A 70,920-nucleotide genomic window follows, 5' to 3' on the forward strand; every position below is an offset into this window, starting at 1 on the left:
CAAGTATTCAGAATACCTTACTCAGATTGAGTGACGTAACGGAATATGTTACAAATAACATTTTTGGGCATGTATTCTGTATTCTGTAACGGAATACGTTTTGAAAGTATCCTTCCCAACACAGCATTTGAAAGTTTTTCATTTAAATTAAAGAGGGCCAATAGTATCATCATGCAATGCCAGATGTGCCTGTCAAAGGTGACCGAACTGGCAGCATTCAATAACTCCACATCTAATCTGCGGAAGCATGTTTTGGTTAGTATTTGTGCATTGGTACTTCAAACGAAGTTTTCATGACTAATAGCAAATTGCCAATTAGCAAAACAACATGTTTTGTGGCATTGCTAATTTTTCTATAGCACTAGCAACCCGTAGGACAACGTATGTAGTAGGGCTGCACGATATGAGGAAAATATCTAATTTTGACTGATATTGCGATTGCCATATGATTCACGATATTGAAGGGAATGATCATGTTTGTATCATTATCATGCTGTCAGGAAACAAAACAAAACGTCTCGCACCGTGCTACTAACAAGCTTATGTTAGCTAGTCGGATAGAATGGGCAAGTGTCTGAAGGTCTGGCCACAGATGCGGACCAGTTGGCAATTGAAACAAAGGGCAATGGGGCTGAGGTTAGCACAACAAGCGGATCAGTGTGCGAATCAGTCTAGCGCTAATGAAACAGCGGAGCTGGAAGACCCGTCTGCAGGTTCCTGATTAGCTAGTAACGGAGAGAGGGTTGTGTATTGACAATGACGGTGTCGGTGGTGCTCCACCTTATGTAGGGTATGTTTGAAACTCAGCCAACATGCTAACGCACATTTGACGGCATCACCTGTCGACCTGGTCGAGAAAAAAAACACACTGGAGCCCAACTCTTTATCCCCCCTGCTTTCCAGCAAACTTTAGACGCAAAATCAGAACGGGATGAAACAATCACTGAAGCAATTGGCATTTACATTGGCATATTATATTACATTATATATTATCTTATCTAGCCAAGGTGGAACTAATTGTGACACCTCATAATGCACACGTTTTATTTTTTATCATCCTATATTTTGTGTTTTTAAGTTTCATAGCATAAGAGCGGTTCATGCAACAAATTATTTTTCACTTTCGGTAACATTGCGAGATAGGGCATAGTGGAGGTCTGCGCTCTCCGAATGCCCTTCTAGTTTATAATGTACTTATTTAGGATGACGTCAAAAATCACTACATATCTAATATAATAACTAGACTTGCAAGCAAGTTTACTAGGGTCCAGGTGCCTACGCAACTCAGATCCGATTTTGAGATCTAGAGGGATCGATATCAGTTAAACATTGTTGGCCAAACTGGCAGCCATAAAAAAGAATTCAAGGACCTGAAGGAAAATCCTGTATATAGACAGCAGCCAAAGAAATTAAAGTCATATTTAGTATAAGATTTCTGGTAAAAAAAAAAAACTTTGAATTTGTAATAAAAGCAGATATTGAAAGTTGTCATGGTGTGTCAAAACAAAAAATGTAAATACTGTATTTATTTTTTTAGTGTTTGTTATCAGCAAGGCCATCCCTCTTTGTAGCACAGAGAATTACAGTGTCATGTCTACAATGGAGCCTCCCTCTGTGTTTTCCATCCCAGAATGGAGGTGCTCTGCAAAGCGTGTGTGTGGTGTGTGTGTGTGTGTGTGTGTGTGTGTGTGTGTGTGTGTGTGTGTGTGTGTGTGTGTGTGTGTGTGTGTGTGTGTGTGTGTGTGTGTGCTATCTACCTGCCTCCACCACTGAACCCATTGCAATGGGAGGGAGGAATTCGTGATCTCCCATCAAGGGCTCAGGAGAGCGCAGCCACACAAGATTGATGACACCCTCCGGAAGAAACAAAAGATCTGCCGCCTGCGAGAACTGGCTTATGAGACCTGATAGACTCGTCTCTTAATAAACATCACTGATATGTCAGCCCCGGCATGTTTCACCCAGAGCTGCATCGTGGAGGGTGCAGCGAGCAACTACACCCGTACTGTCACTGCACTCTCACAGTAAAATGCCATAGTGGTTACATCCAGACCAGACAGGGAAAAATACTGAACATTAATACTGGGTAAAGATTTTTCCTAGGAATTTCATGGGGATTCTGTCATGACCTGCTTAATCATGACACAATATATATATTTGTTTGCCTCTGTGTCTCTGCAGGGTAAACTATTATAAATAAGTAGTATAATATATAATAAAATTAGTAGTATAAGGTAGTATAAAATACCCTGAAATGTGTAAGTAGCCCATTACATGTATGCACACCAATTCTCAATATCTTCAGGGTCAGGGTAGATGGGCTGCATTTTGGCAGGAAAACAATATACATGTCACAGCATATTTGCTGGTTAAATTGCCTATATTTCCCTATATTACATAAATTAGTTTATATTTTTCCAATAACACATTGTAACTAAATGACACATAATCAATACTCAGTAATCAATAATCTCTGAATTATAATGTTTGCTTTTTAATACATAAAGCCTGAACAATCCCTGCAGCTATTGTTTATAAACCCTAAATGAATGGAGTATTGACAGTGGACATCATTTCCACAGGGAAGAGGAGACTGAATGACATCTATACATACATGAGCAGCTTTCCTCTCTGAACTCTGCCACATTTATACACTCCGCTGTTTACAATATTCTGTATTTTCACCATAAAAAATGTTGTATCTGTCACAATTCTATCTCCCAGACCTTCCCTCAGTGCTGTATAATGCCTTGTTAAATTCAGCCGTGTGTGAAATGGCGTTTTAAAATAAATGAAACCGAGCAGGAAAGTGAGGAGAGGGGGAATATTGCGATGTCAAGCTGACAGACAGGCAGTGAAAATGTAACAAGAGCTATCATCTTAAAGAAAACCGGATTAAATAAGAACCTAGGACCGCCGGTGCATCTCCAGCCCTGATATTGACATGTCACCAGCTAGGGCCATTTTTCATTGTCTCATCAAGACAAAGCATTATGGGAGATCAATCTCTCTCCTTGCATGAGATAGGCACATCCAGTGTAAAGTGCTGGGTGTTGGTTTTATTATTTGTGGTAATCCACTGAATGTTTTGGACACTGTAGCGAGAGCATCACTGTCACACTCTGGCATGCCAAGTGGAGGAGGCTTAATTTTAACCTGGAAGGATGTATAGCATCTGCTGTCACCACGCAGCCCAGAGGCCCAGTGTGATCTTAATCAATAAAACACTGCTGGAATCACTTTGCGTTTTTTTTTGTCATCATGCCAGACCCTTATTTCTAAAGAATTTTAGAGCTGATGCATATCCATCTTCACTTTTAACCACAAACTATGCACAATAATTGTAGTCCCTGTGTTGCACTATAACACAAACCCTGCATTACTCTTTGGCATTGAGATTAGATTGGAAATTGTGGCCATCAGTAATGATGACATGAAATTATACATCATGCCTTTAACCTCAGCAGCTTGTATATCTTTAGGGGTCATTAATTTTAAAGTCAACCATTAACCTGTGGTGTAATGTGGAATGAGAGAGGTAAGGCAGTTCTCTATAAAAACAAACACCCATGCAGACCAGGAGACAGAGACGCTCTGCATACTACACAGCAGTGGTGGAATATGTGTTCAGATCTGTGTGAGATACAAGTGAAAGTCCTTTAATCCAAGTACTTATCCAAGTATTATGCAGAAATTATTATTAAATCATTACTAGTGCCTTAAAGTATAAGGAGCATTTAAATGAAGCTGGTCTGAATGGTTTAAACTACTGTATGTACTGCTGGTTAGTTTAATCCCTAACAACTGGTGATAGATTTTGTATAAAATAAATGAAATCGAATCGAATGAACTGCACTGCACAGTACATATTTGAAGTACTTGTACTTTGCTTAAGTATTTCCAATTTCCTATGCTTTATACTTCTACTCCACTTACAGTAGATGTATTACCTTTTACTCCACTACATTTATTTGACAGCTTTATTAACTACTTTCTTTACATATAACAATAAGCATATGATGAGTTTACAAAATGTGATGCACTGTTATAGATTCAACTGTACACCAGTTGAGATAAAAATACTCAAATAAAGTACAAGTATCTCATAGTAGTTAGGTGCAATATTGAGTAAATGTACTTAGTTGTTTACCATCACTGACACTTAGAGGGACAAAGTAGCCCTTCATCCACTTCTTGTCTTATATCTGTAAAAGAAATAAGAAAATAAGATGTCTTAATGGTTAAATGGAGCGTGATTCTTTTCACTATGTGAGATTTACAATTGTTTGTTTTGTTTTGTTTGACAAGCATAAAAACCAACCAGCTGTGCTGTGACTATACAGCCTGATTTCTTATTATCTGAAATAACAATTAAATAATTTTGCATTATAAGCCACATGCAATCAAGTGATTAATTACAATTCTTAAGTACCTTTTGCAAACACAATAATAATTGTAAAGGCTCTCTCCTCCACCTGAGCACAACTCGACTCAAACAAAAACAAACCGGCCAAGCTCGTCTCCCCCCAGTGAGTTCAGACCTCGTAGGTTTACCTCTATAGACCCACTGGGAGTTAGGTATGAAGCTCTGGCTTCGCCTGTTGATTGCACTTTGACCGATCATTTCCTTTAAGTGCTCCAGAATGTCACATACAAAAAGCATTCTTCATTCAGTGCCGAGAATGTGCCCACTGTGATCAAAGAGACATGAGTGCATTTGACATTCTCCCACAGAAACATAAGTCCTGAGTGTTTAGACTCCACTGTCTACTGTCTACCATATTTGGCTGCATGAGAGCAAAACACACAAGGTTTCTCAAAACAGATTTTGTTTTTTGTGAAGAGAATATTTCCTTTTCCAAAATTATAAAAACAAGAATATAGTGTGAATGTTTAAAGGCTTTCTTATAGATATTTCACATTTTACATAATGGTGAAACACAACAACTAACACTACCATCAGCAGAGATTTAGCTCCATGTGCTTCAGTCAACAGCCAAAAGAGAACTTGATGTGTCCTTTCTGAGGAGAAAATCCGACTGAGAGCTGTGTTCATGAGGATTAAGATGTTTGACGACCAGGTCCCCCTGACCGAGGCGGTTTCTGACCACAAATAAACATCAGCCTCTGCAGGTCTCTGTGCTCTGGCCTCTGCACGGTCAGCAACAGGAGCGCATCAATCACAGCTGGAGTGGGGGCTCCCCAAGGCGGGTGCACTGAAAAAAGCCTCGGCCAGCTGCCGCCCGAACCCTTCACTCACACACGCACATGAGCGCATACACACACACGTGTGCGCACACACACACACACACACACACACACACTCACACACACACACACACACACACACACACACACACACATACATAGAGGCTCCCTCCACAACTTAACTCTGATAGACACCCCGTGGCCAGGCTGAGACATAGATGCTTCAGAGGCTGAACAAAGAAGAAGGAAAAATAAAATACACACTTACAGTAAAAATGTGAATTTGATGACAGATGTTAAAAGATTTCCTCATTTCATTAATTATTTTATGTTGTCCAATTATTATTTTTAATGCTATTCATTTCTGTATAAAGCAATTTGTTTTTTTTAAAAATATCACCTTAATAAAAATAAAATAGATTACAGGAAGTGGTGAAAGAAGTACACAGATGTTTTACATAAGTAAATATCACAATTTAGAAATACAGCACAAGGAAAATTCCAGTGTTTACGGTAAAATTGTACTTACTGTAAATAAAAGAAGTATTATCAGAAAATATACTCAAGGTAAGTACATGTATTCTCTTCATGCAGAATGGTCACTTTTATTATGATGATGATGATGATTATCATCATTATTTTTGTTGTTATTATTATTTATTATTAATATTATTATTATCCATGCATGAACATGTAAGTAACATTTTTATTTTGTAGCTGGCCAAGCTGGAGCTAATTCTAACTAATTAATGTAGCGCTACAAATTTCCCCCCCAAAAAATACATCATGTTTTACAGATGATGATATATTTTGCATGAAAATTTTAATCCTTAAAATAACTGTGGCACCTGAATAAATGTTGTGGGATAAAAACTGCAATATTTTCCTCTGAAATGTAGTAAAGTAGCCCAGAATTGTCTAGACTTGAAGGCAGTTACAGTATATCAAAACAAAAGTTAAAACCATAACAATAATAAATATGTGTAAAATACTGATTCACATACATTTAGGAAAACGTTTTTTTCTATGTAACCAGCCTGTATCATCTCTGTCACAGCTAGTGTTTTGTTAGTCTGTTTTTGGTAACAATTCAGAATAATTGCATGACACGTTCACTTCACCGATGAAGGTGAAAATACATTATGCAGTGATAATAATCCAGTGCAGCTCATGTGGTAGTCTCACTCTTATTTGCCTCAGGAAGCGCTATGAAATTATTCAGCTTGTAGTTACAGTGTGTGTGAGTGGTGTGTGTGTGTGTGTGTGTGTGTGTGTGTGTGTGTGTGTGTGTGTGTGTGTGTGTGTGTGTGTGTGTGTTGAACACATTTTTTAAACAACGCACATCTTCACATTGGGGATTTGAGACTAAATGTAATAATGCTGGTTTGTCTGCAACATCAATTAGTTCATCTGGTATTAAAGTGTGTGTTGCTGTTTGTTTACTTTGTGCATTTCACAAAGAATATCTGATTGCTTAAAAGCACTCTTTCCTCTGCAGCAGCAGTTGTACATGTACATATAGAAGTGGATTCTCAACATTAAGGGACATTTTTTGCATTCTGTACATCATTTTTACATGTTAAATCAAGAGCAGTGATTCTTGTTGATCTGTCAACTTACCACATCATAGTTTATCCTTTTCTTTTGCTAGAGTAGAGTTAAATTGATATCATGCAACATATAATTTCGTTCTGGTTTGGTCTGTTTTGGTTTGTAGTAACAAATCTTCTCCTTCATTCCTTGATTCCCCTCCCTCCCTGGATAATATTGCCCCCTGCTGGAAAACAACTAATGTTGCCATCAATTGTGAAAATTGTCCATCACCATTTTCCAGAGTCAAGATGATGTCTTCAAAGTGCTGGTTTTGTCCAAAACCCTCAATTTCTTATTATATAAACTACAGTGTTAGCCATAAATCTTCAGAGAAGACAGCTCTTTGACATTTAAGCTTAAAAGAAGAATTAATTTTCTGTCGATCAACTAATCGTCTGATCATTTCAGCTAAATAGAAATAGAAAATAATGTTATCATAAAGCACATTATTGTTTATTAACTGACTGGTTTGGTTGAAGATTAAATTGCGGATACACAAAGAAAAAATGGAGCCAGCTTCTGATCAAACAATTTTAAAAACTATTTTTCTCTGGCAGCCTTGTAATGAATTATTTCATGACAGCAGTGTTACAGTTGACATTTACCTACTCACTCCGAAAGGATGTCTTTAACAATCCTGTTTTCTCAAAATGGCTGTTTGTCATGACACACCAGTGGTTGAAGAAGATAATTTTCAAAGTATAAATCCCATGCTGTAAAAAATAAAACTTTATTACAAGTAAAAATCCTTCATTCATAACGTAGTATTATATAGCAAAATGTACCATAAGTATCAAAAGTAAAATGCAGATGTATGTACAGTAATGTATTTCTTCTGGTCAGTGACCTATAGGGAGTGTTTACATGTTCAATTATAATCACATGATGAGTATTTTACAGGCTGATTACAGTATTTTAGGAGTATATTTATACTTGGATTATTACAGTCTATGATTATTATTGCAGATGCATTGTTGGTTAAGTTGACATGAGCTAGTTTTAACTGGTTCTGGTTTTTATGAATTTATAGTGTCTTGTAAGCTCATGCGGACTAGGGATAATTGCTTGAATGACAAAATAATAAACATTTTATTCATTTATTCTTGACAGTAACCAGTAACTATAGCTGTTAAATGAATGTAATTGATTATATAGTACAATATTGTTGTCTGAAATGTAAAGTGTGTGGAGTAGAGATATAAAGTAGCACACTTACTTGAGTAAAAGTAAAAGAGTGAGACCGTATTTGATGCACATATTTCCAGCAAATATCTTTAGTAGTTGGTTGGTCTAAAGACAATGAGGAAGTCACATTTTTTAGGAATTTTAGTCTCGCTTTGCCAGACCTTCCTCCACAGCGCTGCGTAGAAGGATCGTCCACACAGCATTCCAGGATGGAAGCAAAACATGCCCTGGTTTATTTGCATGTCTTTAACCAATCACAGTTGTCTCGGGCAACGCTAAGCGCCGGACAGAGCCACGGTGCCGTTGCAAAATAGCATCGAGAAGGAACTTGTTTGGTGGAACATATGTATGTTCAAAAGTTGTTTTAGTCATGCACAGAAAACTCAGATTGGACAGATAGTCTAGCTAGCTGTCTGGATTTACCCTGCAGAGATCTGAAGAGCAGTTAACCATAGTCCTCATAAATTAAATTAAAATTACAACACAAAGAAAGCGGAAGGTAGTGGACATCCGGCCAAAAAAAGTGACATCCGGCGGAATTTCCGACGGCACTCTGCAAATCCCAGAAGTGGAACATTGCAGATATAGACTACACTGTGATCTAACTATTCTTTTTGCACAAGACTAAGTATGGAAGAGAGCATTGTTGAAAAAGTCCAGACCATCCTGGGTAAATAAGGAAATGGCTTGCAAGGCACCATTAAACATTCATATATATTTTTTTTTTTTTATCTCAACACAACTTTGCCTGGTACACTAAGTATGTTGTAGTAAATGTGCTGAGAAAAAAAAAGTAATGGTGCCAGCAAATTAATGTCTTCAGTGTGCATAAACAGCAACGCTTTATCATCAAAGTGCTGAATATTCATTTCCCAGGACGCAGCGTGAGCAAATTAAAACAGCTGACCTCATCTGTTGGATTGATTGATATCCGTCAAAAGTGTAAAAGCAGCCAAACGGTGCAAAGATTCACCTGACAATGTGTTAAAGCTCCACTCCAACCTCAACACAACCCAAGTACACATGCAATGTTTCAATGTTTAACTTTTTAATATATTTTGTTATAATGTTATTTCAACATAAATGTCAGCTTTAGTTTGAAAAAGGCAAGTTTTCTGTAATAAAACTCTATAATGAACAAAGGCTGAGAATCCTGACCTAGATGTGTGTTAGTGCATGATTTGTGTTATAATTGAAAGCTGGTTAGGGATGCATTAATTAGTCAAGGTTCTTTCCTCCTCTGCCATTTGCAGCCATTATGAACATTGCCTACACAAAGCTCTCCATGTAATTGATATTGTGAACAAAGATCATAAAATCTACCTAAATCAAATAAAAAATAGTTAATTGGTCGACTTATTACATTCCAGAGTCCATTATGAAGAATTATATTGCATTCCTTTTCTCTGGGAGGTAATTGAATTTCTAATAGAACATTTAGTTTTTGAAATGACCTTTTTCAATTAAAGGTCTTTAATTGAAACTATATATTTTTCAATCACTGGATGTCATTTAATTAAACTATATGAGATATATATAGGACACTCTGATTCCCAAATTGTATTCATTTTTGGAATATTTGTGCCTCTGGCAAACTGACATCTGACAAAATAATTTTTAACAGATTTGCCATTAAATTATTAATTGTAGTAAAATAGGGATGTTACAGTACATTTCAAGTTACACTATAACATATTCATACACTAAAACTATTGTAGGTTTATCATAAATTTAGACTTCATCAAAAGATTAAAGATGGAAAGAATCAAAGTTTTGCTTGGAGATATGAAGATGGGAAACCCCATCCCATATGAATCTGTAACTAACAGAAGGACGAAGAAGACTGGAAGCAATAATAATAATAATAATAATAATAATAATAATAATAATAATAAGTCTTCTTTTATTATTATTATTATTATTATTATTATTATTATTATTATTGGTATTATAATGATAACAGTGTAAACCATAAAAAATCAAATAATGAGACTGCCAATACATTTGAAAGTAGAGCAAACGTAAAACACTGAGGAACGAAACAGGTTGAAAACAGCTCAAATATTCATATTATGCTCACTAGGAAAGGCTTTCCAATGAATGTGAGTTTTAAAAAGTGATTTAAAAGATGCTGCAGTAGGATACGTTTGTAATAAGTGAGTAATAAGTAACTAGAAAATTTTGAAAACAAGAAATTTTGACAGTGTGCCTACTACTTGGTGCACATCCGAATAACACTGGCTAACAGTAAATCTGCTGTTTGACATGTCCTGAAAAGAGAGGACAACACGGCCTACAGTAAAGAGCTCCATGATAGGAGGTGTGTGTGTGTGTGTGTGTGTGTGTCAGAACTTGTTGCTATGGTGATTTCCGCAGTGAGGGAGTAGAGGAGGGAGTGGGAAACAGTATCTTCCATTGGTCAAACATGTCCATTTAATGATATTTATACCTCTTAAGTTTGTTCTATAATTCAAAAACGGTGGGTCCAAACGGCAAAAATATTATCATCACAAGAAAGATAAAGGTTTGGCGAACACATTGAGGTGGTTTTTATGTTTGTGGTGTCAAATATATGCGACACAGACCAGGGGCCTGTTTCACAAAACCAAGATAAGGGATTAAACCGGGATTTCCCTGTTATCCTGGAAGAATTTAGCCTTGACTCGGCTAAATTCACGAAAGCGGAGGCACATAAATCACCATAGAGATTTATTCTGTGCAGCTAGCCTGCTCCCGACCAGGCTAACAGCCAGGATTTATTTAATCCTGGAGCCTTTTCTGATCACCCAGCAGTGGTTTTACCCTATTGTTATCAGCCTGGATTAAAATACAACAGGTGCATATTGCTGTTCATTTAAGTACTGTTATTATTTAAAGTTGTGACCATTATTTTCTTTTATAATTATTCATGTGACAGTCATTGTTACTGTTATATTTCTGTATGAAGACTGCTGTTCATATTGTTGTTAGAAGTTTGATGAATATATTATGGCAGTTGTTGAGATAATTAGAAAAGGCTGATAACATTTCAAATGTGTTTTAAATTAAGTCTGTTACTAAGGGCAATACATACAATGCTGTACATTTCTATGACCAATGCCACCTTGAATTATTTTAGTTGATTCATTTTTTTTAAATTCTTTAACAATAAAGGATCATGTTTGTTCCGCTTCCATGTGCATTGTATTTGGCATTCTTAGCACACAATTTGTGTTGTCCAGTAAACTGGGACTATAATTTGGGAGGATTGTACAATTTAAAGAACATATCCTAATTGTACAATCCTCCCAAATTATAGTCTTAGTTCACTGGACCAGTAACTATCTAGTGATGTAGGCTACTGTATATTCATGCAACAACAGGGAGAGGACACCTCAATGGTTTTTGACCTTATATTTTGCTGGGGGGGAATAACTGATGAATATACTCTGTTCCATTCATGTTTACAGTGTGCATGGAATTTATCACTTAATTATCTTCATAGTTTCTAGATTTTAGAGTCAAATTTCTTCAGTGTCTTTATTTTCTATGTCCATATATACAAGGGAGCAAGGCATATAATATGTAGAGAAGGAAACTCGTCCTCTATAAAAAAAATCTTTTAAAAAACGCGTGGCAGCGGACAGACTGAATCATAGTCTAAAAATATACATTCATGAACTACTGCTCTTAACTGAAACCATTCAATGAGTCGCTGTGCTTGTACACTTTGCATTTAAAGTGAGAAGTGGAAGTTAATATGACTTAGGAAATTTATATTTTAGCCCATGAGAGAGAGGGAGGAACAGAGTGAAAGAGATATTTACCCATCATATTCTAGCGTTGTAGAAAATTGATCTTCATGGTAAATTTCCTGAGTAACCTTATCTTCTGCTTACTTTTAACGTCATCATACTTCCACAAGAAGCTGCTGCTCACTCTGTATAAAGTATGTAAGTATTATTTTACTATTTATTTAAATTTATTTTATCGTTATTAATACGTACTGTGTGTATATGTTTATACTTATATTGTTTATATCTTTTTATCCTTCTTATATTATATATATATATATATATATGTATGTGTGACATGCTCCAACAACACCATGACAAATTCCTCGTATGTGCAACGTACTTTCTGATTCTGATTCTGATGTCAATGCGTCTTCTCCATTTTGGCATCAGTAAATCTGTGACCGACCTTGCGATCTTTTGAGGAAAGCAGAGGACGCGCATCTATCTGAATTACTTCAGCCTGGCTCGACCTAGTCGCTCCTCCTCAGCCTGGCTTGGCCTTCGTGAAACGCACCAAGCCAGGATGCACAGCTTAGACTAGGTCAAGCCTCGCTTTATCGGTTCTCATGGATTTATATATTCTGCTTTTGTGAAACAGGCCCCAGAGGGCTATTTCACAAAACCAAGATAAGGGATTAAGCCGGAATTTCCCAGTTATCCTGGGAAATCAATTTAGCCTTGACTCGGTTTCACAAAAGCAGAGGCACCTAAGTTACCATGGAGATTTATTCTGTAGAGCTAGCCTGGTCCCAATCAGGCTAACAGCCAGGATTTATTAATCCTGCTGCCTTTTCTGTTAACTTCACTCAGTGGTTTTACCTTATTGTTATCAGCCTGCATTAAAATACAACAGGTACATATTGCTGTTCATTTAAGTACTGTTATTATTTTATAACTTTTATTAAGTTGTGACCATTATTTTTTATAATTATTCATGTGACATTGTTACTGTTATATTGCTGAATGAAGACTGCTGTTCATATTGTTGTTAGAAGTTTGATGAACATATTATGGCAGTTGTTGAGATAATTAGAAAAGGCTGATACAGTTGCCAAATGTGTTTTAAATGAAGTCAGTTACTAAGGGCAATATATAAAGTGCTGTACATGCGTTTCTATAATGGCCCAATGCACCTTACATTATTTTAGTTGATTAATTTCTTTTGTATTCTTCAACGACTATAATTTGGGAGGATTGTACAATTTTAAGAACATATCCTAATTGTACAATCCTCCCAAATTATAGTCTTAGTTCACTGGACCAGTAACTATATAGTGTAGACTACTCATGTAACTCTCATGTATTCATGTAACAACAGGGAGAGGACACCTCAATAGTTTTTGATCTTATATTTTGCTGGGGGGGGGGAAATAACTGATGAATATACTCTGTTACATTCATGTTTATAGTGTGCATTATATTTATCACTTAATTAGCTTTATAGTTTCTAGATTTTAGAGTCCAATTTGTTCAGTGTCTTTCTTTTCTATGTCCATATATACGAGGGAGCAAAGCATATAATATGTAAAGAAGGAAACTCGTCATACATTTACGAACTACTGCTCTTAACTGAAACCATTCAATGAGTCTTGTACAGTTGTACACTTTGCATTGAAAGCGAGCAGTGGAAGTTAATATGACTTAGGTCATTTATATTTTAGCCCATGAGAGAGAGGGAGAAACAGTGAAAGAGATCATATTCTAGCGTTGTAGAAAATTGATCTTCATGGTAAATTTCATGAGTAATATTATCTTCTGCTCACTTTTAAGGCAAAGAGTACAACGGCTAATTTGTGCAAATGATTGGTGGCCTAACTCCTTGAATGGTATGATTATGACGGTTTCAATTCAGAGCAGTGGTCAGTCAGTAAATGTATATTTTTAGGCTGCTTATGCATTCAGTCGGTCTGCGATCGTCTGCCACGCTTTCTCGTGCCATGTTTCTTTTTTTTTTTTTTTTACAAATAATGTGTTTCACGTAATCATAATTCCACAAGAAACTGCTACTCACTCTGTATAAAGTATGAACAATGCGTATTCTCCATTTTAGCATCAGTAAATCTGTGATCGAACTCGCGGTTTGTTAAGGAAAGCCATGAACGCGCATCTATCCAAATGACTTCATCCTGGCTTGACCTAGTTGCTCCTCCTCAGCCTGGCTTGGCCTTCGTGAAACGCACCTAGCCAGGCTGCACAGATTAGACTAGGTCAAGTCTCGCGTTATCGGTTATCCTGGATTTATAAATTTGGCTTTTGTGAAACAGCCCCCAGGTAACAAACAGGGAACCGTCTGTGTTTTCATTGTTTCTATCAGCAATTGGTATGAACAGAGCCAAATGTTTACAACATTTCCTACATGTTGACCAACCATGATGTATGAAGAGTGAAAACTGTAGGGGCGAGAGCAATTTGTTTGGAAAAAATTTCAGAGAATCTGTAGCTCCATTTTTTTTCGTTGTTTCTATCGGCAGTTGGTATAAACAGAGCCAAAAGTTTAAGTGGTGGATTCCATAGTTACATGTCTGTGACCGGCACAACATTTCCTACATTTTGACCAACCATGATTTATGAAGAGTGAAAACTGAGTTGCTAGACTGACCCTGGCTGCAAATTACATTTGCTGCCGCTAGGGTGCGTCTAGATTTCTAGGCTACTCCGCTGTGACTCTCTGTTTACATATTTTGTGTAACGTTAGCTTTGGTATGGCGACCTGGCTAAAATATGTGCGGAGGGCATGTTGTAACGCTTATCCAGTGGATTTATCAAAGCCGTCAGCCCAGGCTTGGTCACAGTACTGAGGTGCATCCTTTCTTTCGCGATAAACTTACTGCTTGAGTAATTTCCACGTTCTGTTACTGAAGTATGTTCATATGGAGTTACGCAGTCAGTGATCACTGTCGGGTGGTATTTCGCTTACTTGACAGTTGACACCCTGGTGTTAGGCTTTTTAGCCATGCAACTATCGTACATGGCTTTGTGGTGTTTTTTTAAGTGGTGCCCCGTGAGGTAGCAACATTAGCAAGGCACGTTTTGCACAATACGTGACGGTTTGTAGAAACTTCCTCTGCAGACTGTTTTACTCTTGCGTGTCACGTGACCAGGGTGTAATTAGAAAATCTAATTTTAACATATTGCAATTTAATTGCAAATGCAATTAATCATTCAGCCCTACATGGAACTTTCACCCAGAAGACCGCTGTTCATGTCAATTTTGACTTATTTTAACTTACACACGTCACGTACAAAACCTAGGCTTATTTTAACCCAAACCATGATCTTTTACAAGTAGTTTTTGTTTAAATTCACAATGTTAATTACATGTTTAAAACTGCGATTGTTTCACAATGTGCACCTGTCGCTGGTACAAGGTTGCCTTGAAACAAACGTAATCTGGGTGAAAATATGTTTCCCTCTAAACCTAATTGAGAATCCAATTTAATTCTATGGGAACGTCATTTTTTAGGAGACAGGGTTGCCACAGGTGAGGGGGGCAGGTGTAAAAAAGCAGATCATCATTGGCTTTGATTAGTGCGGTTTCAGGGCTATGAAATGAACAAAAATCACTTTTCACAAATACTTGTTCAAAATAGGATTAATTGAATATTAATTGTTTATTTTTTTAAATCTCTTATTTGTATAAATACCTAATACTTCATCAACAACATAGTATTTGGTTTCAATATCAAACAATGAGCAGCGATATTTCCAGATTATTAAATTTGTGTGGTCTCCCCTATATTTAAGGATGAAATGTGATTTTAAGAGAGAAAAACAACAAGGTGCATTTCAGGTGGTTACCCTGAAATGTTTTTGTTTTTCTCACACTATTTGGCATTGCATTGTAAAGCTGTTGTTTTGCGCCCCCCTTCCCTCCTCCCTTTATTCCCAACCCCCTCAAAATCACCTTTTCGTTTTAAATCAACATCTGGAGGAGGAAGAAGTCCCCGAAAGTGCTTTTGTTCTCTGCGTCAGAACAGATTTCAGACGGGCTGAGGCACGACTTTGGGCAGCTGCAATGATTCGTCCTAAATAGGGTGCATTCTAGAAGCATTGAGCAACTAAGGAGGACTTTTACAGCCTCTGTCTCCATTTACAGAATTAGGATTTCTACATCAAAATCTTATTTCAAGCATTTGGTATAGAAAGCGTCTTTGTCATCTCATTAAAACATTTTCATTCACACTCCCCTGACAAATACAGTAGCATAAAAAACTAAAAAGAGAAGATTTGACAGCATAGAATTATTAATGATATCAACATAGGTCTTGTAATCCAGTGGCATATTCAGACTCTCAATAAAAAAAGAACCAACAGTAGGGCCCACATTGGATTATGTCAACTTGAGGCCTAAACTCAACTGTAAGCAGTGCAAATCTGTGACAGTATCTGACCAAAGAGACAAATAACTAGGAAAAAAAAGAAAAATTAGGGTTGCATAGCCGAGCGCCGATTGTTTGTTTCCAGTGTGTATCACCCCTCAGAACATAGGATGCCTTCACATGCAATGTGACAAGACTTCCTCTATTCTTAACTTCTGGCTCTGTGGCTGCTGGGGTGGAGGAGAGCAGGGATAAGGCTCCTGGCAGTGGCCTGACGGAGGAACGTCTGACACAGCCTCAGCCTCTCCGCTCCATGACTGTGTGCCTGCAAGACAGCACACAGCCATCTGCTGGATCACCCCACCATCACCACCACAACCCAGACCCTCCACCCACCACCCCATCCGGATGCTGCTATAACCACTGACAACGCAACAAGCTAATTAGAAGAGTTACTGTGCTAATTATACATGCACAGAAGTGTTGATGGAGATTTCTATTTGGGGCTCGGCTCTGCTACAATTTCCCTTTGATTAAAGGCAAATGTAGCATGTAAAACTGTGTGATTGTCTTTTACACCCCTGCGTGATGCTGATTCACAATGACACCCGACAGACAGCTGGAATGGCTGAGGGCCACCTGACTTCTGAGGGCTGTAAGAAAGAGACGTGCTCCAAGCCCCTGCAACTAAAGTGGGAAATGAGTTGTGTGGTGCGCTGAGGGGATGTTAGACTGGAGATAACACCCACAATCCATAACATTTTGGTCTACTTTCTCTGTCAATTAAGAGACAAGCAACAACATGAGTACAAAGGCAACAACACGCCTACAGTATGGAACCCCCGCCCAACACAACCAGTAGTTTTCTTTGATATCAAAGTCAGGTTTACTGCAAAGCTTTTCAAAAGTTGCATTAGGCCCCAAAGGAGGAATAAAAAAAGAAGGTATCAAGATGTATTCTCCAGAAACTAAAATGGCAGTTTTTTTGAGAAACCTTCCTATGAATCTTGCACTATTATGTACTTAAAATACTTCAGATGAACACAAAAATGTGTTTTATATTGCTAAACTCTGTGAACTGAAATTTCTCAAAATAGCTTGCAAAAGCGATAAACGCTACATATGCTCTACCTGCAAACTCGTATGAAAACTGTACATTTTGTGCCCTAAGTTGAACAAGTTGTAAACACATTCAAATGTTATCATATGACATTGCGAACTTGCTTATTAGCAAACATTTGCCTATTTACGATAGACTACGATAGAAAATAATGGACGAAGCTTCCGGGGCAGAAAAGTGAAGCCAATGCGGAAGTGCCTTGAACCAGCATTCTATCTGAATTCCAGCAGGGGTCAACTCCCCTGGTTGCAAAACGATCTTCATTTCTATAGAGGTCTATGGGAAACTGACCCTACTTCTCACTTGATTTATAACTTCAATAAACATTCTCACAAGTCTTGACGATAAAGCAGGGGATGTTTTAGGGCAGGGGTGTCAAACTTAATTTCACTAAGGGCCACATTGGAAGATGAGAATCACATCCAAGTCCCAGATATGTATAGTTTATTGACATGCTTTTATTAATCGAAAAAGTAAAATATCTTTAACTGTATTATTGCATGCCTCATATAGCATTCTCACCTACAGTTTGGTCCACATAAAGCCCTGAAAAAAGTTCTTAAGAACATTAGAAAAACAATGATTACATTTTAGGCTACCACACAGCTGACTCACAACAACCACAGCTGACTCACAGCCTGAAATTCGTTGGTTGTGTGGGAATGTGGGAACAGTTTCCTGTCTTTTTGGTTTGGCGCAAAACTAGGTGGACCAAAATTGATTGTGAACCTAAATTAATATGAAAAATTTGCAACCTGGGTCCAATCAGGACAGAGGCTAAGCATTGATAACCATGGCACTGTGTACATTAAAATAGACGTAAACTTATTTTTGGTGATGGTCGACTTAAAATGACTTGTTCAGCGTGTTGTGCCTTACATGCAGATAAATGGCGGCAGTACCCAGAGGTGTGCGTGTACCCACCAGTAAAACTCTGCCAGATTGATGACTCGCTTCAGAACGGTTGAAAATCAGCAACTTTCCCTTTTTTTAACATTTAGCCTAGCGCAGAGCCATTGCAACCATTAACAACACTGGCATAGCCGCGTCATCCTCCCCAGCTCCACTCTTTCGACCAAAAATCATCATGTCCGGTTTAAAAAAAAACAAGATGGCAACAGCCAAACTGCCAAACTTGAGGCTTTAAAACGGTAGTTCCACAAACGTCCACTATTTTAACAGTCTATGCTAGTTACACATCCAGCAGACACAGAGCAACACAAGCATTCATTTGGAATCATGTTTCTGTACACCTGATGAATTTACTCTGAGCTCTGTTTTGGGCTCCACCAAGTCCTGAGAAAAATATCTGTCTCTTTAACTTCTCAGGTTTACAAGAATGATATAAAATGGCTTTGAGATTATTTGTGAACATAATTTCAAACTCTTAATGGCCTTATTTGAGCCTATAAAGTTGTAAAGATTAATGGTTTAGAACAAAGGAAGAAAGCTAAAAATGTCTTGCTGAGAGATAGATTAGAAGATCGAAAGATCAATACCACTCTCATATCTGTTATACAGTGCATACGGAAAGTATTCACAGCACTTCACTTTTTCCACATTTTATGTTACAGCCTTATTCCAAAATGGATTAAATTTATTTTTTCCTCAAAATTCTACACATAATACCCCATAATGACAACTTAAAAAAGTTTGTTTGAGATTTTTGCAAATTTATTAAAAATAAAAAACGAAGAAATCCCTTGTACATAAGTATTCACAGCCTTTGCGATCAAGCTCAAAATTGAGCTCAGGTGCATTCTGTTTCCACTGATCATCCTTGAGATGTTTCTACAGCTTAATTGGAGTCCACTTGTGGTAAATTCAGTTGATTGGACATGATTTGGAAAGGCACACACCTGTCTATATAAGGTCCCACAGTTAACAGTGCATGTCAGACCACAAAACAAGCATGAAGTCGAAGGAATTGTCTGTAGACCTCTGAGACAGGATTGTCTCGAGGCACAGATCTGGGAGAGGGTACAGAAAAATGTCTGCTGCTTTAAAGGTCCCAATGAACACAGTGGCCTCCATCATCCGTAAATGGAAGAAGTTTGGAACCACCAGGACTCTTCCTAGAGCTGGCCATCCCTCTAAATTGAGTGATCGGGGGAGAAGGGCTTTAGTTAGGGAGGTGACCAATAACCCGATGGTCACTCTGACAGAGCTCTAGGGTTCCTCTGTGGAGAGAGGAGAACCTTCCACCAGGACGACCATCGCTGCAGCACTCCACCAATCAGGCCTGTATGGTAGAGTGGCCAGACGGAAACCACTCCTTAGTAAAAGGCAGATGGCAGCCCGCCTGGAGTTTGCCAAAAGGCACCTGAGACTCTCAGACCATGAGAAACAAAATTCTCTGGTCTGATGAGACAAAGATCGAACTCTTTGGCGTGAATGCCAAGCGTTATGTTTGGAGGACACCAGGCACCGAGAGGTTCTGTAAAGAGGAATGGGCAAAACTGGCCAAAGATAGGTGTGCCAAGCTTGTGGCTTCATATTCCGAAAGACTTGAGGGTGTAATTGCTGCCAAAGGTGCCACAACAAAGTATTGAGCAAAGGCTGTGAATACTTAGGTACATATTATATTTTCGTTCTTTATTTCTAATAAATTTGCAAACATCACTTCTGAGACTTTTTTATGCGAGAAATTAACTGTGTAGAGTTTGAATATGGGCAGTTTTACAAACATTGATGGCCAACTGCACATTTTCTCCGATGTTGTCAGAAGCTTCAGTCTGACGGGACAGCCAGCTGGTGGCGGCCGGGATCGCCTCCCTGCTGGCCGGCCAGTGATGCTCACAGACACCTGTCAGCTGGAAGTCTCTCAATAGAATCATGTACAAGTTTATTTCCTGAAATATGGCTCGTTTTCCGTTTGAACACATTGTCATCAATAATAACAAGGTTTAAAATGACCCATTTTTCAAATTTGGATATCGTTTCAAAATCGGAAATCAAATGAATGAAAAAGTACACGGGCTGTACAAAAGGCCGTCAATGAGTGATTGTTGTGAGTACATGTCGGAGAATAGCGCAGACACGCACCTCACACCGTGCGCACCACCCGGAGAAAAAAGTAAGAGAAAGAAAAAGGAGAGGTCGCAGTTCGGACGATGACTACCCGGTTGAGATTGTGTGTGTGTGTGTGTGTGTGTGTGTGTGTGTGTGTGTGTGTGTGTGTGTGTGTGTGTCCTCGAGATCTGACCACACACAAACACACGTAGCAGAGCTACCCACACCCATGTTTGTTCTATTGCTTAATTAAATAAAACATCAAAAGAGAGAAGTTGTCTCCGTCTGTGTTTTAAACAGACACACCTGGGGCGAAGTTGGAAACCACAATCAGCTTTAAATACAGTCCTAATCTAGTCCTCACTTAGACGGGCCCAATTATAGTAACTACATGAAAACTTCACTGTTGTTGCATGAAATGTCGTTCATCATCAGTTTCTATTATGTGAAATAAGAGGCTAAGCCAGCCTGGTGGCTAAGCTGCAGACAGATGCTCACCAGCAGTCAGCTCCCCCTGCTGTTCATAAGGTGCCTCTGCACCCCTTTCGTTTCAGACCCTCCCACCAGCCTTTGGGCCACGCCTCCTCATTTACATTGACATGTGTCAAGTCCAAATGAAAAGCCAATGTTAAATGGAAATTCAAAAGCCAAATATTAAATCCAAATGAAAATCCAATGTTAAATTGAAATTGAAAAGCCAAATATTAAATCCAAATTAAAAGCCAATGTTAAATTGAAATTGAAAAGCCAAATATTAAATCCAAATGGAAAAGCCAATGTTACATTGAAATTGAAAAGCCAATTATTAAATCCAAATGGAAAAGCCAATGTTAAATTGAAATTGAAAAGCCAAATATTAAATCCAAATGGAAAAGCCAAATGGAAAATTTAAAAAAAATAATAATATTTTTAATTTGATCTCGCTTAATTTTCTCTTTGGACTTTCAATTTCTCTTTGGACTTTCAATTTGAATTATGAATAAATATTTCCTCCATACCCTGGCTATGTCCAAAGGTTAAAAAAAGCAACTAAAAGTTGTGTTTTTACAGGGATTGTTCCATTGGGCAATTTCTTGGTGGGGAGCATTGACTCGCTAGAGTTTTGTCGTCAATTTGAGGTTGCCAGGTGGAGGCTTTTTTCCTCCCTTCTTACAGTCTTTATGCTATGCTCAGATAACTAACTCCTCACTGTAATTTTGCATATTTAACTGACAGATATGAAAGTGGTATACATTTTCCCATCTAACTATAGGCAAAAAAAGCAAATAAGAAAAGTGAATAAGCATGTTTTCAAAACACAACAGAAACATTGTAATTGTACCAAGTGCAGTCAGGATGAGCCAGTGTATCTTCGCCATGTGTACAGTAATTCTACCTAACTAGAGCTAATTGTACTGCCATTTAAGCACTGCACTACCAGCATGCTGCCTGTGCCTGGCTGCCTTATTACAGGCAAAGGCCGAGCAGATCGGCAGAAAATGTCTGGAAGCCCACAGGGTCTCTACATATTAATGAACTTCTCCTCACACGGGAATAGCGGGAGCATCTCCTTTTCTTTTTCCCTCCCTCCTTTATTATGCTCGTTTGTTTAATTAAAAAGAGTGTTTTAGGGAAATGAGCTGCTGTCGACTGCCTCTGGGGTGGTTCCCTCCAGGAAGTGGGCTGCTGGCATTTAGATGGAGTAGCTGGGTGACATTGATCAGACCTGAGACCTGCTAAAAATTGTATTGTTTTTAGCCATGTACACCTCATTAGTTGTCTTATAATTTGATGGTCTGACCATTTAGAAATGTAAGAGACATAATACTAAAAGCTTTTTTGTCATGAAGCAACTATAGGACGTTTGCAGGAGAAATATAGCCCAGCTGCATAAAAACATGGCCTGAGGCAGCTTTTAAATTCAAGCCACACAGTCCTTGATCGTTAATAAAAGCGAGGTTTCAGATAAGCTCATCTCTTCTGTAACAATAACATGAGTAAACAGGACTTCATATGGCAAGAATCATCTCTCCGTTATAGCTTCCAATTTCTCCATTCGACAGAAATGAACCCGAGTTATACAGATAGTAGACATCTAGCTTTTTTATTTCCAGTATATAACAGTGACAGGTTCGTGGAGAATACGACCACACTTGAATCCCTGTTTTAATTGCTTTTCAACAGCGGTAACAAAGGAGTAATTTAGACCACATACAATAGCATTCTCAGCTGGCCTGCCCTAGTTATTCCAGAAAGAAACTTTTAATTCAAAGTGCTGTGTAGATTAATTTTCTGATATGTTAAACATTGTTCTGCATACTAATTGACACCATTTTTTATTGTGTAAAGCAAGTCTTTTCATGAAGGCGTAATTAAAAGGGTTGGTGAGGCTTTTATGGCGCACGTTAGAACAGAAATTAGCCAATTACCTTTTCTGTTTGAGGGATGAAATGACCATCACTGTGCTCTCATTTATGTTGCCCACTTAATGGTTTTTTAAATCCCCCCAAATTTAGTATTCCAAGCCAAAAGAGAGAGACAAGAGAGCGCATTACCAAGCCAATATATCTGTCCTCATACATTAATTATTGTAAAACACAATTTTACATTTCCCTCAGAGCGTAGCAGCATTCTTTTTTTTCTGTATGTTGTAAAGGAAATAAAATCCATGATGTTATTCATCTTATTTTATCATCACTCACGTCACAGGAAAGCACAAAAACCTTTCTGCATGTTGGGACTGACAACAGCAATAAAAAAAAAAAAAAATAATAATAATTTTCAACTTTGGATTTAAGATTTATTATACACAAAAACAGAAAACTAGTGTATATGATGTTTTTGGCTCTCATCAGTCTTTCAGAGGAGTAAGAACACTGTATGGACTACAGGTGGAGTGATTGTGCCACCCTGTGGTAGAAATTATTACAACATGTCAAGAAGTGTGTTACTTCACTTAGATGTTTGACTGTGCAGAATTATGTATGTGTGAGTTTGTTTTCACATTCATCTGCTGAAGGTGTTCATCTTGGAGCGACTGTGGCTCGGAGGTAGAGCAGTTGTCTACCAAGGCCGATGGTGCAACCCCTGGCCCATGCAGCCTACAAGTCAAACTGTCAAGACACAAGGACAAGACACAAGGTGGCACCTTGTATGGCAGCCTTGGCCACCAGTGTGTGAATAGGGTGAATGGTGCCTGTAGTGTAAAGCGCTTTGAGCAATCGTTAAGACTAGAAAAGTGATATATAAATGCAGTCCATTTACCTTAAATCTCAGTTTAACACCTGGACGTACAAGCAGGATGTTGTGACATTTCAACTAGTTTTGAGCCGCTCATGGTCCAAATATGGAACTGCAACACCATCCGCAGCAGCCTCTTATTTCAATACAAACACAGGCTAATCAGAAAGCACTAACGGTCACAACCATGTCTAGGATTTTCAGAAATATAGGGGGATCAGTGAGCGACCCCTCCCCCAAATGGCATAGCCCTGGTCGGCCTATAAGCCATTGAACACCTTTTTTTCTTCGTTACATTTGGAAGTCTATCGGTAACGACACCAAATTAGCCTTTATGTTACACAGAACACCCACATATATGCACACTTGGAAACAAATTCAGTAGCATATAGGCCTAGGATTTTTCAATGATCGGATAAGGCAATTTGTCCAGTGTTGTAGGCTAGCCTATTATGTTTTCCCTACATTCAAAGCACTTTTCAAAATTGCCCAAGAATTTGTGCATGGGTTTATTAGAATTAAAGGGAGGCAAAAAGGATCAGCTTGCAGTGACACCTTTCGTAAGGAAAATTTCCAAGGCCAAGTGACTCGAAAAAACTCATGGTTTTTTTTTGTTCTGGCCGGGGGGTGGGGGGATAATGTCACGGTGACGGCAATGTAGACTAACAATGCAGCCTGGACTACTGACACTCGTAACAGCAAAACACACGCGGGCTACCTGCTGCCTCCGGCTGTCTAACGAGTCACTTTGCCACCCAGTCAGTAGGCTACACTGTAAAAACGAGAACTTGAAATTGCTCATCTTACTTTGATTTTCAATTAAACAGAACAAAAAATACATAATGGCATTGTAAACTTTGTTAAAGTAGTTACTTCAATTCACTGTATTAAGTTTATTGTGATAAGTTGGTCTCAATTCAAAATGTATGGTGGCGCCACTTTGAAATTGTAGTTAGACTCCAATTGAGGCCAGGTGAATTACTCTGCGCATGCTCAACGCTAAAACAGGGTTTCCTGGGCAGTTCTGCAGGGGTTTTCATCCACATTTTCCGACATGTTGGATTACATCGAGACGAGAACTTCTACTATTCGTGGATGTATTAAAAGAACGATTAAGTCAAAAAGGTGAGTAACGTTATTGTGTTTGAATATAGTACTGCAAAATTGGTTTTGCAATAATCACAGGTATTTTTAATTTTATTTAATCGTGTGCTTGATGCTACACTGCACCTTGCCCGCTAACTAGCGTCAATGTTAAGTCAGCTAACGTTAATATTAGCATGGTAATGTTAAACATAAACTTAGCTAACGTTAGTGGGTTTGATAAATTCGGTGTCTATATTGAACATGCTGGTTATATCCGCTGGAGGGGAGACACCGCTCGCTCCCAGGGTCTGGAGGTAACGTTAGATAATGTAATGTTATATCCGTGCTTGGACGATTTCCCTATTATTTCTTTAGCTTTATTAATGCTCTTGGATAATTTCCGGTCCCTGGCGACCAGTCACGCGAAACGATATTAAAATTCAATTACAAATTAAACGTTAGCTACATTTCGTTTTCAAAGGTCTTACATTTTTTTCTTGCATTGACAAATAAATGCGTAACGTCATAAATAAATATTTTGTGTGTGTGACTTAACAATTAACTTCAGTGGTACTTGGATGTTAACATTATGACAGTGCAGGTAACATATCTACTGTTTACGTCAGTCTTTTGCTTTACGGTCTTGACCGTGGAGTGTGCGCGGTTCACGAGCTCTGTAATCCAAACTCTGGCGCGAATCAGTCAGTTGTTAGAAAACGAAATGTCTCGCACCGTGCTAGTAACAGCTGACGTTAGCTCGTCGGCTTAGAAAGTGTCTGAAGGTCTGGCATCTAGAGATGCGGACAACTTGGCGGACGAGGCTGCGGGCAATTGGTCGGAGGTAACGTTAAGTGAGGTAACGTTAACAGTTACCACAACAAGCGGATCCGTGTGCAAGTCAGTCACACTGGCGAACCCTTATTGCTTCACTGTTGCAGGGTATGCGAATGGAAACATCCAAAATGCTAAAGCACATTTAACTACTTTAACGTTACCCAGATGTGCCGATCACCGGGCTCCGTATCCCCGCTGCTTTCGCAAGCAAAAGAGCATAATGGGATGAATAATCACTAAAGCAATTGCTAAAGCATATACGTACATTGGCATATTATATACAGTATAAGTGTGTATCTAAGTGTGCCCCATCCACCGTGTCATTTTTGCCAAGGCATTTGCTGGTTATGTTACAATCACTTTAGAATTTAGGCATTTTAGGTACACATAAACAAAACTAATGCAACGTAATACAATGGCTCTGCATTAAAACCTTTCCTTGATAGGTATTGTGGTCAGTTTATTTAATCTGTTTGAAAGAGGTTTTTTATTTTATTGGTGTATTTGAAGGCTGTTTATGGTGCTAGTTAACTGTACTGGGCCTGGCTCATACTAAGAGGTGTTAATATTTTGTTAACCGTATATTTATGTGTGTAGGATAAACTAAATATTTGTAACCCTTCTCAGTGTATAGTAAATAAGAATAATAGAGATTCAGTTCAGAAACTCATAAGCCTCATGAAGGATGGATTTATTTCAGAGCTATTGTATGACACTGAATTAGTTTAATCTTGGTGTACCTAATAATAAACTGACAACTGAGTCTACTGTATACCTGCACATGTCCCCACACAGTGTTTAATACATTTGTGCATTTTTACATCTACAACGTTGACCCTGCATATTCCTCACAAAATGTAAACAACTAATTTGTTTATCTAAATGCTTTTTTTCTAACTGCAGTTGTCCTGCATGCTGCTCTGTGGTCAGTCCCACCGGGAAAGGTTTACTAAGGTTCTTCCAACCACAACCCTCTCTTGTTCGCTAGAGGTAGGTATGTTCACATGCAGAGTTGTGCATTTATGTCTATAATATACTCATTTACTAATTTGTTTATAAGGTACACGCAGATATCAGGCTTCAGTTTTTGTTGAATATGATTTAGAGAGGTGTTAATTTATTGTAATGGTCATTTTTGACTCTATAATATGTGATGTGTTGTACAGAGGCGTATGAAATATTTTAACCCCAATACAAAGAATTTAATAGACTGTAACTGAAGTGTTACAAGCAGCCCAAAATTAAATGGGATGAACAAAATATTAGGAACACCTTTAGTTCTCAGCAAACTAATTACAGCCTCCAAAATGACCATTTAAAATAAAAAATAGCTCTTTCAACTAGATAAACTAAAATCAAGCATTACAACCTTTATTAAAGGCCGGGTAAGTGATATTGGGAAGAGACTGTTGGTATTTGAACTAAGCAGCAGTACAAACACATTAAGCATTGTACATTTCTATTGCATAAATTTAATAAACCAACAATATAATCGTACTATTTATAACACTTTGTTGTTCTGGATTACTTGTTTTACAGATCCATTAAAAGTAAATAAACTAATTTGCCTTTTAATTCTCATTGCATCCTATGAAGTGTGGGTTCTGCGGTTTTCTGAGCTCAAGTCAAGAAGCTCTATTGAGGCACCATAGACTACGACACAGAAGAGGATCTCACTGGCCCTGTATCTACAGTGACTGTGTGTGTACCCTCAAAACACCTGGCGCGTTAAAATCTCACCTTACCAGATCACATTGCAGGACTGTAAGAAGGCAGGTGACATCGTCTTTTTTCTGTGAGTTATGTGAATTTAAAGAAACTTGTACTGAGCGCACTTTTTTCACTCATCTGGGACATCATTTAAAAAATCAACACACTGTGCATTGCCCCTTCCTGCGGTGTGAGTTTAAAACTAACAATCTTAAAACATTCAGTTCACACAGAAGCAGAAAGCACAAGAATGCAAAGGACATTAGAACTTGTCTAAGAGTGCATTCTGAAAATGAAACCTGTGCCATTGACACTCATATCGTTGACCAGCCAATAGATGACTTTGTTGAGGTAGAGGCATCAGAAAGTGGTTCAAGTAACAACGGTGGGGAAGAATATGTAGAAGCTGAGACTCTTGAACATAAAATTGCATCTCTTTTTCTGTGTATGCAATCAGTATTGCATGTCTCCAAAAGTGCTTTACAGAAAATCGTTGAATTTAATGATATTCTGCACTTTTCTAAAGTTCATTCCCTTCAAAAAATCAAAGAAGTGTTTACTAAACATAGTATTGAAATAGATGATTGTGTTGTGAAAGAAATTAATGATTCTATATTCCAAACCAATCCACTTATTTTGACTACTGAGGCAAAAGGTGCGCTGTCCACTAATCACAGGAGAAATCTCTATTTTAAACAGCACTTTCCTGTAATTGAACCACCTGAATATACGTATAGCACAACGCATAAAAATACATTTGTGTATGTTTCAATCATTCAGGTTCTAGAGAATTTACTGGGACGGTCAGATTTTTTAGACAAGTTAGTGTTTATTAAAGTAGATAAACCTGGTCAGTACAGGTCCTTTCAAGACGGTGTGTACTTCAAAGAAAACAAACTTTTTGGTGTGCAAGAGACAAGTATTTCTATAGGACTGTACATTGATGATTTCGAAGTATGTAACCCATTGGGGACATCCAGAAAAATTCATAAGATTACTGCGGTCTAATGGGTTGTGCTCAATTTACCAACAAAGTTTTGCTCTTCCCTGCCATTAATTCAGCTGGCTGCTCTTGGGAAAGAGTGTTAATATTAAACTGTTTGGGTATGATGCATTTCTTTATCCACTGATCAAGGATATACAGTCTCTGGAAAGGGATGGTGCGTTTGTTGAGGTTCTAGATACGTTTGTAAAGGGAACAGTTTTTTGTGTCTGTGCAGACAACCTTGGGGCCCACAGCCTTGCAGGCTTTCATGAATCTTTCAATGTTGAAAAATTTTGCAGGTTTTGTTGTCTTAGTCGAGACCAAATTGCAACTGTCGAGGCAAGGGATTTTCAAGTAAGAACTGTACAACAGCACAACATATTTGTGGAGGAGCTTGAGTCAAGTGATAAACAAAGTGTAAACGGTGTTAAAAGGGCATGTGTACTGAGTAAGCATTTGTCTTACTTCCATCCAATTACTGGATTTTCCCCAGATATTTTACATGACTTCTTTGAAGGGGTTATTCCAGTAGAGTTATGTTTGTGTCTGAAAGAACTGATTAGAAAAGGATTCATTACATTTGATGGACTGAATAGCCGCATAAAACATTTCCCATACACATATTCTGATAAGGTCAACAAGCCACAACAAATTACAAAGGCCAGCTTTGGAAACGGAAGAATCAGTGGCAACGGGCATGAAAATTGGACACTTTTACGTTTGCTGCCTCTTATGATTGGGAGCAGTATTCCGGAACAGGAGCCCTCATGGGAAATATTGATGGACCTTAAAGAGATTGTTGAGATCATTGTCTCTACAACGCTATCTGAGGAAATACTGTGTCACTTGCAGAGTTAAATATTTGACCATCGGAATCTGCTTATTGATACCTTCCCTGACTTTAAGTTGCGGCCAAAACATCACTTTATTGAACATTATGTACATCTCATACGCTGCTTTGGACCTTTAGTGGACTTGTGGACTATGAGATTTGAGTCCAAGCATAACTTTTTCAAAAAAGTGGTGCATGATGTTCTCAATTTCAAGAATGTGCTTCTCACACTCTCTTGTAAACATCAACAAATGATGGCGTACTACCTTGATGGCCAAAATTTGTTCAAACCAAAACTGTACATTGGCAATGTTAACATGGTTAAAACATCATCATTGGAAGAAAAACTGAGGACTGTAATTGAAAAGAAGTATCCACATCAAGATTCTGTGTCCCTTGCCAAAGATGTTCATTTCTATGGGACCCAGTATGTAAAGGGCATGATAGTTTCTGCTGGGCAATGCAGTGGACTGCCACATTTCTACAAGATACTGAACATTGTGGTCAACTTTGAGAAAGTGTCCTTTGTCAGTAGAAAGCTCTCCTCTTGGTTTATCGAACATTACAGGTCTTACCAAGTAACTGACAGCGGCACAGACATTGAAATCCTGGATCCAGAGGCTTTGAATGATTACCACCCTTTGGCTGCATACCCAGTTGCTGGAAAGTTAATGGTGACCCCCAGGACGTGCCTGCTGCATTGAATGAAATGGTATGTGCTGTGCTGTACTAGTTTATGCTGTTAGGGGTATCTAAAGCAAAACTGTAACAAAAGACAGAGGTTTATGGGTTTGTAGAGTGGAATCTTGGCAGCTGTTGCTTATTGTAAGTTCAACTTGTTTCTTACAGTTCAGTTAATGGTCCTGCACAATTTATTTTTCTGTTTGTCCTCACAGGCTTTGTTACTGCGAGTACACATAAATCCGAAACTTATCCGGAAAGTCCAGCTGACGAAGACCCCTGAATCTTTGGACGAACTAAAAAATGTACTACGAGAAAAACTTGAACTTGACGGTGAATTCGCTGTACAGTATGAAGACCCAGATTTTGGGAATGCAGTGTGTAACCTGATGGACATTGCAGAGTTGCCACCAGAAAAGGCTGTCTTGCACATTATTTGGAATATTGATGAATCGCAGACGCCATCCCATTCATCCTCCATCATTCATCTCTTCCCTTGATACAGCCAGCATCAGTTCACCAGCCTCCTCCCACAGCTCATCTTCAATTATTCGCACCTTCATGAGAAACATTTCAGAGTGGCCTTCTCCACTTGTGGTCCCCTCTTTCTCATATGATGTGGAGTTAAAGCTCCGTAAGGGCAATGACATTTATGAAAAAACTGGGCAAGGTCTAAGTGTAACGAGACATGAAAATGGAAATTCTAGACAAGCTGGCACAAGAAATATTTGCTCTGAAAGCCTACCCTGAGAAATATCAAATAGTATCGGTTGCCTCTGAACTTGTCAACAAACATCCGTGCCTTAAGGAGCCTGGTAGCGGCACAGGATACGATGGTTGGACAACAAGCATCAAAGTACAAACTTGGAAACTACCGATCTAAACTGCGCCAGGCTGGATGTAATGAGGTCAGTGTAAACAGGAAAAGAGGGAGGGATGACGAAGTTGATGAGGGTAGGTTTTCCTTGAAAAAACCAAAGCGAGGTGAAGTCAATCATGTTCCTGATCATCCAGAAAACTACAATGATGAGACACTAGAAGACCAGAGATGTGTCCTGGTGGGTGAAATGAAAAAGAAGGGGAAAGACATGGAACTCATCAGACAGAAGATGGACCTCACATTCTCCCTTAGGAGAAAGGAGATCGTGGAGGTGGAGCCCATGGTCTTGGAAATCCAGGAGAGATGGCCTGCTCTTTTTCTGAGAGAACAGGCAAGACAGATTTAAAAAATAATAAAATATTTTTAGTTTGATTGCTTTTCAAAGCAAAGATGGCCACAGGGTCATCCATTGGCTTATTCAGAGTATAGATTAGATTGTTAAACATAATTAGATTGTGAACTCTTTGAGTTCAATTATTTTAAGTGTATCCAAAATCACTACAAACTCGATCGTTATGTTTTTGTGACTTCTTTTGACTTCTACAGATTTGTGAGGAGTTCTTCCGTGTCACTACTAAAGACCTGTTGGGGACCTTTAGAGCAGCCTTAGATGAGTACTGTCCTAGACTGCTTAAGCTGTACCGTGCCAGGAGGGGAGCCTGTGGTCAAGACATGGAAAATCTCTTGGATAGGCTTGATGAACAGGTAGACTTATCTGTGAAATTTATTTTTGGAAGAAATTCTGCAAGGCCCAGGGTATTTATTTTGTGTTTGCTGCTAGTTAAACATTAAAGGGGGGACATTTTTACATTTTTATTTTAACGTTGGTGTGGTCTGTTGGCAACAGCAGTAATTCAGCTGATTATTAGTTACTAGGAATTTCGTTTCATCGTCGACATCGCAATGTGCACATGTGCAATAGTCACATCGCAGGATGTGCGATATTAACGCTACAACTTTTATTGCTGCTTGATAGAAAAAGAAAACTTGCACGGTTCTCATTTAACGTGATTGTTACTAGCCGACCCTTGCCCACAAGGCAGGTGGCCATGTGGGCAACGTGTGTATGTGACGTAATGTTAGTTCGACGGGGTTTGTTACAGGAAGTGAGACTCTTCCGTGTGTCTGTAGAAAAGACAAAATAAGCACCTAAGCAACGTTATCACGTCTCCTGGCCATTTTGCACCGCAAAGTTGCCAGAAATGTGCTACCAGCCAAGCAATAGCTATTATAGTTAGCCTTAAGAAACAAGCGGTCTGTCCCAACTAATGTTACGTTTCCGAGCCGCGAAGCTGGAAACGTAATACTAATTTACAAGAAAAGTCTGAAATAATGTAATTTACACTGATTTAAGTGTTCTTGTATACACAGTTTATTAGTGTGTGACATCCAGACGTCCAATCAATGTTGATCAATTAATCAAACAAACAAAGCAGGCCCGCTAGTTGTCGACCACAACCTGAAAATGAGCGAGGAACAGGATGGTAGCCACATCAGGGAGCCCCCTTATTTTAGGAAAAGCAACATGCATGCCATCGTTGAGTTTAGCCTGGATTAATAGAGTAGGATGAATACAATGGTTACATGTGAGTCAACCAGTGTATTTAAAGGACAATTCCGGCGCGAAACGAACCTAGGTGTTATTAACTGATGTGTACCCACTCTGTCGCTCTCTGGGACATGTTTTCATGCTAATCGAATGAGTTTGGAGCTTTAACGGGGCTACCACAGACCGCTGGTTAGCTTGAAATGCTAGTATTTGGGGCATTGGGACACTCAAATTAAATCGCTATTTAATACCACTAAAAAGGCTCGAAATATCACCACACTTTAACGTTAACATAATTAGGGTCCCTAAATGTGAAACGAAGCATTGACAGCGTTGTAAGTGTACAGATAGTTTATTAAAAAGAGAGATTATAAAGACAGTTGCGTTCATGTTTACTTGCGGGGAGCCATCTTGGAAACCAGTCATAGGTTCGTTTTGCGCCGGAATTGTCCTTTAACTACCTCATTTCCCTCTCCAAAATCACTCCAGAAGAGAAGTCGCAGCGCTCTCTTGCTTTTGTGTTTGTAAAGCATTAATGTTTAAGAGAGTGGGTCAAATAAGAAAATTGTTCTTTTTAATTGTTTTCTATTCAGATGCACTCCCCTACAAAGTTACCCTATAATTTGGGAATATTCGAGCTATTTGTCATCTCGTGAAAATTACAGTATTTTTTCATATTGCAATATACAGTATATCGCAGGGGGAAAAATATTGCAATGTCAGTTTTTCTCAATATCGTGCAGCCCTGTTATACATTGTCTAGGTTTCTTAAATTGTAACATAACCTAAAGTTCTTGTATTTGTCAACAAATACCATGGTGAAATCACGACTGCAGTCTAACTCTGTAAATAGGCCCTATATTCACTGCTCTAAAGTCTGTTGGTCTTTTTTTCCCCTGATTTTCAGACATCTGACATTGCACTGCATCGAAGGAAAACTTGCCTTGAAGGTCTACCCATATTTGTCCGTGACAGCAGAGAAGCTCTTCCTGAAATGCCTGGTGAGTACATCATGGCCAGCCAAAAAACTGAATAAAGTCACCCTTATGTGTCTAAGAGACTGCGAGCTCCAAAAATAATCAGTTTGTAGTTTTATTGTTCTGGGCTGTTAAATATAAATTAATGTATGGGAAACACTGAATGAAGAAATAAGTTCAGATTGGATCACAACATCCCTAGTTACAATGTTTGCAGTTACACTCCAGAGCCAGACTTGTGACTAAAATCCTTCATCTTGATAAATAATATAGTTAAAAAATGATCAGGATCTCAAAGGGTCATTAAAATGTGATTTAAAACTAGGGTTGGGTACCGAAATGCGGTGCCAATAGGGCACTGGTTTTTTTTTTTTTTTCTTTTTTTTTCCAGAAGCATCGCTGCACGGGACGCTACGTTACCGTTAGGTACTAGCTGGATTAAACACAATGGTTAAAATGCTGACAGCTAACGTTAAGCGGTGTAAAGTGTGACTGTATTTCCCTGTAGAGGATTCCAACACTGGGACGTAACAGTCCGACTGCAGCTGCCGTTGTTGGAAAAACACACACGGTGCGTTCACTTGAAACTCGCCAGCCTTGTGGTGTATTTTAAGTTATTGTAAAATACCCTTTTCCCATCTGGTGGTTGTTTTTGTCATTTACCAGAAATTTACTGGTGGAATAGGTCATTGTTACAAGTTATTGTTATTACATTATTAATCATTTAATTTTGACCATATGGCCTTAGCATTAAACAAGCCATTCTTTAATGTCGCAAACTGTCATTTTGTGCTCATTTTTTATATTTTATATTACATACATTGTAAATATATTATACATATTTCGGTTCAGGCAACGTTTAGGCACCGGTATCAGAAAAAACCCAAATGCTACCCAACCAACAACTTCTGTTATACAACCACAACACTGAAGATTACTTAAATGGAAATATAAAACTATTGACATTAGAGGTGCAACGATGAATCGATTAGTTGTCAACTATTAAATTAATCGCCAACTATTTTGATAATCGATTAATCATTTGAGTCATTTTTTTATTAAAAATAAGATTTCTGATTCCAGCTTGTTAAATGTGAATATCTTCTAGTTTCTTCTCTCCTCTGTGACAGTAAACTGAATATCTTTGAGTTTTGGATAAAACAAGACATTTGAGGACGTCCTCTTAGGCTTTGGGAAACACTGATCCATATTTTTCACCATGTTTTGACATTTTTATAGATCAAACAACTAATCGATTAATCGAGAAAATAATCAACAGATTAATCGACTATGAAAATAATCGTTAGTTGCAGCCCTAATTGACATGTGACCAAATGCACCGTTGCACTGCATAAAATTATGGATTTGTTTGGGTTAGGTGAACATTTGTCATTACCACTGGTATGGCAAATTATAACGTAGCATACATCTGCAACCTGTGGCGACACCTTTATGGCCCTTAATCCAACTTGTATTGCATTAGTAATAAGCAAGATGACAACATAATTCACATACTGTTTGATCGTGTCTTCTTTTAACAGGACACTGATGCAGTTGATGGGCAGACCAGAGGTGTCAAGATGGGTATCCTGACTGTTTTCGTAGATGATGCACCTACCTTGCAGCCCACAGTCAACAGTATCGACATTGTGTTGGAGGAGGCCATTGTCCTCACAGATCTTCCAGACCTCCCCACTGCATTTGCCTACCTTTTCGGCCTGCTCTATGCCTTGAACATGGAGTTTCCAAAAGAACTCAAGTACACTTTTGAAGCTATTCAGCACATCTTCATGGAACTTTCTGCCAGTTAGAATTGCCCACGTTTGCACTGTTATTGTCAGCGTTTTTTGAGATGTAGGCCTGTTTTGTGATCACTCAAAGAGAAGTACAGTTATGAAGTTGAGTAACATGTTGTTGAGTCAGAGTAAGTAAGCCAATTTTAAATTGCCCAAATTACATTTGCACCGTGATTGTCGGCAGTTGTGATCCCTCAGAGAGAAGTACAGTTGTTGGAAGAGACTGTTGTCTTGCCAATGTTTCTTGTGTATATACTGTATAACTTGTTTTAAAAGTGGAGTAACATGTTGCTGTTGAGGCAGAGTAAGTAAGCCTATCTTAAATTGCCCACATTACATTTGCACCGTGATTGTCTGCAGTTTTAAGATATGGGCCTGTTTTGTGATCCCTCAAAGTAGTACAGTTGTGTTGGAAGAGACCATTGTCTTGCCAATGTTTCTTGTGAATTGTTGAGAATCTTACAAGTAACGTTTGTAGAACTGTTGTTTAAAATAAACATGTTAATTGAAGTCTTTGTTTATCTTTACAAAAATAATTGGCACTAATTTCTTTTTTTTAATTCTTAGTGTATGGAGCTCAACATTTTAAGTTTGTATTAATATGAAAAATTATCTCAAGAAAATTAGTTGGCATGACTTTTTTAGAACTCAGAACTTAGTTTTTACACACACAAGTTAATTATCTGAACAAAAGATAATTAGTTGCCATGACTTTATTTTGAATTATTTAGTATGTAAAACTTAAGATTTTAAGTTTTTATATGTATGAAAGCTAAATTATTTAAACAAAACATTATTAGTTGGCACAACATATGAAAGTTAATTATTTAAACAAAACCTCATTAGTTGGCAGAACTATTTTCAAAACGTAGGAGTTTGAGTTGGCCTCAAAACTCAAAAATCTAGTGCAGTAAGTTGCCTTGAAATTTTGAGTTTTCACAACATTTTCGTTTTTACAGTGTAGGCTAAACTACGAACTTTTGTTTCGGACGGCCTAGCAAGATAGCAACACAGAACGCCATTGCCATGGTTCATTTTGGATCTCAGTGAAATTGAATTCAGTCTGGCTAGCACAAACGTTGGCATTTGTATCAATGTCAGAAATTGTGGCTGTGACGATAGTGGCAGCTATAATGAAAAGTGGCCAGGCAGGCTGCACTATACTAGCATTGGTGCCGGTGTTCACCGACGGTCAGAAGAAATAGCGGTGCTGTAAGATTTCACGACATACATCCTCCCCTAATGATTCTGCCTACTTAGCAATTGCTATAATAGTGCAGACATATATTTCGAGCTAGCTATCACAACAATAGACTGGACTCAGAGGTTTTGCTAACTTATTGTAACCTGTTGGAAGCGAACAACGATAGCCATCAGCACAAAGTTACATTAACTTTGGCAGGTTTTGACATTGGTTTTAACAAACTCTATTTCAATGACTGCAGCCTGCGTGGGTTACTACACTAACCATAATGTTAACGAGTAACAGTATTTGATTTGGTACAATTCATTCATATCGAACATTGCATAAGCAAGCTTACCTGATTGTATGGGTCCAAAGGATCCAGAAATTATCTGTGTCCGGTGCAGTAAGTTGGTCCTGATGATCTCCCGGTCAACCAAAAAGCGATGGATTTTCAATCATATTTCCCGGTCAACTATATAGCGATGCATTTTCAATCATATTTCCCGGTCAACTATATGTCGATGGCTTTTCAACAACAGGTCGTTTCCCGGTGAACTCTAAATCAATGACTTTTCAACACATTGGCAATATCGCCCGGTAAATCAAATTACAATGCTTAATCAATCATAAAGATAACTATAGATCAATGTTGTTCCAATGTTGTTGCCATGAACATTAATAACGTCAGGTTTCATTGATATGGTAATGGTGATTCAGCATTTATTTTGCATTGAAATTTCAATATCAACCATAATGATGATTCAGATGGAAAATCAATATTTATTCAATGTTGGCTTGCTGTCTGGGAACACATACACAGCATTTAGCAAATGCGCTGCATACACACACAACATAACCAAATACACAAACGCGCTGCAAATATAGAAACGATGCAAAAAGAAAACCACACAATCCCCGAAAATATGGGATTATTTTTGTGCCTTTAATTCTAAGTAAAACTTCTCAAGTACCAAACAAAAATCACTAACTCAAGCAAAAAATTTGTAAAAGGTAAAACCTAAAACTTGCAAACAAAACATTTGTGTAGTCATAAACTTTTACTTGTCTTTTATTTGTTTGATATTATGTCCTTTTGTTTACAGTTCCCTCTGCTTTTTTCTCAATGATCAGTCTTTTGCTCTCTCCATCACATTTGCGGTTGTGCTCCCAGCTTTCTCGTTTGCGCTTCCAAACTCTTTGTTTGCAATTCTGGCACAAAAGTCTCGCTGTGTAAGTTAGCATTTAACGTTAACTGCTAACGTTATCTAGCTAGCTATAACAAATGCTAGCCAAGCGAAGTAACGTTGACTTACTGTACGTTACTGAGCTAATTTGCCATGGGAATCATGTAGGCTTAGTAAGGCCTTATTCAGTGGAGCTGTATTAATTATCGTCTTCTCTCTGTAGAAAAATGAAATATTGTGGGACCTGCAGGACCTGAGCAGACCTACGATGCTGTCCCAGGTAGGTCAGTATATGGTCTATTATGTCAAATTATTATTCAATTTCAATTTATTCATAGTATCAAATCATAACAAGAGTTATCTCGAGACACTTTACAGATAGAGTAGGTCTAGACCACACTCTATAATTTACAAAGCCCCAACAATTCAAGTAATTCCCCCAAGAGCAAGCATGTAGTGCGACAGTGGCGAGGAAAAACTCCCTTTTAGGGAGAAACCTCGGCAGACCCAGGCTCTTAGTAGGCGGTGTCTGACGGTGCCCGTTGGGGATATGATGAACAGTGGCAATAGTAGTCACAATAAAAATAATGGAACAGTGACTACAAATGGTAGTCGTAGTAATTCATGTCATAGCAGGTCTTTGGTGTTTTTTGCCCCCAACGTCTCCTCCCAGGCAGCGCGGCAATGGTTATGTTTAGGGTTAAGGTTAGGGTTAGCTGCCTGGAAGGTGCCGTTGGAGGCAAAAAACACAATTGAGCTGTCATAGCGTGGCACAGCAGAGCATTGCTGGACGTAGCAGGACGCAGCAGAGTTCAGCAGGGTTTAGCATGACGCAGCAGGACACTGCAGGACACCGCAGAGCATAGCAGGGTGTAGCAGGGAGTGCAGCAGGACCACGGCGACAGCTGCAACCAAGATCATGGTGCCATCCTAATCCAAGGAAATATGCTGGGCGAAAAAAAAACATAAGGAGTAAACGCCCCAGAGCTAGGTTAGTAAAAAGCATTTCTGGGACAAGGATGCACACAAACGGAAACAAATGGAAAGAGAGCGGAGAGAGCAGTCTAGAACTGCCCCCGGCAGTCTAGAACTATAACAGCATAACTAAGAGAGAAAGGTTAAGGAGAGGTAATTCGGGCTAGAACTCTCCCTAACCGGATCGGGCTGTACCGACCTGCCTCCCTCTACTTTTATTATATTATTTATTATATGGTAGATGAATCTGACGACTATGAAGAGAAGCAGGTGGGCCGGGCTAGGCGGACGCTGCAACTCCTCACTCCCTAACTATAAGCTTTATCAAAGAGGAGGGTTTTCAGTTTATTCTTAAATGTGGTGACGGTGTCTGCCCCCCGAACTTAGACTGGGAGCTGGTTCCACAGGAGAGGAGCCTGATAGCTGAAGGCTCTGGCTCCCATCTGACTTTTAGAGACTCTAGGAACCACAAGTAGCTCTGAATTCTGGGAGCGTAGTGCTCTAGTGGGACAATAAGGTACTAATAGCTCTTCTAGATATGATGGTGCTAGACCATTTAGAGCGTTGTAGATCAGGAGAAGGATTTTAAATTCAATCCTGGATTTTACAGGAAGCCAATGCAGAGAAGCTAATACAGGAGAAATATGATCTCTTTTCTTAGTTCTTGTCAGAACACGTGCTGCAGCATTCTGGATCAGCTCTCTTAAGGGTCACTGTACCGTCTACGGTACAGCTTGTGGCTGTGGCATCGCTGTAACCTCCATTCATAAACGTTTTTATAACTTTAAAGCATTAAATCTTCAAAATATACAGCCATGCGACACACCAATTGAAAGCTTAGACTCTCAGGATTCCATTAAGCCCACACACAAAGCATACGATGATTTATAGCAGTTAAACAACTGCTACAAAGTTATAAAAAAATAAAACAGCAGCAGCAGCCCATGTGTAGTGCATCCATACCTTTTTCCTTGTCCCTTTAGCCACTGCGTGGATTTTTTGCCCAAAACTTTTTTTTCTTAAATCCCCAAGAGTCCAAGGAAATGGAATATCCAAGCCATTACATCCAAAACGAGCTGTTCGCCTCACAATCTTGACGTTTCTGGCCGAATCACAACGGAAAATCGCTACACTGTTTTTCATTTCCGTACTTGTATCGCTGCTCGCTTCTCTCCTGAGGCTCCTAGCAACTTGATGTGGTCGTCACTCTATTCTCTGAGATCTCAGGTTTCAATAGACATCTGGTATAAGCCAATCGGTGCAGGTTTGCCTGTGATACACTAATAAGAAAGCTGAAGACTCGATTTGAGCCCACGTGTACTCGAGCGACATTTTCTCGGACCAGTTAAATGCTCTAAGATCCGTCTACATTTTTAGCCAATGAGCAGACAAGTCGATAGATACCAAATGTGCCAGTGAAATTTTAACCCTGTAATGGCTGGAGCTGTGTCAAAGCAAAAACAGGGCCTCCTATAAGCATATCACACCCTGTGCAGTTTATAATGACTTATTTCTATATATTTATGTATATAGTTATTTCAAGTATGTGTATGATTGATGTGGGTGTGTTTGTGTATTTGAGAAGTGTTTTATTTTGTACTTTATTGGCTTTTTTCTTTGCACTTTACAAATGGAAATCAGAAAAACGCATATATGACATACGACATATATGTAGAAAAAAATTCATATAAAATCCATTTTTGAGTCTTTTGGCTGGATTTGTTCTGTAGTAAGCAGAGGCATGTGGCTAATGTCCTGGATTGTCTGTCACCTGGAATATGTGTTCACAGCAGTGTATTTTAATCATTTTACAGTTGTATGACTTGGACGGAAATAGAAACCCTCCATTCTAGCCTCTGTAACTCTGTGTCAGTAAGGTCTAGAATCACCCTGACTCTTGTAACAAAAACTTGAGTGTTTCCTGTCCAGTGATACCAGGCACATCCCTGAGTGTCAAAGTATATGGGAGCTGTACCACTTTTAATTTGTGTATGACGTTTAGACCAAAAAGCTTGAAAATGCAGCCGTTCCTTATTAAGGGACTTATTTGAGCAACCTGATAGTAAGGAATTACAGTAGTCCAGCCTGGAAGTAACGAATGCATGGACTAGTTTTTCAGCATCGTTTTGAGACAGGCTGTTCCTAATTTTGGCAATGTTACGAAGATGAAAAAAGGCTGTTCTTGAGGTTTGTTTTAGATGGCCGTTAAAGGATATATCCTGATCAAAAATAACTCCTAGATTTCTGACAGTAGTGCTGGAGGCCAGGGCAATGCCATCCAGGGTAGCTATATCTTTAGATAATGAAGTTTGGAGGTGTTTGGGGCCCAGCACAATAACTTCAGTTTTGTTTAACATACATCATTTAACATCAGAAAATTGTAGTTTCATCCAGGATTTTATATCTTTAATGCATGCTTGAAGTTTAGCTAACTGACTGGTTTCGTCTGGCTTGATTGACAAGTATAATTGGTTGTCATCTGCATAACAGTAAAAGTTAAGAGTGTTTCCTAATAATTTTACCTAGAGGAAGCATATATAAGGAGAATAGAATTGGTCCAAGCACTGAGCCTTGTGGAACGCCATGGCTAACTTTAGCGTACTTGGAGGATTTATCGTTAACATTAACAAACTGCGATCGATCAGAGAAATAGGACTTAAACCAGCTTAGTGTGATTCCTTTAATGCCAACTAAATGTTACAATCTCTGTAACAGGATGGTATGGTCAGTTGTGTCGAATGCAGCACTAAGATCTAATAAGAGTACGGAGACAAGTCCTTTGTCAGCAGCAGTTAGAAGGTCGTTAGGTGTTGTGGTTGCTATTGGTCTGATAATACACAATGCTAGGGTATTGGTTAAGTTGTACAATGTAGAAGCTGTGAATATAATGTATTCTATCTAGAGGTTGACACATCTTTTATTATATTGCTGCAAGATGGCAGATAACTGACACATTTTTGTATTTTTTAACGCTGTAAATTTCAACAATATTTAGAATGAATGCATATTGTAACTACTGTCCAAGCTATGTACTGTAACTAACAAACCAGGCACTTGACAAATACTTTGCTTAGTGATCATTATTGTTTGATGTGATGTGCATGGCTAATGAAGCTCGGGTCCTGCTGGATGCCTTGGACCACCTTGGCAGATTACCCAAGGGAAAAGCAAATGGATCATTTCAGTAAGTTCAACATTAAGCCAAATTGTACTTTACACATGTAGTCAACATGGAGGTAGGAATCTAGAAAGTGTGATCAATAATATTCCAGAAATTAGTGTTCCTTTACAATAAGAAGTCAAGGAAGTGAAGGACTACATCCCAGCCCTCCAAAGAGCTGTGCTGCAGAAAAGGCTGTCGTCCAGACTGGAGCGGTGAGCCATCAGTAAGCTCAGATGATCGCAGGTGTCTAGTAGTTGTGTGTGATATTCCTGCACCACCCTCAGAAATGTTGTTGCAGACACAAGTCAGCAGAGAAATACAGCTTGCCTTAGGTGAATACGTGAAATATAAAAATACATAACCCAATTACTCAGTATGTTTGTGTATTGTTGGTGATGAAAAACTGATCCTGACCTGTAATGTACTGCAAATAATGACTGACACTGAGTTCCAGCTTCTTCTACCAGAGCTTCTACCACCTCTCCCTCTACTGCTTCCACGTCCTCTTGTTTGGACTGCCTGCTGCCTGATGTGAGCTGTGATAGGAAATTATAACAAAGTTCCTAACATAAATCAAATGGTAACAAACTTGTGTTCAAGTTGCCATTAACAAATGTTTAGGCTTTAAAAACACTATGAACACTTCCCTTCTGCTGACCTGCTTGCAAATGCAACAGAATACATGTAATTAGAGTTAGGATAGCCAGTCTTTGTCAAGGAAAGTTGAACATTATTGTCTAATGTCATCCTCTTGGCTGTAAATGTAGCTATCATTACTGAGTTTGTTTTTGTGCTACGCTATAATAAACAACTATAAAGATGCTATAAAGTGCTAACACTGCATTTGTACTGTATGTGTCAACCTCTAGATAGAATACATTATATTCACAGCTTCTACATTGTACAACTTAATCAATAGCCTAGCATTGTGTATTATCAGACCACAACAATGTGTAGTTAATGTTAGCTAGATAATAATTTGACATAATAGACCATATACTGACCTACCTGGGACAGCATCGTAGATCTGCTCGAGTCCTGCAGGTCCCACAATGTTTTATTGTTCTACAGAGAGAAGACGATAATTAACACAGCTCCATTGAGTAAGGCCTCACACATGATTCCCATGGCAAGTTAGCTCAGTAATGTACAGTAAGCCAACGTTACATGGCTTGGCTAGCATTTGTTATAGCTAGATAATGTTAGCAGTTAGCTAACGTTAAATGCTAACTTACACAGCTTTACTAGTAACTTAACACAACGAAACAACAAACGTCTCTTAACCATGCTAGCAACGTACTGTACATCACAGACAATATACTTACACTTTATTAATCTTGTAGGAATCTGCTGTGTAGAGTGGTTTGTGTATCCTCCAGAGTCTCTAACGTTAGCTGCACTGAAACGTCAGGGCAGGCAGGCACTGAGCTGTCACTCAAACGTCCCAAAACTCATTAGCCAATGGGGACGCACCCCTGTAAGACCCGCCCACACGAGAGATTTGTGCCGGAATTGCAAACAAAGTGTTTGGAAGCGCAAATGAGAAAGCTGGGAGCGCAACCGCAAATGTGATGGAGAGAGCAAAAGACAGAAGCAGAGGGAACTGTAAAGAAAAGGACATATAAAACAAATAAAAGTCCTTTAGTTTACGACTACACAAATGTTTTGTTTGCAAGTTTTAGGTTTTACCTTTGATAAGGTAATGATTTAGGCCTTTATTTGTATAGGACAGCTGAAGATGTGAAAGGGGTGAGAGAGGGGGAATGACATGCAGCAAAGATCCACAGGTCAGTGTCGACCCGCGGCTACTGCATCAAGGAGAAAACCTCTATATATGGGCGCGCGCTCTACCAGGTGAGCTACCCATGCACCTAGGTTTTACCTCTAAGGGACTGTTTGTTATTTATTTAAGGGGCCACCGGAGGAGTTTCGGGACCTTTAGGCTAAAAAGACTTGACCCTCCCCTCACCAGTAATAATTTTTCTATGACCCTCCAAAATGATTTGATAAAGAGGAATGACCCTCCCCTTAAATGCTAGTTTAAACTTAGCATAGATGTACAGATGACACTTGCGTTTTTACAGCCATGACATACATGAGTTAACCTCTGCTTTCTCATCTTACACATCGCACTCCTCTCTTATGGTGTGGTGGCCATTTCAGTAGATTTACTCACTAACATTGTTGTGAAAACACAATAAGCACGGAAACTGCATTACTGCATTACTTCAAATACTAAGTTATTCCTCTAGTAAACTAGTATTCACATGAAATAAAACAATAAAACAGTGTCCTTCAGCAAAGGACACTGGGAAATAACAAATTCAACACTGGTTGCTATGGACTCGTCACTAGGCTTCCTCAGTCATTGTATATTTTAGCACATAGGTAAAGCTGCTGAAGCTGAACATTATATTCCAAAACATATATGTTTATTTTTAAAGCAGATTTTAAATTACATTGTAACAATTTAACAATTCGCCCTTATGAAATCCAATTGCAGCACGGCTGTCTTGGAACGCAATGGACAGACGGTGGCGGAATGCCCCGACACTTAAATTTAACTAAAAATGTAACGGTGAACAATCAGTGTTCGACCTACAGTCTGTTGAGATGCCTCTCCAAACGCAGAAACGAAGCGCAGTCACACCATAAAACGTTAAGACACGTTAAGAATAAATATCCGTATTTTGCTGTAATCCAATGACACGAAAAAAAAGTAATCCACAGCGATCAGTAGATCCACAAAAAGGGTCACGGTGTATCCAGCAAGGCCTATACGAGCGTCACATTCACCAGCCAGCTCCAAACAGGTGAACAAGGCCTCTCCACTTCGCCGTTTAAACAAAGTGGAATAAACGTATAAAAGTCCAAATCTACACAAAACCCGCAGTCAATTAGTAAACTGACATCACATTTATATACATGGCATTTAGGAAACTTTTATTGCAAGGTTGGCACGGCAAGATGTCCAGACTAGTGCAACAGTAATTTTCGTCAGCCAGGTAATATTTTTTTTACTAAAGCAGTATATGAAATGTGATGTATTACCTACCACCATTTAGTTGTTTTGTGTTATTTAAGATATTTATAAAATATCTGGTCATGCCAGATGTAATTATTCCACTCATTTTTTAAACAATGCAATTACCCGTTTCAGCCACCAGGGGGCCCCCTGCCCCCCAGCAAACTCATGGGTCAGACCCATCTGGTAGTGAAGGAGGGCCGAGACTAAGAGTTACATGAAAAAATACGCACCAAACAAGCCACTTTGAAATGTTGCTGTTTTCATGAATACAAAAGTTGGGTGACCCCGCCCCCCCCAGACTAAAAAATGTTGGGTGACCCTCCCCTCAACAAAGAATAAAAAGACATGACCTTCCCCTATTTTCCTCCAGTGGTCCATTCCATAAATACCGAAGATACTAAGATGACATTTTTTTTGCTTGAGTTAGTGATTTTTTTTTTGTGAAGCTTGGAATTAAAGGCACAGAAATAATCCCATAAAAAACAAATGCACCAGTAATACGCTGCATCTGGGTTACACAACAGAAGTTCTCCAGGCCACTAGGGTAGGGGTTTTCAAATTGGGTGAATGTGAGCCTCCCCTTAGTGTAGGTAAGGACAGCCGAGACGAAATCCCGTTGTCCACCTGCCCTAACCCACACACGCCTCTGCAGTAAATGCCATCTTTTGTGTGTTCCAGGCAATGATGAGTTTCAATAAGGGACCGTTCGATGTATGCCATGCGCATGTGCAACAAGAGGGGAGACCGTCAAGGCTATTAGCATTAGCACCGCTAGCGATAGCTTTAGCCAACTACTTCACCACCAACGGAGCGAGCTGGAAAATCAAACTGTTCCCGAACCCCGTGGGGAGGAGGGCCACAACATCATGGCCACCAACACAACTCAGCAAAGATTGTTCTTGCTCGGGCTTTAACTTCTGGATATTCGTCAGCGTTGCTGCCACAACGGACCGAATGGCTTCGCTCGCATCTTTCTAGTGCACGTCCTCAACGTCATCGTTCTCAGCCACTCCCTCTGTTCGCTGATTGGACCAAGCCCCCAGGAAGAGCGCCGAGTCTAAAAGCCACCACGGGCTTAGCGGATAACGGTGGTACTGCACCCCATGGCCCAGAAAGACTTTTCACATAGACTCTGCATGGCGAAAGAAACGTCTATATTTCAGCGGATAATTTGTTTCTGGGTATATCAACCTACCAGCCCGAACACTGAAAGGGTCCTTGTTTAAAACGTTACGTTTTTAACATTTTTAACATTCACTAGAAGCGAATCCAGAATTATTAAATTTGGCATGATGAACGCGCATAGTGTACGCGAGCAGAGCCGCGGGACTGCGCCCGCCCGCTCACATGACTGTTCTCCCTAGCTCATGTAGCTAGCTGTAATAATGGATATAGCTAATGATTGTAATTCACCATGTGTTCTATGAATACGTCCATGGTATTATCTTATGAAGTCATGATACATCCCAGGGATGTATGTATGTAGCTGCTGTAAAGCCTGTTAGCTACGTGGATGTAACGTCATTAGCGTTTCCCAAACTGGCGGGCTATCGGCTAGCTAGCTAGTTGTTAACATCAGGGGTAGCTAGCATGGCTGTATTAAGATCTATACATAGCTAGCTATATGCCTACATAACGCTACTACAGACATAGTGATTACATCGCCTTGGTTCTCTCTTATAATACATCCGAGGGCTGTATGCTGTAAAGCTTGTAACGTGGATGAGAGCTGAAGCCATGGATGAGCTCTGTTCACGAAACTGCAGGCTAACAGCTAGCTAGCGCTAGTTAGTAGGTAGCTAGCTAGTAGCACAACATAATTATTAAATCTCCTTGGTTGTCTAGCTAAATACATCTATCGTTTATTTAGCTAAGCATGTAAACGATCGGGAACAACGAAAACAATGTTTAACGTTAGTGAATATTTTAGACAATGAAAACGGCGAGTTCATGAGTTCGCCACTTGTAAGAGACACGACAGAGAAGCTCATGAACGCGCATGTTGCTACCGGTTGCTACGACAACGCAAACAAATTGTTGCTAGTGCGCATGCCCATCGTGAGCCAACCAGCGTTATGGGCCAACAATGCGGAAGAGCCGAGCTCCATGTTTGCTTTATGCGCTTTTGAGCACTCTCATTGGAACGTACGGGGCTTCCCGCCGAACACTGTATCCAGTTCTCTTAATACATCCATGGATTGGACCAGTAAATATTTGACCGGAGAAAACCTAAGAATATACCGCAAACCCAGACGGAGTACTGAAGGGAAATGAAAATTGAGCGGAAGTAAGTAGGAGGGCGGAGCCAGGCTACCCATCGTCAGCCAGGTAATATTTTTTTTACTAAAGCAGTATATGAAATCTGATGTATTACCTACCACCGTTTAGTTGTTTTGTGTTATTTAAGATATTTATAAAATATCTGGTCATGCCAGATGTAATTATTCCACTCATTTTTTAAACAATGCAATTACTCGTTTCAGCCACCAGGGGGGCAGTGCTCCCCTTGCCCCCCCAGCAAACTCATGGGTCAGACCCATCTGGTAGCGAAGGAGGGCCAAGACTAAGAGCTACATGGAAAAATATGCAAAAAAAATGCACCAAATGCACTCAGAAATGTAGCTGTTTTCATGAATACAAAAGTTGGGTGACCCCACCCTAAAAAATGTTGGGTGACCCTCCCCTCAACAAAGAATAAAACGACATGACCCTCCCCTATTTTCCTCCGGTGGTCCATTCCATAAATACATCCCTAACAACTGATAAAATGTAAATATTTTTTTATATTGTATTTGAAGACATTTTATTTCCACAAATTTTTTAAAAGTGCATTCATAAACGATTCTTTGCAACAGCAAATAATTTCCAACTTCATGCAGGCCTAATTGAGGCTACTTTTAAAATCATTCATCATAAAATCAGTGGCTATCCACAAGTCAACAAAACATGCTTAACATGTGTTATGATGCGGAGGGTCTAGGGGGTCCACTTGAAAATTTTGAGCATTAAACACTTCATTTCCTGCATTCTGGTGCATTTTTATGCACTTATTTCTACCTTTTTCTGAATCAATATGCTGGAAATATCTTTATGTAAAGGGGTTACAATCCAAATGGTTACACATAATGGAATATATTGCAGTAAGGCTCTCAGGCTTTCTGTGTTGCGTTCATCTATTTATTCTCCTGTAGATATGCTTTTCTAATTATACCTGAGTCAGCACACATGTGGCTTAGGCATAATTTACTCTTACCTTCTCTTTTGCATCTTTTGTTGAGGAAGTAACCTCAATTATATATTATTCATTTTAATGTATTAATAAACCCTTGGACTGTAATATTTCAGATGTTTGAGCAAGATTTCTGCTCATGTCCAAAACTTTGTGCACATTCAAAATATAACTCATCCCATGTGTTCTCTGAGATTTGAAGGAGTCGTGATATGTTGTGAAAAATAAAGTTATAATAGGCTATTACAAGAGTAACGTCACTATATTTCATAAAATAATCTATCTGCACCATAGCCTGCTGTGCAATACGTGATTGCTCTGCTGATACGGTGATAGGCACAGAGCCGTGTTTGAGACTCTGGTCTCTGAATGAGACAAAGTTTAGGGAAGTGGCTGAACGCTGCTCTACATCGGAGGTGGAAAACTGAAACTATGGCAGAAATACACGGAGCTCAAACGCGACACATCTGCCGCAGCATGTCCACAGCAGACCGCGTCCTTTATAAACCTGAAGCTGCACAGCTTTTTTACATTACATTACATTACATGTCATTTAGCTGACGCTTTTATCCAAAGCGACTTACAATTAAGTGCTTTCAACTGTGAAGGTTCAAACTCCAGACCACAAGTAGTAAGTGCAAATACAGTAGCTTTAAATAGGCAAAGCTACAAAGAGACATATGAAAGTGCAGGTTCGAAAGTGCAAGTTCAAGATTTTATTTATTTATTTTTTTTTTATCCGAGGTGTAGTCGGAAGAGATGCGTTTTTAGCCTTCGGCGGAAGATGTGTAGGCTTTCGGCCATCCTGATATCGATGGGGAGCTCGTTCCACCATTTGGGAGCCAGGACAGTGAACAGTCGGGATTTCATTGAGTGATTAGTTCTCCCTCGCTGTGAGGGAGCAGCCAGCAGTTTGGCTGATGCAGAACGAAGTGGGCGGGTTGGGGTATATGGTTTGACCATGTTCTGGATGTAAGCGGGTGCTGATCCGTTCGTGGCCCTGTACGTAAGTACTAGTGTCTTGAAGCGGATGCGGGCTGCAATTGGTAGCTAGTGAAGAGAGCGGAGGAGAGGTGTAGTGTGAGAGAACTTGGGGAGGTTGAAGACAAGTCGAGCCGCTGCATTCTGAATGAGCTGCAGGGGTTGGATGGCACATGCAGGCAGGCCAATCAGGAGGGAGTTGCAGTAGTCTAGACGTGAGATGACTAGAGCCTGAACCAGAACCTGAGCCGCCTTCTGAGTTAGAAGGGGACGTATCCTTCTGATGTTATGCAGCATGTATCTACACGATCGGGTGGTTGCAGCAATGTTAGCAGTGAAGGAGAGTTGGTCGTCAAGTGTTACACCCAGGTTTCTAGCAGTCTTGGTGGGGACTACTATAGAGTTGTCAATTGTTATAGTCAGGTCTTGGGTAGGAGAGCCCTTCCCTGGAAGGAAAAGGAGCTCAGTCTTGTCGAGGTTGAGTTTCAGATGGTGTGTGGACATCCAAGAAGAGATGTCAGTCAGACAGGCCGAGATACATGCTGCTACCTGAGTTTCAGACTCAGGAAAGGAGAGAATTAGTTGGGTGTCATCTGCGTAGCTGTGATAAGAAAAGCCGTGCGACTGAATGACAGACCCGAGAGAGTTGGTGTACAGAGAGAAGAGGAGGGGACCCAGGACTGATCCTTGAGGAACCCCAGTTTTAAGTGGGCAAGGTTCTGAGCTAGACCCTCTCCAGGTTACCCGGTAGGTTCGGTCTGCCAGGTAAGATGTGAGTAATGAGAGCGCAGAGCCTGAGACACCCAGATTTCGGAGTGTCGAAATGAGGATCTGGTGGTTCACTGTGTCAAAGGCAGCAGAAAGATCCAGAAGGATGATGATGGAAGAGAGAGGTTGTTCTAGCGATGTGAAGCTGCTCAGTGACAGCAAGGAGGGCAGTTTCTGTTGAGTGGCCAGCCTTGAAGCCAGACTGGTGGGGATCAAGAAGATTGTTCTGGTGGAGATAGGTAGAGAGTTGATTATAAATGGCACGCTCAAGAGTTTTAGATAGAAATGGAAGAAGGGAGACGGGTCTATAGTTATTTACATCAGAGGAGTCGAGTGTTGGTTTTTTGAGCAGTGGGGTCACTCTTGCCTCTTTGAGAGCATCGGGGAAACAGCCAGTTGACAAGGAGATGTTGATGAGATGTGTGAGGAAAGGAAGGAGGTCCGGAGCAATGGACTGGAGAAGGTGAGAAGGGATAGGATCCAGGGGGCAGGTGGTTGGGCGGTCAGAGGTAATCAAAGTAAGAATTTGGTTTGGAGATAAAGGGGTGAAAGAGGAAAGAGTACTGGAAGTGATGGATGGTAAGGTGATTTCAGGAGGTGTGGTTGAGAATGAAGAGCGTATGTCATCTATCTTTTTTACAAAGTAGTTGACAAAGTGGGTTGGTAGGAGGGAGGAGGGAGGAGGTGGACTGGGGGAATCTAGGAGGTTAGAGAAGATGGAAAAAAGTTTTTTGGGGTTCGAGAAAGAGGATTCAATTTTGGTTTGATAAAAAGAGCTTTTGGCTGCAGAAATAGAGGCAGCGAAGGAGGAAAGAAGAGACTGATAGGTAAGCAGATCATCTGGGTGTTTAGATTTCTGCCATTTCCTTTCCGCTGCCCGTATAGTTGATCTTTCAGCACGTACTGAGTCAGATAACCACGGAGCTGGGGAGGACTTGCGAGCCTGTCGTGAAGTAAGAGGGCAGAGAGAGTCGAGAGAGGAGGATAGAGTAGAGAAGAGAGTGTCTGTGGCATCATTGGGAGACATGAGTAAGAAAGAGTCGGATGGAGGGAGGGTTGATAAAGTACATGCCGCCAGAGAAGAAGGAGAGAGTGAACGAATATTACGGTGGACAGGTATGTTGTCTCTTGAGATATGGTTCCAGTGTCTTGCTTCTCAACATCACAACAAAACAAAAAGAGCCGCGGCAGTAGAGGAGAGCAGCAGTCAGCTGAAAAAACTCCGACACAGAGAGAGGAGATGAGAGGACGGGGAAGCCTGTCTACAAACCAATCAATTATAAGTATCTGGAGACGCAGCTCACGTATGTGATGATGGCAGGACGTAGTTTTGTCACGTATAGATCTTTAGTGCACTTGCATAACTGCAGTGTGAAACCAAAACTTACCGGATCAAATGTATACAATGTAACAAAAACATGAACCTTGGTCCGGACCTTGGTTCGGACTTTCATGTGTGAAAACGCCCTCAGAGCCTCATCAGGAAATGAATGGCAGTACCTTTCAAACATATCTGCTTGCAGTAAGGTAGCACTCACAAGGTGGCCAGTGAAAGAGAATCTTGCTTTGGTGTGATCCAGGATGGTGTTGCAGACCTCTTCAGACAGCCTCTGCTTCTCCTCTTCTCTCAAAGCCGTTCTGGGTCTTTTGGCTCCTGTTGCTACTTGCAGCTGCTGTTGAGAGGAGTCCCTGAAGGCAAACAGACCAATGTGTTTGTTAGGCTATGTACAGTACTGTAGTCTATGTGATGCACAGGTATATGCAATTTATCCACGTATAGTACAAATATTTCAGTTCCATTTAAAATGGGCAGGGATGCATAAAGTCTTTAGTGTTTAAGTTAGCCTTTGTGTCTCACCTAGCCTGGATGTTCAGCACAGTATACAGTATACACAGTATTTAAAGTAAGATAGATTACACCACTGGCCATATATAATGAGAATAATGTAATTTCTAACACAAATGCAGTCTCCTTTCATGCATACATTTTCAAATGACAAAGCTCTGCTTTGAGAACGATCAAATGATATTGTTCAATCTTACCTTATGGCCTGCACACTGCTTGTGAAGCTGTCGAGGGTTTGATGAAGACAGCATCACTATCCTTCTTCTGGAGGTTCTGGTACAGAACATCGACGTGGGGCATGATTTTGTGAAAAAGCCACAGAAAAAAATTATGTAGCATCCTCACGTAGCCAGATGCCTCTATCACGGTGGGCTGGTCAACTGAACCCGTCCTGATGCCCTCAAAACATTGTATGAGGTCGTCTCGATTCTCGTAGACAGTGTTCATGTTGCAAAAAAAAAAAAAGTTGCAATCCTGCTCAGATCGGAAAAGAAAATATTCACTTTTTTGATGCGAGAATTCAGCTGATGCGCATAGCAATGCACATAATGGGCATTCTTGAAATGCTCACGCACCTTTTGCTGCACACCAGCCTTCTCTCCCCTCATCACACTGGCTCCATCGTAAGCTTGCGCAATGAGTTTGACTTTCTCGTCATCTGCAAAAAGACAGTTCAGTCTCTCCAAAAGCACACTGGCGATTGAGATTGAGGTTGATTCCGAGATGGGAAGAAACTCAAAAAAGCGTTCCTGCACTTTATGGTTGCTATCAATGTACCTCAGCACAAGCACCAGCTGTGTCTGTGTAGAAACGTCCGTGGTCTCGTCAGCTTGGATGGCTACGAAGTTCGCCGACTTCACCTCCTCCACAATACGTTCCCTCACGACCGCTAGCATACACTCCAGCAGTGTTGGGAAGGATACTTTCAAAACGTATTCCGTTACAGAATACAGAATACATGCCCAAAAATGTCATTTGTAACGTATTCCGTTACGTTACTCAATCTGAGTAAGGTATTCTGAATGTCGGTACACGATCCGTGCTGCCTGCACGATCCGTTCTGCGCATGCGCAAGATGTCGCGCATGCGCAGATGATGATCATTTATCATCAGGTTTTACGATGATTTACGACACTGCACGATCCGTTCTGCGCATGCGCAGATGATGTTTTACAATGATTTACGCTTGCGCGCGTTTTTTGAATTTCATTCATTTCACAGCGCTCTGGTTTCGAGCATAGATGTAGTATTTTGAACAAAAAATGGCTGAAAAGTTTCTTCTTTATGTTGCCCTTAGGCAATATTTGGTTGACGGGCTGGTGGATCCTGCCTATAAGAAAAAGGTCATGCGAATGTTGAGGAGCATCTGTCTGCAGCTTGGCCACCAGGCTGGCTTAGCCTCTTATTTCACATGATAGAAACTGATGATGTAGGCTAAACACAAACCACATTTCATGCAACAACAGTGAAGTTTTCATGTAGATACTATAATTGGGCCCGTGTTAGTGACTAGATTAGGACTGTATTTAAAGCTGATTCTGGTTTCCAACTTCGCCCCAGGTGTGTCTGTTTAAAACACGGACGGAGACAACTTCTCTCTTCTGATGTTTTATTTAATTAAGCAACAGTACAAACATGGGTGTGGGTAGCTCTGCTACGTGTGTTTGTGTGTTGTCAGATCTCGAGGACACACACACACACAATCTCAACCGGGTAGTCATCGTCCGAACTGCGACCTCTCCTTTTTCTTTCTCTCACTTTTTTCTCCGTGTGGTGCGCGCAGTGTGAGGTGCGTGTCCGCGCTATTCTCCGACACGTACTCACAACAATCACTCCTGATTGACGGCCTTTTGTACACCCTGTGTACTTTTTTGTTCATTTGATTTCCGATTTTGAAACGATATCCAAATTTGAAAAATGGGTCATTTTAAGCCTTGTTAATATTGATGACAATGTGTTCAAACGGAAAATATGTGTGAAACAGCAGATGGAAATTATAAAAAAGAAATCAATTCTATAATCTAGATTGGTAGTTTGCCGTAGCAGCAGCAGCAGCAAACAACTGAAAACTTCTTACAATTTTTGTCTGCTATTTCACCACTAAATTCACTATTGAGACTTTTTTATGCGAGCAATTAACTGTGTAGAGTTTGAATATGGGCAGTTTCACAAACATTGATGGCCAACTGCACATTTTCTCCGATGTTGTCAGAAGCTCCAGTCTGACGGGACAGCCAGCTGGCGGCGGCCGTGATCTGACTGTGCGCACCACCCGGAGAAAAAAGTGAGAGAAAGAAAAAGGAGAGGTCGCAGTTCGGACGATGACTACCCGGTTGAGATTGTGTGTGTGTGTGTGTGTGTGTCCTCGAGATCTGACAACACACAAACACACGTAGCAGAGCTACCCACATCCATGTTTGTACTGTTGCTTAATTAAATAAAACATCAGAAGAGAGAAGTTGTCTCCGTCCGTGTTTTAAACAGACACACCTGGGGCGAAGTTGGAAACCACAATCAGCTTTAAATACAGTCCTAATCTAGTCCTTAAAGTCAGTAAATTCAAAAGCCAAATATTGAATCCAAATGAAAATCCAATGTTAAATTGAAATCGAAAAGCCAAATATTAAATCCAAATTAAAAGCCAATGTTAAATTGAAATTCAAAAGCCAAATATTAAATCCAAATTAAAAGCCAATGTTAAATTTAAATTCAAAAGCCAAATATTAAATCCAAATGGAAAAGCCAATGTTAAATTTAAATTCAAAAGCCAAATATTAAATCCAAATGGAAAAGCCAAATGGAAAATTTAAAAAAAATAATAATATTTTTAATTTGATCAATGGAAAATTTAAAAAAATAATAATATTTTTAATTTGATCTTGCTTCGTTTTCTCTTTGGACTTTCAATTTCTCTTTGGACTTTCAATTTGAATTACGAATAAATATTTCCTCCATAGCAAATAGCGTGCTTTTCGGCGCCCCCCATGTGTCATTTATGAAAACGGTAAGAAAATTCTGAATCAAAGACGGCGCTGTCCAACAACAAAAACAGCATGGAGTTAAAGTCCCATTTAAACATTTAAAGGGAAGGCGATCACTCAAGACATAGGCTTACACCACAACTGAGTGATGAACGTGTCATGCTTTGCCTAATCTAGTTAATGATGAATTACATTTAGAGCATTCACATTTAAAACATTTCGAATAGGCTAGTTTCCTTTCACGGTAACAGAAATGTCACTCTCTTTTTTCATCACACGTGTTTGCATCCCTGAACAAAGACACATGTGCACATAAGTGCCGTATTGTAATACCAAAACAATGCAGCAAAAATCATTACTTAACAAACATTTGTATGTCTATCACAGAAAGTCAATTATTCTACACTGGACCCAGTGTGGAAAATATGAGGCTGGTTGTGCTGTCTGAGGAGCAGAGGCGGGCTGTCCTGGAGGAGTGCCACAACAACCCTGGCACAGGGAACCACGGGGGCGTGAGGGCCACCACGGAGAGGGTTGTTGCGGGGTTCTACTGGGACAGCATAAAGGCAGATGTGGCAGATTGGGTAAAAACATTTTTTTTAACTCATGGAATGTAACACTATGGCTCTCAGGCAATGAATTACATTAGTGGCTTTGTTTGACTTCAGTTAATTATTTGGTCTAAATAATGAATGTATCCATCAGGTCAAAAGCTGCCACAGATGCCAGAAGAATGACCCCATAAAGAGTGAAAAAAAAAAAAAAAGTGTCTCCTGCCCTTCACCCTATTAAGGTAGGGCTTACCTTGGTTTACCATTTTAAGCAACAAGAAATGTATAAGGTGATGTGGTAATATTACATACCTCCCCAGGTGAAAGAGCCATGGGAGGTAGTCGGCATGGACCTCATTGGTCCACTGAAAAAAACCTTAAAAGACCATCAGTACGTCCTCATGGTGACAGACCTGTTCACCAAGTGGGTCATCGCTGAGCCTTTAAAGTTTGCCTCCAGCACTGAGGTGGCTAAGGCACTTGTGCGAAAGCTGTACACATTTGGTATGGTCCGGAAAATCATCACAGACAGGGGCCGTGCATTTGTTAACGAGGTATTTCAAGAAAAGCCTAAAGGAAAAATTGCTCATAACATATGATTGCTGATTATTCTTTAAATGCTATAGTTTGTGCTGGGATCATTCGTTTGTTTGTTTTTAGTATTTGTCTATGTTAGTTTAAGTATGTCTGTCTGTATTTTTGTTGTTTTTTTTATTGTCTATTTTGTGTTTTTGGTAAATTGAGTTTTTGGATTGTATATTATCTGTTGCTATTTATTGTTATTGGGCCCCCTCCAAAAAGCTTTTAGTAGCTTATTTGGGGTTCCCCATTTCACGCGGCTTATATATGATCATTGTACTTTATGAAATTGTGTTAAATTATACATTATTGACGTGTGAAATAAACATAAAAACATAAACGTATGTGTCCTGATTACCCTCTCCCTTCACCTCCTTCACACAGGTCATATGACATCACAATTCACGTTGTTTTAAGCAGTTATTAGTCATTTCCAAGACCAATAAATATTGTAAATAACCATATGTGTTTGAATTATGTACAGCTAAATTCACACATATTCGCGGAACTGAACATCAAACATGCCATTACAAGTGCATACCACCCCCAGTCAAATGGCCAAGTAAGTGTGCCATCATGACATCCCTCAAAACAAGTCAACTTTAGCCAACGTACACTTAAATGCATGTAGTGATTCCTTTGTATGTTGAAGGATGAGAGAACTAATCAAAACGTGAAGAGGACTCTCACAAAATACGTCAATCAGCACCAGGATGACTGGGACGTCCACCTGCAGGCCATAGTTTATGGAATTAACACTGCAAAACAGGTTATTATTCAAAATGATTAGATAACATATATCACATACATGTTTTAAGAGTTTTATTTTGTGGTTCAATGCAATCTAACAAAACCTTTTGTTTCAAATTAGAGATCTACCAAGTACAGCCCGTATTTTTTTTATGTATAACAGGCACCCCCGTCTACCACAGGCATTAAATGCCTGTGAGACAGACTCCGCCTTAGAATTGGCAGACCCAGAGGAGGAGCTGGAGCAAAAACTATGTGGAGTGAAGGCCCTTAATGAAAAGGTTTGTTCAAAGTTGTGTGGATGGCATGTTCAATGTGAATAAGAATGTTCGCATTATAATTTATACATTCTTATCTTTAAGGTACTGAACAACATTGAAAAGGCACAGACAAAAAAAGGCTTTTGAGGCCAAGAAAGGGAAAGGGGTGCGCCAGTGCTCAGTCAAGGCAGGAGATGAAGTCCTAATTGGGGAGCCCAAAAAGAAGGTGAAGATGGGAAATTGTTTAGAGGATCTCCACCAAGGGCCATTCACCCTCACATCCCTGACAGAGAAGGGTGTGGAAAGTGTGGCTATGTCAGGGAAAGTCCAAACAGTTAATGTTTCGCGGCTGAGGCCCTACTTTCGACCACAAGGTATTGTAATAATCCTACTACGTGGCATAGCATTTGAAATATAAACATGACAATTGACAATGACTATTAGTATTTACTTTCCCATTGTGTAGACCATAGCTGTGAACCAGAGGGCAGCCAAGGGGATTCAGAGGACATTAGACTGTTGGACCACCAGTATGCCAAAAAAGTTCCACTGTGGTCCAAGAGGGCAGAGGACATTAGACTGGTGGACCACCAGTATGCCAATAAAGGTCCACTGTGGTCCAAGAGTCTCGGTCCACAGCAAGATCAACTGGTGAGTGCCAAACTAAACTGGATAATTGACATGCATAGCTTGTTGGTGTGCAAATAATAAATGCATGATTGCTCATTCATAACAGGGATTACTTTTGTTATTTCTAGCTGACCTATGTGCTGGACAGAGCACGTCCAGCAAAAGAAATTGTTGTTCTGGATGGTCCGATGTGTCTTCGAAGGGAGGACTTTTGGAGCTTGGGGCTGGATGAGGAGGTGGAGAGCAATGTAAGTGGATATTGCTGTGAAGAGTTTGGATGGTTCTAATGCCTTTATTGCAATTATGCAAAACATTCTGTGCTTTCAGATTGGGACTGTGTGCTTCAGGCTGGTAGAGGAGGCAGCCAGGAGACATGTATGTATTTGTATTTTCCTCGGTGACTTACACTTATAAATTTGCGTTGTATGAAATACTGACATACAATATTATTCAGGGAATGGATGTCCACATTGCTGACCTGTATACAATCCCTACATGGAAGTATAGTGAAGCCAGTTTGCCAGTAAGTTGCATAATGTGTTGACATAAGTCCAGCAGATACACCTCTTTAAGTGAAGATATGTCCATGGAGATCTGAACATTGTGTTTTTTTTATAGGAAAACGTGGAATCAAAAGACATTATCCTTTTGCTAGCATGGAGTAGGGAGTCAAAAACAGCAAGCCACTACATGCTTTGTGTACAGTAACATTTTTTTTTAGTGTTTCCTCTATTTTAAACCAGTCGGTGCCCCTATAGCTGGCATTTATGGCATATGTGCTTCACAGGTGTTATTAGTTGCTAAGAAGGAGGCTATTTTTCTGGACTCATTATGTCCAAATGGGTTTGGAGATGAGGAGTACCGAACCATATTCAGGTTTGAAACTCATACGCAGAGGACATTAGCAAGGTTTGACCTGTGATCGTCTAAGGCTCACACAGAGAACAGACAGTGCATGTAGTTACATGCTACTATGGGAATTAAAGTTAACACATGATGGGTGCCTTTTATACAGTTCTTTCATCCAGTTAAGCCTGAACAGCACTCTGAAAATCGTCATTCTGATGACACTGTGTAACAGCCTTAACAAATACAGATCAAACCGAGTGAAATGGACTGATATCCTGTTTAGGCAAAGCCTCGTTCTATGGCTTCAGGTTTGAGCAAAAGCCTCGTTCTATGGCTTCAGGTTTTAAATCTTGCATAATTTGTTTTCCAGACAACTTGCAGATGCAGTGGCTAATGGGCCGTGGGTGGAGAAGACGGGCAAAGATTTTGATGTAACTTTACTTACTATGTAATATTTCGGCATTTAATTTTTCCCAGCGGACACAGTATACTGTAATGGTTGTCAACACTACATCTGAGTAACTGTGTATTACTTTCTAGCCATTTCCAGTTCAATCAGATGGACAGAGCTGTGGGATCTTCATGCTTATGGTAAGCTTATACAATTTCCACACAATTTTTCCCGTTTGTCCTACATCTCTGTAATCAGTATCTTTCTCTTTAACAGTACGCCCTCTGCATCTGTACTGGTGCCCAGTTTCACTTTTTGGATGTAAGTTGTAATTCATAGAATGTATGTATATGTTAAAAACTAAACAGCGCAAGTCTCTAATATTACATTTGTATTACAGAGTGACATACCATCCATTCGCAAGTGGTGGTGTCTCCAGATTCTGGAGAAATTCTCAATCACAAGGTAGGACACATTTCATTCAGTAAAACATTGGTCTGCTTTACGATTATGCTATATTAAAAGTACCATACTCTGACTTTTGAAAAGGCATGGGCAGCACTTCGGACAGTGCTTTGCCTTCTGGACAGAGGAGGCAAAACAGATGATGGCAGGCAACCTACCACCTATTTATAGGATTCCTCGACCCCACAAAGTCGAGGTATGGCCAAACTAACCAGAGAACCATTTTCACGTTTGCATCCTATATTTTCTTTGTGCATGTAATAGTTATGGTAATATATTTATATATTAATATTAATATAGTTAGCAGCTGCGTTTGTCCAAAGTAACTTATAAATAAAAACAATACAATAGTTAAAAATAGTAAAATGCTGCTTAGACTACATTAAGGAAAACAGCGGTAATGAACAACAATATAATATCAATGATCAATAGCCTAATGAAAATACCATAATATACAAACCATAACTCATAAGAACTACTTAATTAATTTATGCTGAAAAGATGTCTTTAAGGTCCCTTTTGAAAGAACCAAAACTCACAGGAATGGACAGTACTAGGCAACTCATTTCAACAAGGAACCACTGAGAAAATGTCTTGAATTTATAATAAATACCATGTTGGTGATGTTCCTCATGTATGGAAATGGCATAAACATCTTATGTTATAGAGTAGTCTTAACTTAAGGTATTTTACTTTATCAAATGAGGAGCAGGTAGAAGTGGAGGAGCTACCATTAACTGTCAAAGACATGTACATGGCAGAGTACATCGTCAGGAACAACCCTGGGCTGTTTAAGGGACGGGTGCACGAGCCGTCATTCGTGTGGATGAATCATGATGACCAACTTAATTGTTGAAGAGTGTTGATGGACACAATGGAGTGTGATGCCAAGGACCCATTCACATTCACTTTTGACCATATGCAGGACATGGACACATTTATGGGGGTTTGTAGAGACATGCTCGACCTTCGTGTTAATGCTGGATGTGGGCTGCACAGTCCCCCACATGTCGGCCGAGTGACTGACTCTGACTCTGACTGACTCTGACTGACTCTGACTGACTGACTCTGACTGACTGCTCAACAGGCCCCCATGGCTCCTCAGCAGGCTCAGGGGAGCCCTTTGCCCCAGCAGGGCCAGCTCATTAACACGTAGTGGATGGTAACATTGCTCTGATTGCCCTGCAGGAATTACTGCGCACCCTCAAATATCCCAGCTCCCCACAGCAGCAACAGCAGGTCCTTAACATCCTCAAGTCTAACCCCCACCTCATGGCCTCTTTCATTAAACAGAGGACAGCCAAGTACCAGGACACCCAGCCGCAGCAACAACAGCAGGCGCAGCAGGACACTCAGGCCATGCTTGGGTCCCAGGCAGGAATGCAGGCAATGGTAGCTATGGCAAACCAGGTGCCGAATAAGTTCCCCAGCCCCGTCCACCTTCGCAGCAGCCCCCACAGTCCAGTCCCTCCACAAGAATACAGCCCCAGCCTTCACCTCAACACGATGGCCTCCACTCCAGCTCTCCCCACCCCAGCCTTGGAGGCCCAATGTCAGGCTCCATGGAGCAGGGACACATGGGAACACCGGAGCTGAGTGCCATGCTCCCACAACTTAACACACCACACAGAGGGGGGTTGAGTAATGACATGGTTATGGTGGGTGACACGACTGGAGACACGCTGGAGAATTTTTTAGGATTTTGGGACAGAGAAAGGCCTTGTTTTGTTTTCAACTTTTTGTACTTGCTAATGTAAAAAGCTAAAAGAAATACAAAAAAAAATTGTCATAAGGCCTATAGACTGTGAACTTTCCTTAAACCAAGGGACTGCTTTTTCTTCCAACACAGAGTGATTTAATAATTGCTATTGAAAAGAAGACAACAAAGACAGAATATATTTTTGGTTCAGACTTCAGACCACCCATGCAAGAATTTGCACTAGTCTTTGTGCTGTTTTCATTTGTTTTTCATTTGTTATGCTCTGGTATTGACTTTTTTTAACAAAACTTCTCGAAACGAAAATTTCATTTCATTTTTATATTTTTTTATTTTGTACCTTTTTGCAAATTAATAGTTTGTGTTGAGAAGACTGTAAAATAATTTGTCTGGGAATTTTTTACAGGTTTCTCCTCTTGCTCATTTTCTCTGTTCCTGGCTAATTTATTCTAATATGCCATTTTTCAAAAGGACTGCCTTTGGGGAAAGCCTTAGTTTCTTTCCTGTTTGCAGAGTCTGTGGGAGATGAATGTATTTGTATAGATCTAGGAACTATTGCATACACTCAAACACAGAAAGCAGGTGTAAAAACAAATGCATTGAAGCTTGTTAATGTTCACAGGTGCTGGAATGTTCTTTTTACTGGTCTGTGCCCAGTATTTGTTTTGCAATAAGAAAATAAGAATGAAATCACTGTACAAATTGGTTAAAATGGCTCATTTTGTACTTATATACCATATTGTTAATTAAACCTGTGTGCTACAGACTCTGCTTCTATGTTTCTATTTGGAGAGGACTCTAGTGTGGTCAGCAACAGTGTAAAAAAGAAAATCTGTACATTATAATGTAAGACAAGGATAAACTTCAAACTCACATTTGAGAAGCTGGAACCATCAAATGATTTTGCTTGGAGAAAAAAAATGAAATCAAATAGTTGTTTCAGCATCAACATGACAATGGTGTTAACATAATTTTAAGCATTTGTATTTATTTTTATATCATAGTTAAGATGACCACTTGACGTTGACTTGAAATTAATTTATGTCAAATAATGAAGTATGAATTGATACATATACGACTAGTATGTTTTAATACATACCAATCTGCATTAAACCGTGCACTTAAATAACAGAACACCACCTGGTAGGCTGTAGACTTACACTTACACAAAGGCAGAGCTTTAATTGTGTGTCTGCTCCTTTATCATCTTAATGAATGAATGAATAACCGTGCCTATTGCTCTTGCTGCATTGCGTCTCGAACATTCTTTTAATAATTTAATAACTATTAAATAGAAACAAGCAAAACAAGTGATTGTTGGTATGGAAGCATAGAATTATACTGTATTAGAATCATAGATTGAACATTTACATAGATATATAGCCAATATAGGCTATGTATGAACATACTAATACAAAAGACTTACACATAGACTGCACCTTACTCTCGTATTCAACTGCAACTCTTAAAGTTAAATAATATTTAGCAAAAACCCAGACTTCATTCCACATGTAACCAAAAATGGTGTACTTTATTTTTTGGATTGGCCAGCAAGTAAATACCTCATAATTCATAGCCTGGCGTAAACTACATTTAAAACAATCCCTAGCTTACAAAAAAAGCTGCCAGTTGTAATGCCTGGCTTGTCTCTGAAGTCCATGGTGAGAGAAGACGTTAGGTACTCCAAGGTTTCTCCTGGTCTGAGGCAGCTCTGCATCCAATGAATTCATTTCTGTGATTATAAATGTACCAACAAAGTTATTAGAAATATTCTATTGAAGGAATATTATCCCAATCCAGTTAAGACTCAGTCTTGATTGCCTTCTTATTTTTAATGCCTTTTATAGTGTTGCCATATTGGTGCAGTTCTTGAAAGAAGTGTTCAAAGCTTGGTTTGGAGTCCGCCCATTTCTTCTTGTGAATGTGGAATTTCCCCAATAACAAGATTAATTGAACAAAATAAACAACATCATTGTCCAACTCATTGCCTTCAAAACAAATAAAAATATCTTTATCTTTAAATTGAATTGATTGCCCAGTGTTCCGTCTTATAAGATGTTGAACATCTACCCAAAATATTTTAGTATACATACAGTGAAAGAACAAATGGCAGATTGTTTCTTCTTCTGGTTCACAGAAAGTACAAGAATATTCAATATTTATATTCAAGTTTAAATCTCCTTAATGTCCTTTTTACCGGATATATTTTATGTAAGATTTTAAAAGAAACCTCTTTTACTTTGTTATTAAGACAGAATTTGTCACCAATTAACCAGATTTTTTGCCAGTTCATTTCTCCAAAGATTGAAGCCCAAAAGAATCTTCCTGAGGGCAGAGTTACCTTTTCCCTGATGTGTTTATTAGAACATTTATTCTTGGTAATGTCAATCCCCCCAAGGAATATACTATCATTAAGCGGATTGATCACTATACTGAACATGAATACTGAACCTCTAAGAAGTTGCAGCACACTCCTCGGCACAGCATCAACAACTATTGCATATTCTCTTGGAGTGACTGCAAACCGGAATTTGGAGAGGAATTCATTATACTTTAGTAACTGCCTGTCAGCATTAAGAAGTTGTTTTACCAATACAATACCATTAGCAATCCAATTTCTATAATACGGAGATTTATTTTTATATTGAATATCCTTGTTATTCCAAATGTGGTAATTGGTTGGTGTAAAATTATGCTTGTAAATTAACTTCCAGGCCAGCAGAGCTTGTTTATGAAAATTTGATAACTTTACAGGTAATCTATCAATTATGTAATCACATGTCAACAGACATTTAACTCCACCAACTAATCCAAATACATATTTAGGCAAAGTATTCCAAATACAGTCCTTTTCTTCAATCAAATCAGTTAACCATTTTACTTTGAAAGTATTATTTAGTGTTTCAAAACGTAATACCTCAAGACCACCATTTCTTCTAAGGTTGCACAGGATGTCTTTTTTTAAGTAATGACATCTGTTCCTTCAAATAAAGTTGAATAAGATATTATCCAATGTTTTGGATATTTCAGAAGGGATGTTCAATGATAATGATACATAATAGTGTAGGAAAGGTGGTGCAGTACCCGATCCGTGCCGCCTGCACGATCCGTTCTGCGCATGCAATGCGCTGTTGTACGAGGATTTACGCCACTGCCCGATCTGTTCCAGGCTAGCCTCCACCGGGAAGATAACGTTAGTTTAGCTAACAGCTAATTCGGCTGACCGCTAGGTGATTATAGCGGTCTCCCGTTAGCCTCCACAGGCAAGCTAACGTTAGTTTAGCTAACAGCTAATTCGGCTAACCGCTAGCTGAGACAGCATGTAAACTTTAAAAGACCCTCAAAATAAAACTTGAAAATAAACGTTAACATATATAACAGCTGTTACGTCAGTTCTGCTTTACTTGTGCTCATTTAAAATACAATCACTCAATACTTGTCTTTATTGTTATTACTGTAAAGTCTTAATTTAGCTGTAGCCTGCTTTTCCCATTAAGTTAGACAACGTTATTTTAGACTGAATCTAGCTGTTAGCCGAATTAGCTGTTAGCTAAACTAACGTGTTTGCGCACGCATGCACAGAACGGATCGTGCAGGCGGCACCGTCACGTTTTCTGCTACGTATTTATGAGCATGCGCGAACATCTTGCGCATGCGCAGAACGGATCGTGCAGGCAGAACGGATCGTGTACCGACACTGAATACTTGGATTACTTCCACATTGATTTCCATTTTCCATTTCCAAGTGTAGGAATGCAGCCATCACATACAGCTTACTAAACAGGCCTATTCTGTTGTGTTCTTCTGTTCCAACTGGCTGAATGTGTACCTGAACAAGCAGATAGAGTTTTGTATTTGTAGTCCCGAACTGCATACTACAAAAATCTAACCGCAGTCTTGCTACCACGAGCTAATTTTAGCTAATGTTAGCTAGCATGTCAAACGGGGCTAGTCAGTCTTTCAACGGCTCATTCGCTCGTGGTAGCAAGACTGCGGTTAGATTTTTGTAGTATGCAGTTCGGGACTACAAATACAAAAATCTATCTGCTGGGCTAGTAAATCAGCACGTAGGAGAATGTAAAGGCGCACGTCAACTATGAAATAGCAAGGTGACCAGTAAAACTACAGCAGATGACTACCCTTGGCTAATTAAAAAAAATAACTTACTTTAAGATGCTTCTTCAGCTTGGAGGTGGAGTAATTTGGACGCTGAAAGGAGGTTGGTTGCTGGCAAGCAGAGGTTGCACTGCACAGTTATATTTCGTTCTCCCTGTTTTTTCTTTAATGTGAAATGCTGTTTGAATTTCCAAGATAGAAACTCATTCCTGCCCTGGCTCTGTTGTGCCGGTTCTGGCTCCATCTCTACCTCTATCAGTGATCACGCAAATAGCTCATTTTTTCGTTTTCACATTGGGGCTTCTAGGAAATGCATGGAGTTGCCTTAATTTATTCAGAGAGTGAATAAACTTGTGAAACAGAGAAGTATGTAATCCATTGATTTCAACAATGTAACTGTATTCTAAATAACAACTATTTAAATTGTAACTGTAACAGAATACAGTTACTCATAATTTGTATTCTGAATACGTAACGCCGGTACATGTATTCCGTTACTCCCCAACACTGCACTCCAGTAGCTCGTTTTGAATTGTCTTTGATATGCCCTTGAAAACTTTAGCATTTTTAAGATGCTCATCAAACACCTCATCTAACTGTGCCACAAAAGTGACCAGTCCAAGAAAAATACCAGGCTTGGTGGAGCCCTCAGTTTCATCTTTTCCTCGCAAAGCTAACTCAAACACTCATCCAGTTGAGTGGCAATGTTCACTCTCCCCAAAGCAGACAATCTCAAACAGCTATCCATGTGGGTCTTTGACAGCTCATGTTTCTTTAGCTTTTCTGAAAGATGGTGCATGTCTGTTACACCAGTCACTGTCCAGGCAGTGCTGTCTGCTGTGCCGCCTTCTGGGTAAAAGAGTAGGCAGGGGTAGCAGAAGACTGCATTGGCTACGTCACAGCCTGCTAGCCAGGTTTTTCGTTCATAACAATTTTTGGAAAATCCTCAAGTGTAGGACTTTCCCCCTTTCATCTTGACAGTAGTACGTGAATTGATTGACGCTGCTACCCGCTCTTTTCTTAGTTACGTTCATGGTTACGTTACGTATGACGAAAGCGCGTAAGTGCAAGCCCTCCCGGAACTCATAGAGATTGTATTGAAAGCTCTGATATTTGAAAAAAATGATTTTACAGTATGTTTTTAGAGTCTATGAGAGACTTCTGGGGTGATTTTCAACCTGACTGAAATTGCCCCAAAAGGGGCGGGGCCATTTGAAGCACTGACTTGTTTGGTGAAAAATAAAAAAATAAATGTTTCAACAGCATGTGTGTGTATCTGCAAATATTTCTGTGCATGTGAACAATCTGAAGAATTTTCTAAAATTTGAACTATTTTAGTATTATGGCAAAGCATACTAAATATGAGAGTGCTTTTCATTATGCCTAACAGTGTGTAGTTGGTTAGACAAAAATCTGGTAATATGAATGAAGTGTGTGCCATTTGGTAATTTTGATTTGATTTTGATAATGCTATATGTAGGTTTGGTTGCAGTGCTTCATATGCAGGATATATGAGGTATTTTGCAGTTTGGGTGTGTGGTTTTGTGAATTGTGTTAAGTATTTTGATAAAACCAGCCTAGTTTGCAAAATTATGTTTTAGCAATTGGAAAAAACTGTAAATTGCAGTGCGTTTGGCCCTGTCGGCCAAACGCAACATACTCAACAGCACACAAAGCAAACAAGCAATTGTCTGCTGTTCTGCATTTTAGCCACTAGATGTCACTGCCTGACCATAGATCTCTTGTTGCTATCCAGTGATAGAATTCTGGTGTAAGGAGACTGAATGGTTTTATAGTTTCAGATAATTATGTAATTGAGCATGTACCTTTGATTTGAAGCATTTTGTGAACAGCATGTGTATGGTGCTAAAACAGTCTTATAAGTATTTGCAACTTGTAAAACACAATTTACAAATGAATGAATGAATTTACAAGTGATTTGTATTCGTAAATCTGTGTTGTATCTGTCTCAAATTTGTGACTTATGAAACACAAGTGACTTATGAAACACAAGTCACAAATGAATGCAGAGCGATTTGTATCCGCAAACACAATTCACAAATGAATGCAGAGCGATTTGTATCCGCAAACACAATTCACAAATGAATGCAGAGCGATTTGTATCCGCAAATGCGTATCTGTGTCCAAGCGTCTAATTTGTAACTCGTATTTCAACATTTGTAAATTAACTTAGTATTTTTCAATGTAAATATATGTGTAAATGTCCTTCTATTTGTGTGGGTACTTTTGAGACTATTTTTCCGCGCCGTTGTTGTCAGAAGCAATTCGTGTCTCAAGTGACGATCCCAGCGCTCTCCAGCTAGATGGCGGTAATGCAACACTTATGGATGCCAACCACTGTTAAACTACATGACGAAGCCTTGTCAAATGTTTTTTTTTTTTTTTTTATTAAGCATATAACAAGTATAAAGCCACAATTGTATACAATACAAACAGGTCAAGTACGCCAGGGGAGATACAAAAATAAAAAAATAAAAAGAAAGAAAACAACTCAATTTACATAAAGCATTTGAAAAGTACAAATAGTGTGTGTGTTCTCAGCCTTCTTATTACTGCAACAGGATATAGTAGATATATAGTGTTTAATGTGAATGGACAGCTCTGTGAAGTTAGGTGTTTTGTTTTGGAATTTGGACTTATGGATGTAAAACTTGGTCCAAATTAAAATCAGGTTGATTAAATAAAATTGAAAGGTGAGATTTGTGTCAAAGCTAATGAAACCAAAAAGTACATTTTCCCAGCACAAGGAGAATTTAAGGTAAATAAGATCAGCTAAGTATCGAGACAGTTTACTCCAAAGTAATTTAGTATGAGGGCATAACCAAAATAAATGCACAAGAGTTTCTCTTTGATTCCCACAGAATGTATAGTTTACACTAATGTCTTTTTGGAGTAAATAGTGGTTGGTTGGGTAAAACCTATGAAGTATCTTAAAAGAAATCTCTTTGACTTTATTAGTCAGAAAAATCTTCTGCGGCAGAAGCCAGACCTTGTCCCAACATATTTCTCCAACAAAGCTGGACCAGTGTGATAAAGAAGAGGGTGTACAAATGATGTCATGTTGAAAAAGTTGACAAATTATTTTGTTAACATTCTTACAGTGTGGAGAGAAGCAACTTCTACCAACCTCAGTATCAAGTACATTACCTAAAACAGGGAGATTACTATTTTTGAATAAAACATATGTATTGTTCCAAATATAAAATCTGTGGGGACTAAAATTATGTTTGAAGAATGAAGACCAGGCCAACAACATTTGTTTATGAAAAGAAGCAGGGAATTTTGTCAATATTATAGTTACAGATCAAAATAAAGTTGAGACCACCTAATGAAGAAAAGATGTAATGGGGAATAAAGTTCCACAGAGAAGTTGGACACCTGAGGTATCGCCTGATCCAATTGATTTTAAATGTATAATTTACAGTAGTAAAGTCCAAAAAGTTAAGGCCACCTTTACAGTACTCATTCATTAGAACAGATTTTCTTACATAATGAGTTGTTTTTCCAAACAAAGTCAAAGAGAAGTTTGTCTATAGCTTTACAGGTGTGGGTATCGACATTAAGTGAAAATGCAGTGTATGTTAACCTAGATATCCCTTCAGCCTTTGAAAGTAAAACCCTGCCTCTTAATGATAGATCTCTTAAAAGCCATTGATTACATTTTCTTTTTGTTTTTTTCAATAATAGGATTAAAATTAATTGAACATCTCTGGGAGTCTTTCTTATCTAATACCTAAATACATTATAGAATTCTTTACTGGAATGTTCGCCACTAAGTCAGCATTACAATCTTTTATAGCTAACAGTTCACATTTATTTAGATTCAAACGAAGACCAGAAGCCCTAGAGAACAATTCTATAATATTAATAGCTAGAGGAACTTGTGAGCTATCCTTCAAAAACAATGTTGTATCATCAGCCAGCTGACTGATAACAATAGTTCTATCAGCAATAGTGACACCCTTTAGATTGCTTGATTTAAGATAAGTACATAGAAGTTGGGTTGCAAGTAAGAAAAGATACAGAGATATGGGGCAACCTTGACGTACATCAAATCTAGGAGACGATCCATGTTTAAGCTTAATAGAACAATTAGCATTGTTGTATAAGGTTCTGATGGCATTGCAAAAGAATTCACCAAATCCAAATCTCCTAAGTGAATGAAAAAGAAAATTGTGCTCCACAGTGTCAAAAGCTTTAAAGAAGTCTAGGAAAAAAATAAAACTGTTTTCTGAAATTAAATGTGAGTAATCAAGTATATCTAAAACCAACCTAATATTGTCAGAGATATGCCTATTAGGCATGAACCCTGATTGTGCTTCGTCGATAATTGATGCACGTACTATTTTAATTCTTTTAAGTTTCCCAATTTAAATTAAATTAATTTTCAACTTTGGCTTTACTAAAAAATTGCGAAATTAACTGAGAAATGTAGGTCTTCACTTGATCATACCCAAGGAGCGAGTTGTTTAACTTCCAATAATTGGCTTCATGACCCTTATCTGAAGGAAATATATTAATATAAATGGATATAGCTTTATGATCACTTAGAGGACATGGAAAAACATTTACTGAAATATTCTGTTCATTAATACTGTTAGAGACCAACCAATAGTCTATACGGGATAGTCTTGTATTATCTTTGTTATTCCAAGTGAACATGACTGTATCTGGGAACTTCACCCTCCATACATCCAATAAATCAAATGTATCCATAAAACTCTTCAAATAAGTGTTTCTAGTATTTGTGCAGGCATGTGGCCATCTGTCTACTAGAGGATTCAGAATTACATTAAAATCCCCTCCCATTACTATGTATGAATTCGGAAACTTAAGTAACCAATGTTGAAGTCTGATTTCCATATCAACAAACAATTGTATGTTCTCTGCACTGGTATTATACCCGTACACATTCAGAATAATGAAAAATATCTTATTGCAATCAATAACCTGACAAATAAAATGCCCTTTCGGATCAGTGTCTGTATGTAAAACATCACTATTTAACCTATGTTTCAAAGTCAAAACACCTGCTGACCTTTCACTGCAGTGAGAAAACCACAAATCATTCCCCCATTGTCTTCTCCAAAAATTCACATCATCTGTAACTGAGTGTGATTCCTGAAAAAAACATCTGAGTTCTGCTGTTTACCAAATAAAAATAATGCTTTACGTTTTGTAACCCCTGGCGTTTAACGAAACTATAGACAATGAAATGCTTTTTAAGAAAGAAAGTTAACTTTTCAGATAAGAGACAAGTATCAGAATTTGACACACTGAGCAAACTGCACGTATAGTAGGCCTAGGCCTAATTATAACCCTATGAAAAACAGTAACAACATATGGTAAAAATCATTATAACCAAACTTATAAAGCCTGTTCTTTTTTTCAACAACAAAAGACTTCTGAAGTGGATAAACTCAGACATCTAACTAAGTGGTCATAATTTCCATCAGAGGTAGAACCGAAGTTTAACAGGCCTCAGTAGCCTCGCCTATTCAACCAACCAGTTGCAGACAGAAGACTCAAAGTCAAGTTAGTGCTTGCCCATCAACGAAAGCCCCTGCTCCGACGTAGTAGGCAGACATTCCCTCACTCCGTGCTTTCTTTATTATTGGCCAAAACGTCTTGACAGGTTGTGACAGATCTTCAGCCAAACATAGCTTGTTGTCACGCAAGAAGGGGTGATTTTTCGCAGCCTTCCAAAGGTCATCTCTGTAACACCTCATAGCAAACCGAATGATGATGGCTCTCAGCCTGGTGCTGGACTGTTTGGTGTTGGGTTGATTCGGTTTCCCGAGGCGATGTGCAATGTCGATGGCCTCAGCTGGTTTAAGCTTTGCATCTGGGAGAATGACCTGACACAGCTCCACAACTTTCTCTTTCACGTTTTCGTTCTGGCTCTCGCGAATGCTGTAGAGCTTCAAATTCCACCTTCTGGAGTAAGATTCCAGCTCAGAGACACATGTTAAGAGTTTAGTCACTTTGAGTTCCTCCTCTTTGAGACAAGAATCAACATTTGTCACTTTCGTCTGCGTATCTTTGATTTCACCACACACAAAGTCCACCGTTTTCTTCAGCCCCTCTATTTTCAACAAGTTAGCATCTATTTTTTTCGAATTTTCGCTAACCAGTTTTTCAAGTTTTTCAGTTCATTTTCTCCTCCAAAAAGGGCCTTTTTTGCAGCAGGGGATTTTCACGGGGTAACAGGCAACGGAGAAAATTCTTCTGACAGGACTGCTACTGTTGACATGGTGCTAGCATAGTCATGGCATGAGGCTATCAAGACGTTACCTGGCGCAGCTTCAGAACTTTTCTTTTCGCTGTTGAGCATTCTTTTCCTATCACGGCCCGGCATTTAGGTGTTACAAGTCGTCACAAAACCAAGTTCAGTTAGGTTGTATACTAGACAATCGGTTATTACTGTCTTTCTACGTGTTTTACATATTTCGTGCAGCAGTGCACCGAAAAGACACCTTACTCGGTCG

The 70,920-nt window shown here is 39.2% G+C and overlaps 1 protein-coding gene and 1 long non-coding RNA gene across 3 annotated transcripts; both read left to right on the forward strand.

The window, feature by feature from the left end:
* The first annotated feature begins 30,185 nt into the window (after positions 1 to 30,185).
* On the forward strand, positions 30,186 to 35,191 carry LOC116063517. 2 transcript variants are annotated; one of them, XR_004108292.2, is made up of 5 exons: positions 30,186 to 30,771; positions 30,987 to 31,145; positions 32,897 to 32,990; positions 34,508 to 34,932; positions 34,963 to 35,191. XR_004108292.2 is itself a non-coding variant. In XM_031318514.2 (4 exons), exons 1-4 carry the CDS (start codon positions 30,394 to 30,396, stop codon positions 34,513 to 34,515), a joined length of 639 nt encoding a protein of 212 aa, XP_031174374.1. In that variant the 5' UTR covers positions 30,186 to 30,393; the 3' UTR covers positions 34,516 to 35,190. The 2 variants fall into 2 exon arrangements, 1 of the variants encoding a protein (XP_031174374.1); XM_031318514.2 differs by having other exon boundaries at positions 34,508 to 35,190.
* A 22,839-nt stretch (positions 35,192 to 58,030) lies between these two features.
* LOC116063421 lies at positions 58,031 to 58,579 on the forward strand. Its single transcript, XR_004108273.2, has 4 exons — positions 58,031 to 58,153; positions 58,263 to 58,313; positions 58,390 to 58,434; positions 58,514 to 58,579. It is a non-coding gene; the product is annotated as an uncharacterized LOC116063421 (long non-coding RNA).
* The last annotated feature ends 12,341 nt before the right edge of the window (positions 58,580 to 70,920 follow it).

Source organism: Sander lucioperca, chromosome 11, assembly GCF_008315115.2.
Source record: "Sander lucioperca isolate FBNREF2018 chromosome 11, SLUC_FBN_1.2, whole genome shotgun sequence".
Classification (NCBI taxonomy): Eukaryota; Metazoa; Chordata; class Actinopteri; order Perciformes; family Percidae; genus Sander; species Sander lucioperca.

Excerpts from the sequence above, each read along its gene's own strand:
- LOC116063517 (XM_031318514.2), top strand. The coding sequence starts at position 30,394 with ATGGTTGGACAACAAGCATCAAAGTACAAACTTGGAAACTACCGATCT. Across the intron at positions 30,772-30,986 it reads CTCTTTTTCTGAGAGAACAG|ATTTGTGAGGAGTTCTTCCG; the intron begins GCAAGACAGATT and ends TGACTTCTACAG. Across the intron at positions 31,146-32,896 it reads TGGATAGGCTTGATGAACAG|ACATCTGACATTGCACTGCA; the intron begins GTAGACTTATCT and ends CCTGATTTTCAG.